This window comes from Herpailurus yagouaroundi, unplaced genomic scaffold (genome assembly GCF_014898765.1).
Source record: "Herpailurus yagouaroundi ecotype Mexico unplaced genomic scaffold, PumYag 209, whole genome shotgun sequence".
Classification (NCBI taxonomy): Eukaryota; Metazoa; Chordata; class Mammalia; order Carnivora; family Felidae; genus Herpailurus; species Herpailurus yagouaroundi.
The window spans coordinates 4,328,096-4,400,184 of record NW_024412440.1 but is presented as its reverse complement, the minus strand read 5'-3'; the positions used below and the strand labels follow the sequence as shown (position 1 = coordinate 4,400,184).

The following is a 72,089-nucleotide window of genomic DNA, read 5'->3' as shown; positions in this document are numbered from 1 at the left end:
AACCAAAGATGTTTAAGACTTCTAAACTAGTAACCATAATAGTTTGCTGAGAAAAACAAAAACAAAAACAAAATAAGACAAATAAGTAAAGAGATATTTTTAGCTCATGGACAAGATGACTCATTTTTTTTTGAAATGTACTTATTTTGAGAGAGACTGAGAGAGAATGACCACAGGAGGGGCAGAAACAGGAAGACAGAGAATCCCAAGCAGGCTCTGTAGCTGTTAGCACAGAGCCAAACACAGGGCTTGAACTCACTGACCGAACTGTGAGATCATGACCTGAGCTGAAGCCAAGAGTCGGGAGGGACTCAGCCACCCAGGTGCCTCAACTCAATATTGTTAAGATGTAAATTCTCCCAAAGACTGATGTATATATTTTAATTCCTTTTATTTTTTTTATTTTTTTTAAATTTTTTTCAACGTTTTTTATTTATTTTTGGGACAGAGAGAGACAGAGCATGAACGGGGGAGGGGCAGAGAGAGAGGGAGACACAGAATTGGAAACAGGCTCCAGCTCCGAGCCATCAGCCCAGAGCCTGACGCGGGGCTCGAACTAACGGACCTCTAGATGGTGACCCGGCTGAAGTCGGACGCTTAACCGACTGCACCACCCAGGCGCCCCTAATTCCTTTTAAAAATGCCAGAAGTTTTTAGTTGATCAGCTGATTCTGAAACTTACATTTTAAGGACAAAGAATAGCCAAACAATCTTTAAAAAGAACAAATTTGGAGACTTTACTCATCTTGATTTTAAAACTTACTCTCAAGCTGCAGTAGTGATGAGAGTGGATCTGAAGAAAAAATGTCAAGTCTATAAAAGAGATTATACACTGCAAAACAGTGCGTTTTTGACAAAGGCACCAAGACTATTTATTGGTACATATAACATTTTTTTTTTGCTTTTCAGTAAATGGTAGTAATTAACCAGGAAAAATACAAGGGAAAAAAATCCTTGGCCTCATACTATACACAATTATTAATTTATGATAAAATCATGGGCCTCTGTAGAAAAACACAAAATGTGTAAAGATTATATTTTTTGTTTTGGAGAACACAAAATTTTAAGATAGAAAAATAATCATCAGTGGAAAAATCAGATGGTTTTCAATGTACCAAAATTAAACACTTCTGCTTATCTAAACACCATAAGGAAAATGAAAAAAAAATCAAGACTTAGAAAAAATATTATTTCTACATATTGATGTAACATCTCTATCATATATCCTATCTATAGTCTGATAATGGCTTATATATGGAACACATAAAATCCTACATATCAGTAACAATCTAATAAATTGGATGACAAATTTAAAATGTTCTTAACATCAACAACAAGGTATATAAATTGCTAAGAAGTTCATGAAAGGTGCTGTCATTGATAATTGGGGAAATGAGAATCAAAATCAAAGCTGGGTAGCATTTCACATTGCTATCAAAGATAAAATGACTGTCAACAAAAAAAATCATACAATTACTTTAGCAGTTTCTTATATAGGAAATATGTAACATCCTATGACCTACCAATTCCACATCTAGGTATTTATTCAATAAAAATGTAACATTTATTGATAAAAGTAATTATACAGTAATATTTATAACAACATAAATCCTAATAGGCCAAAACTAGAAAAAACTCAAATACCTATAAAAGGAGAACTCATATACAAATTGTGGTTTATCCATGTGGAATACAACTCAGTAAAAATAAAAAAGAACTATGGCATATGCCACAATTATGAATGAACCTCAAAAATAATAAGTGAAAGAAGCCAGATATAAAAAGTATATATTATACAATTCCATGAATTCAACAATAGGATAAACTAATCTATGGTTATGGAAATCAGAAAGGTGATTTAGAACACTATTTGAAGAGAAAATTCTGTATCTTGATCCAGGTAATTATTACACTGACGTATGCATTTGCCAATACTTACTGAATTGTACCTTGATATCAGAATATTTTACTCAATGAAATTTTATCTCAATTTAAAATATTTTATCAAGGTATTTGATTCGGCAATATTACCTATTGGTAAATTTGATTAAAAATGTATTTCCCACACCCGTGATGACATAATTTGCCAGCATTAATTTTATGATACTACTCTAGTTATTTTACAACCTTTGAGGAGATATAAAAGGCACCTTCCCTGAAAAAAAAATGCATTGATTCTACAAAATATTACTCAGAAATAGGCAGGGTTTGGTAGCATATCCTTTCATTGTCACACTGAGTCATTGTTCAGTGAGTTCACACAAGAGTTAACTTTAGTAGAAGATAACTATGTTTGTGCTATTCACTCTTAAGAGTATGGAATCTGTTTTAGAAGGTAATTGAGAGGATGAGAACTGCTATTTGACCCTCAAGCTGGACCTAGGCAGTCAGAGGCTCCTCACTCCTTGTCCTGTCCTTGAAAGGTACATCCCACCCACTCTTTCCAGTGGGAGCTGTTTTCAAAAATGCATCCTTGGTAGGGGGTGCCTGGCTGGCTCAGTGGATGGAACATGTGACACTTGATCTCAGGGTCATGAGTTCTAGCTTCACGTTGGCTTACTTAAAAAAAAAAAAAAAAGAATGCAGACTTAAGAGTTAAGATGTTGCTGAGACCATCTGGGCTGTAGAGGTGACTAAACTCCATGAAGGCCTCTATGTAAGCTTTTAGGATTCTGGTAGGCAGGTGTGTCAGTGTAGTCAACTTGTAGCTGCCCATGACAAACCTCTTATCTAAGTCCCCCTATTAAACTTGCTACCAATCCCGTCTGGAGTGATAGAGATCTTTCTTTAGTCTCCCCCTACTCTGTGCAAATGGGAGCCAGCTTTGTATTTCACCTAGGAGCTCCTAACGTTGCAAGCCAACAGAATGTATAAAGTTACATCTTAACATGTAGATTTCTCTACTGTTACAATTATAAGGTCCTTTAGAATACTAATCCACTTTTATCTCTAATTCAACAAACATTTTAAAATTTATTTCCTGGTGAACTATACATATCCTGTTACACAAAAATATCTTGAAATAAGCTTTATCAATTAGGCTTTGAATGAACTTTACCCTAATGACTAAATTCTTTCAATTTTGCTAATTCTATATAAACATGAAAGTCATGTTTTTAGCTTTTTGAAAATTATGTTTCAATAATGCTCATATGGAAATAGTTTTAATGTATTACTTTATTCTAAATTTGAGGAATTTATTCTACTAAATTTTCTGTAAAATGTACACACCAAGATGTACTTTCCATTTAAGGAGTAAAATAATCTCCATGATTTTTTTTTAAATTTTTCAATGTGATGCTCTTTTACTCCCTGAACTTTGCTTATGAAGTCTTTTTTCAGTGCCCTCAAAAACAAATTAAAATAGGACTTCTTTAGATGGCAACATAGCAAACCAAGAATATTTTAGTTAAAGTATCAAAATAAATTTATGAATGAGTATAACCTAGAACGCAGGTGGGCAAACGTGGGAAGAGAGGATACAGAGCCTAGAAATAACAGGTGAGAGTTTTACCTTGAAGTATGGTTTCTTCTCATGATGTTAAAACCTCAGGAAGGTTAAACCCACTAAATACTTAAAATCATTGGAATTATGAAGAAACTAGTAAAAGGGCTGTATATCAAGATGAAATTCATGTAGACAAATGTAACTGCCACTCGTAGTCAAGAACGTGGGTTCAGAGAAACAGAAGGTAGCATGCACAAATTCACTGAAAAGATTTTTGTTCCTTTTCCTGGAAATACTTATAAAATTTTGGGTCCAGATGTTGTTTAGATTAAGAAAGTCAATTTGTGTGTTGGGGAAAATAAGACTGTGTACATATCAGTAACAAACTATTTGAAAATTCAATATTAGACTTACCAATTGCTACAGAATCTTAGGCCATTTCTACAACTTGGAAGTCAGCCAGCTGCTGTGTTGTTTTTCTCAGATCCATCTCTCTTATCTTTCCTTCTCCATTTCTCCTTATCTTACTGTCTTCTCCATTTTAGTGACAAGTGCCAGCACACACACCCACTCCCCCTTTTCCTCCCTACTCTCTTCCTCTGAATGCCTCTCAGCCTCTTAGACTATAAGATAGTACACTCTGGGAAAAATAAAATGCGCCTTGTGTTGTAGTCTTTGAAAGGATTAACTTGCATTCGTAGAGAGAAACTGGTTCTGAATTTCCAGTTATATTCATCTATGAGCTGGTCTCTGCCCTCCTAACCAACACCCTCCCTTCAATTTCTGTTCTAATTATAAGTGCCTTGAAGGCAACAACAATGTTTTCTTCACCTCAACAAAGACATGATGAGCTAGTTCACTTAATGGCTTGCCACCAGTCATCATTTTTCAGATGAACATACGGGGACTTAGAGGGATGAGTTTTCTTAATATTAGCTTCTACACATATTGTTGAGCTTGTATTTGAACTAGGGCAATGTGACTCCAGAATTGTTGTGTTCTCTATACATTTTGCCTCTGACAACTATTGAATGAAAAACACTTTTCCATTCCAATACATGTATTTTCCCTTTTCGCTCAACCCATCTGAATCTTATGTCTGGAAGTCTTCTTTCTTGATTATATTCCTCTAACTCATTATGATTTCCTCTTTCTGATTATCCACACTGCTTTTACACACACTTGTGATATTTTATTGCCATCTGTATTATATTTTATCTCTACTGATTAATACAATGCTAAAACTTATGTTTATATAGTACTTAGCAAATTTTCTAACATCCATATACATTACTATATTGATATTCCAACTAAATTATAGTACTGAAAATATATATATTGTTATGTTATATCCTGTAGCATGAAGCAGGTTTAAGATACACAGTAATTACTAAGTATTTTTATAGCAAAACCATCAAAATTACTTCAAATAATGATTTATTTGAATTATGTATGATATTAAATATGTAAATCTTTTATTTCCAACTTTGCATAAACAACCAATATTTAATTGGGCATTCTGCCAACACTTACTACTTTAGAATTTATGATAGTAATAAATCTAAGAGCAAAGTATTTTTTGGTTACAAGAGTGAACAGATCAACTCATGCTATTTTTCTTCATTCCATCTATGTGCTTTGCTGTATAAGCAAAAAACATCCTATTTGGATGTCAGAGAGAGAACATGAATAAAAAGCCATTAGCTATAGCTGTTCCAAATGTATAATAGGCTGGGATTATGAAACCAACAAAACATCTGTTTTTCCTGTGAGGTTCTGACAACTTAAACTCTAGTTGTGGTGGACTGCTATTAGATACCATTAAAGCCTGTACTGAATGCACATGCCATCTGTCATTATGAAGCTGCATTAACTCATCATTTAATTGTGTGCCCTTTTCAAATTATGTCCTTTAATGTTAACTTCACAAAATTGTACTAACAGCTTTTTTAAAAAACTATATATCCTCTATGTAACAATGAGAAGTATTCACTGAGGCAAAAAGTCTTTTCTGTATGTGGAATAAACGTAGCTTCGTCTCCAGTGACTCATTATTTCCCTTTGTTTTTTCCCTACCCTCACTGAAAGAGATAAATATTTATCTGCTCTAGGAATCTAATCACAATTATTCACATGCTCATCCCTAGAGAATTCCTAGAGAAGCAGTGTGTTTGCCTCACAATCTACCCATTTTCTCTTTGATCATATCATCCGTACAGTAACTTTTTCCTTTCTTCTTACACTACTTAACTTAGCATTACACATCCCATTTACTTATGATAGTTACAAAACCATTCCTTTTAGAGTTTATGAACTTCATGTTTTGTCTCTATATGAAAACTTATGCCACTTGAAGTCAGTTGCAATCTTTCCAAGAATCATAGTATCGTGTTCTAAGTATGTAGTGAATAATGGAGAGTGATTTATAGGTGAAATCCAGTTAATCCTAGGTAACTATAATAAATTATATAAAATAAGTTATTTGACTAGATGTAAGCATCTTGAAATAAATAAATGAACATAAAGACTAAGAGTATAGCAATTTACAAGAACACAGGTGTTCTCAATATAATTTCACAGAATGCACCTTCTGAATTATTTTTGTAAATAAACTCTGTTCTGCCTAACAATACTGTCAGATTCCAGATTTATTATGATGATGCCTGAAAGTGCTCTAGAAAAGGAAAAAATGGCAATAAAAGACAAAATGGGTATCTACTGATTTTTGCATCTTAAATTTATTGAAAGCGTCACTGTTTTCAGGATGTATAGAATTAATATCCATATTTAAGTCACTGTTTCTTGCTATGCTATGTACTAAATATAGTGGGAGGTAAATTTATGTTGTTTTCATAGCATGCCAGATACAAATGTTTATAGCATTTTATTCATAAAATTATGTACCTGTCATATAAATTTAACAGAGAAAATGTTGAAACATTTGACCAACCTGATACCTAGTGATTTTCCATGACTTAACTTATGTCACCTTCTGAGCTAAATAATGGTATTGTAGCTCCTCCTCATTGTACTACGTCATTTTAAGTGGATAGTTAATATAAATATATCATGTTCTCTGTTATTTTTGAAGCTATTAAACTAATATTTAAAATTGTACATTTTAACTATTTTCTATTAAAACAGTTTTCTGCTTTCTAATATTTCTATTAGTGACAACTGTTTTAACTGATTAATCAAATCAATGTATTAAACATCAATCAGTAACTAGAAGGTCAAAATAATGTGTTGTCGGAATATGTAAAAATAGAGCCTATTAAAATGAGCATGTGTCTTCTCTTCCTAATCCTCTGCTATTAAAATTGTTATATTATTAACTTGTTTGAAAACATCTGTATCAAGAGTTATAATGACATTCAACTTGTTATCACAAGTAGTGAACCTTAAACCAAGGCGTTTATTTGATCATTACTGAATACTTTAAAAATTAATGGCATATACTTAATATCAACTGTTCCTGAATTTTTTCATGCTTTACAGATTTTAACATTAATAAATACAGTGTTCAATTTATTTAGTTCTAAGACCCCGGGAAGTCTCTCTTGTTTCCAAAATTAAAACCTCATTAATATGATAAAAAAGAACATAATGCAGTGCTATGGATAGTATCTCTAATTTATACTAATAACTCCTTACAAAAATTAGTTTTGAAAACTTGGAATTAGATATGATTTCATATTTTACTGATTTCTTTACAACTCCTTTCTTGTATATAAGCTTGATTTACTCCTTATCCATTTCATCTTTATTAGTTAAAATTGAATATTTATTATTTTCAGACTAACATATTTCCATTCTCTTTCACCTGTGGTTTTGAGTAAAAACAAGGCAAACCCCCTTCCTCAAGCACACACACTAAGCCAAAGCCCAACACCATGTATGTACCAAACAGAAGATAACATTCTATTACAACTTAAAGAATATATTATACTGCTATTTCCAACATGAAACAAATTCAGAAAGATGTTCTTTGAAAACATTGCACTTTTATAAAAAAAATTACTCTCATGATAAAATTACTTATCACCTTATCATTACTTAACACCTTTCATCACCATATAATTTAGCTATGCTGTATTACTTAACATATGAAAAAAGTTAAAGACTATTTAGTGAGTTGAAAAATCACCATCTATTAAAACAGATGTGTTTTCTTACCTTGTTATGCATATCACTAAGTTTAAGAACAATTTCTACAAACTCATTTATTAAAACTTTATTTTTGTTTCAAGGATTCACATGTTTTTCATTTTGAGACTATATTTTTGTGTGTGTATACTTTTTTTTTATTAACATTTTCCCTTGTATTACAAATAAATAATTTGGGCTTTAAAAGCCCTTATATAATAAAAGAAATATTTATTCAAAGTGTAAATTTTTTTAAGTTTATTGAAAACTATAATTTCATGTAATCTGTTAACATTTGGGAACTTTGAGTTTATAGCTAATATGTAATTATAATAATGTAATGTGGGAAGAGTTTACAAAAGCCTTATAAATAGAAGAATCAAATACATCAGACAGGAAATTTGGAAACAACTGGATACACTCTTATGCCCATTCAGTTAGCTAAAAAGGAAAATATAGGAAATTATTTGTTACATGCCATTCAAAATGGTCTCAATATGTTATACCTAATCCTAATAAAAATATTTATCCTTACAGAATCCTAAAATATGATTTTCATCTTTTTTATAGAAAAATTACATTTTAATTCATTATTCTTTGTTCCTTAGTTGCCATAACTATTGATCATTTAAAAAAAATTTTTTGTTTAATGTTTATTTATTTCTGAGACAGAGCATGAGTGGGGGCGGGGCAGAGAGAGAGGGAGACACAGAATCTGAAGCAGGCTCCAGGCTCTGAGCTGTCAGCACAGAGCCCGATGCGGGGCTTGAACTCACCAACCGTGAGATCATGACCTGAGCTGAAGTCGGTTGTTCAACTGACTGAGCCACCCAGGTGCCCCAAAATATATTTTGTAAATATTTAATAATAGTAACCAGAGATAAGACTGGAGTCAGAAATTTTATTTATTCCTTCCTATAATGCAAGTTTAGATTAAATCTACTTTTTCAATTCAAATATAGAAACATCACTAGTGAAAAATTAATTCATATATTTACAAATGAAGGGGAAAATTTTACAATCAGATTCATTTATTTGAAACTGAATTACAATTTAGATAAACTTCAGCTCAACACCTAAACTTAAAAGGAAAAATGGGTTTAAATCTGATCTTACACAGGAAAATTTATTTGTGAAACATCAATGTCATACCTAAGATATTTCTATTGTCTGATATTCATTAAAAATTCATACCAAAAAATTCATTTCTCTGTAATTATTTTTATCCTAGCAACTGAAGGATAATACCATTAGTAGAATTTACCCTATGGGTATTTGGGAGAATGTCAAGTGACTATGCTGAAGTGTTGCCTACTTGTTCACTAAATTTGATGAAGAACAAGCTCAGAATATAGATTTTATTTTTATTTCCCAATAATCATCTTCATCAGCATGTTAAGAGTAAAATATTTACTTTTGTGTGGTTCACCAGATAAATAAATTAGGCCCTTTGCCACCTCTATACAGATTTGCGAACTTTCTGAAATATGACAATTTAAAAGATCCAAAATTAAAAGAAAAGTTTATGGTAGCTTCAGGCAAAATAAAAATTGGCATCTTTTAAAATATTCTAACAAGTAATAATTTTAGAAATATGTGTATCTTAAATTTGGTTGTCAGATTTCAGTGTGAGCTCTCTACGGTTTTCTTTGCCATTGTTTTTATACCAGATCATATAGAGAGTATGCAGAATATAGGTAATTTTCAAAATCAAGCCTATAGTGCTGTTTAGTTTTCATTAGCCACATGGTGTTCTTAGATGAGACCCATCTGGGGGACATGTGCTATTTACTCTTAAGGCACACATATTAATACAGACTTTAATAAGAGCTAAAGTGAAAAGTTTGCTAACATTTATCTAGCATCTATCAATTGACATATAATGTACAATATACCCTACTTCATGTATTCTACACAGTAAATAATGAAGAATATATACTGTTATTGGGGATACAGTTTTAACCATAAAACAATAGAATTAGATAGTAGCCAAACTAGAATTCACACTCAGAAAGTATCAGCTTACTAGTGATGTGTAATAGTATTTCTACAATCTTAGCATCTTAGTGCAACACATTTATTATGTCCTAGTTGTTCCAAGTCAGGAATCAGCACAGTTTAGCTGTGATCTCTTTCTTGGTACTGATAGCTCTGAGTCTCTGAATCAAAGTCAAAATTAACAACAGGGCCCAATTTCCCCTAGACTCAAGTAGATAAAGGACATGCTAAGAAAGGAGATCAGTTCCACTCTTGGTTAGAAACTAGGGAGCTTTAATGGAAAGAATGATGTGAAAGAGTATCTCTAAAATCTTAAAACTCATAAACATGAATTCCCAAAGGTTAAAAGGAAGTCTCTGATACTGCTTTAAATGTTTGTATTGACAAAATTTGGCAAATATTTACTCAGTAGTAACAGAGCTTTTGTGATGCAAAAGTGTTGATTCTAGGAAAATGGACCCTAGATCTCTCAAAGGATCTGAAATTAAACTATACAAAAAGATCCCCTCTAATAGGAACATACAATATAAACATACTACATTAATACATGCTTCAAAATCACTTGAATGTATAAGGCTTTTAGGATTTAATGTAAGTTTTAAGTTGTTACTATATCAGAATCAACGTATATGCCAATAAGTGGATTCCAGTTTAAGGACATACCCTTTGACAGTTGTTACTTTATTACTAAAAACAACATCATAATATCCAAAAGTTCCCCCATCCAAGAAGCAAACTTAACATGGAAATAAAATTCAAAGCACTACTAATTATACTTTAGTAAGGAATATATTTAATACAGTAGGATATTCTCTGAACATTTATGCATCTAACATGTAATTTAACAAGTAGAACATTCATAACATTTATATCTGCCAATGTGCTATCTATGTACTTCTTTGCTACCCGATTCCTTCCTCTGAGGTTGCCACCTTCCTGACTTTCGTGTTTATCATTCTCTCACCTTTGGGAAGTAGTTTTATTATTTGTACCCACTGTTTAAAACTGTATACTATTGGGGCCCCTGGGTGGCTCAGTCAGTTAAGTGTCTGACTTCAGCTCAGGTAATGATCTCACGGTTCATGAGTTCAAGCCCTGCGTCAGGTTCTGTGCTGACAGCTCACAGCCTGGAGCCTGCTTTAGATTCTGTGTCTCCCTCTCTCTCTGTCCCTCCCTTGCTCATGCTGTCTCTCTGTCTCCCTCTCCCTCTCTTTATCTCTCTCTCAAAAGTAAATGAAAAACCAAAAAAAATTAAACTGTATATTATTAAAATAGTATTATAATGTATGTAATTTTAAGGAACTTGTATTTTACATTTAATATTCTGCTTGAGATTCATTCATACAACATATAATGGATAATTCATTTTTGCTGCTATAAGATATTCCTTTCTGTGACTATACCAAAATAGTCTCCTGTTGACAGGTATCTGTTTCCAGTCTATTTACTGTAACAAAAATGTTGGAAATATTTTTACGACATTTACAATCAAAGCTTTGCCTACTGTAATGTGATTATATTGCTTGGTATTAGGATATACACACAGTTCTATAGATAGTCCAAAATTTTCAAAATTATGTAAAATACACTCCAACAAAGTATAAGAGTTTCCTTTGATCCATATTCTTGCCAACAATTGGTAATGTAAAAATTATGTTTGTGAAATTGTGGTTACACAGTTATTTTGATGTGTCTTATGGAGGTCTAATTTTTCATATATCTTTTATGTGATACATTTATGACCATGAGGAATTTTGTCACCTCTCTCATTCGATATTTCTCATTTTTGATGTGTATTTTTTGGTATAGTTTCATTCACCAGCTCTATAAACAACAAAAGTATTCTTTACAATTTTGGTTTCTATTTTCTTTTTATTTTGGTGTCTTGATAAAAAAATACTCAAAAATTTAATATTTGAGGGGCGCCTGGGTGGCGCAGTCAGTTAAGCGTCCGACTTCAGCCAGGTCACGATCTCGCACTCCGTGAGTTCGAGCCCCGCGTCGGGCTCTGGGCTGATGGCTCAGAGCCTGGAGCCAGTTTCAGATTCTGTGTCTCCCTCTCTCTCTGCCCCTCCCCCGTTCATGCTCTGTCTCTCTCTGTCCCAAAAATAAATAAACGTTGAAAAAAAAATTAAAAAAAAAAATTTAATATTTGAATCTAATTTTCTTTTTGTGTATTATTGGTATTTTTTTCTGCTTTATTTAATAGAGTCAACTCTAATTCATTTAGATATTCTCCTTTATCATCTAATAATTTTAAAGAATTGTATTTTCCATTTAAACATTTAATTAGTAGAGAAGTTTTGCATACAGAATGAGAATGTTTTTATTGTATTTTTATATGTATAAGCATGCCGTTTTTGAATATCTATTTCAAAACATTTCAGAGTAGTCATTTTGTTCCCTAACAATGCCACAATTGTCATATAGGGTCTATGGAGATGTAGATTTATAGAATTTCTAATTTATTCCATATATCAATATACTCATGTACTAATATCACCAATTTCTATAATTTTATAATAAGAATATCTGGTTATATAATTGTTCCGTCTCTTATTTTCTGATAAGTGACTCTGGTCTTCTTGTTCCTTGCTTTTCCATGTTAAAATCAGATAAATTCATTGAAAAGGACTTTAAGGACAGCTAGACAATATTGCATTGAAAAGATGTGTCCTTAGATTTTGATTACAATAGTAAAAGCATAATTTAGGTAGAACTAATAACTTCATGACACTGACTCTCTTATATGGTATACTGCCATATAATGAAGCCTCAAATGTTTTAAGTTTCATAAATATCTCTACAAATATCTCAAATACGTTAAAATAGGTCTATTTTAAAGCATTTTATGACTATTTCTTATGAGAAAACAATTAAATATGGAAAGAATAGTCTTTTCAATAAACTGGACTGGGAAGATTGGTTATCTATATGCAAAAGAATGAACTGAACTCTATTTCACATCATATAAAAAAATTAACTCAAAAATCACTAATCTAAATTTAAGTGCTAAAAGTACAAAACTCTAAAAAAACTAAGTATAGATCATTATTTTCTTGGATTAGGCAACAGTCCCTTAGACATTATACAAAAAATCACAAGCAACAAAAATAAAATATTAAAATTAAAATTTGTGCATTAAAAGAAACCATGAAGATAGTGAAAAGATAATTCATACAATGGGAGAAAACTTTTACAAATCATTTATCTAATAAATGATGTATATAGAATATAAAAATAACTATTTACTAGAAAGCTACATTCAAAAGAATGAAACTGGACCATTTTCTTGAATCACATACAAAAATAAACTCAAAATAGAGTAAAGGCTTAAATGTAAGACCATAGGTCTTAGAACTCCTAGAAGACAACATAGGCTATAATCTTGGTGATATCAGTCTTAGCAATATTTATTGGATCTGTTTCTCAAGCAAGGATAACAAAAGCAAAAATGGAATTACATCAAATTAAAGTCTTTTGTACTGCAAAGGAACCCAATAAAATAAAAAAAGCAATCTACTGAATGGAAGAAAATATTTTAAATGATGTATCTAGTAAGGAGTTTACATACAAAATATATAAAGACTCTTACAACTCTACATCAACTTCCCCCACAAAAAAAAATCCCTTTAAAAAATGGACAGAGGATGGGCACCTGGGTGGCTCTGTCATAATCTCACAGTTCAGTTCATGGGTTGGAGCCCTGCATCGGGCTCTGTGCTGACAGCTCAGAGCCTGGAGCCTGCTTCTATTCTGTGTCTCCCTCTCTCTCTGCCTCTCCCCTGCTCATGCTTTGTCTTCGTCTGTCTCTCAAAAATAAATAAATGTTAAAAAAAATTTTTTAATTAAAAAAAAGGACAGAGGACCTGAATAGACATTCTCCAAAGATGACATACAAATGACCAGTGAGTACATGAAAAAATGCTCATCAATAACCATCACAGAAATACAGATCAAAACCACAATGAGATATGACCTCACACCTCTACAATGGCTGTTATCAAAAAGACAAGAAACAGCAGAAAAGTGTTGCTGAGGATACGGAGAAAGGGGAATCCTGGTGCACTGTTGGTAGCAATGTAAATTGGTGAAGCCACTATGGAAAACAGTATGAAGTTTCCTTTAAACATTAAAAATAAAACTACCATTTGATCAAGCAATTTTGGTAGCAGGTATTTACTGAAGAAAATGAAAACACTAATTTCAAAAGACATATACACCATTATGTTTATCATAGCACTATTTACAATAGCCAAGATATGGAAGTAACCTAAATGTCCACCAATAGGTGAGTGTAGATAGAAAACTCAGCTATGAAAAAAATCCAATATTTTCATTGGGACAACATGGTTAGACCTAGAGGATATTATCCTTAGTGAAGTAAATTAGACAAAGACACTTATGATTTCACTTATATGTGGAATCTTTTTTTTTTAAGTTTATTTATTTTTGAAAGAGAAAGAGAGAGAGAGAGAGAGAGAGAGAGAGAGAGAGAGAGAGAGGTAATGTGAGCTAGGGAGGGGCAGAGAGAGAAGGAAACACAGAATCCAAAGCAGGTTACAGGCTCCAAGCTGTTAGCACAGAGCCCAACGTGGGGCTTGAACTCATGAACCACAAGATCATGACCTGAGCTGAAGTCAGACACTCAACCAACTGAGCCACTCAGGAGCCCCTATATGTGGAATCTTAAAAGCAAAATAAGTGAACAGAAATAGACTCAGATTCATAGAACAAACTGATTATGTCAACTACTGATGGGATGAACAAAATAGGAAAGGGGATGAAGAGGTACAATTTTCTAGTTATAAAATAAATAAAACATGGGGATGCAACACATAGGGAATACAGACAATAACATTACAAAATTTCTGTAAGGTGACAGATGGTAACTAGACTTATTGCAATTATTTTGTGATATATATAAATATTGAATCACCATGTTGTACACCTAAAACTAATTAATACTGTATGTCAATTATACTTCAAGAGAAAAGAACTATTACAACTTAAAAAATTAAAATGGTCAAAGGATCTGAGTAGGCATTTATACAAAGAAGATATACAAACAATAATATGCACATGAGGAGTTCAGTAAGTTTGATGGAGTTTGTGAGTTTCTCAAATAATTGAACATAGAGTCAACCAAATGACACAGCAATTCCACTCGTAGGTATAAACCCAAGAGATATGAGAACATCCACACAAAAATTTGTACCCAAAATTTTTTGAGAAGAGAGAGAGGGAGAGAGAAAGAGAGGCATGAGTGTGATCGGGGCAAAGGGGCAGTGGGGAGGAGAGAGAAGGAGAGAGGCACAGAGAAAGAGAGAGAGAGAGAGAGAGAGAGAGAGAGAGAGAGAGAGAGAGAAAGAGAATATTAAAAGCAAGCTCCATGCTCAACACAGAGCAATCCCACAACCCTGGGATCATGACTTGAGCTGAAATCAAGAGTCGGACACTCAACTGATAGAGCCACCCAGGTGCCCTGTACACAAATTTTTATAGCAACATTATTCATAATAACCAAACTGAAGAAACAAACCAAATGTCTGTCAACTTATGCATGGGTAAATATGTGGCTTAACTATATAATAAATTATCATGCAACAATAAAAAAAGAAAAATGAATGAAGTACTGATACATGTTATAATATGAATAAACCTTGAAATCATTATGCTAACTGAAAGAAGCCATTTAAATTGTGCCCTTTAACTAGTATCCAAAGTCTATAAAGAGCTCACCAAACTCCACACCAAAAAAACAAATAACCCAGTGAAGAAATGGGCAGAAAACATGAATAGACACTTCTCTAAAGAAGACATCCAGATGGCCAACAGGCACATGAAATGATGCTCAACGTCACTCCTCATCAGGGAAATACAAATCAAAACCACACTCAGATATCACCTCACGCCAGTCAGAGTGGCCAAAATGAACAAATCAGGAGACTATAGATGCTGGAGAGGATGTGGAGAAACGGGAACCCTCTTGCACTGTTGGTGGGAATGCAAACTGGTGCAGCCTCTCTGGAAAACAGTGTGGAGGTTCCTCAAAAAATTAAAAATAGACCTACCCTATGACCCAGCAGTAGCACTGCTAGGAATTTACCCAAGGGATACAGGAATGCTGATGCATAGGGGCACTTGTACCCCAATGTTTATAGCAGCACTCTAAACAATAGCCAAATTGTGGAAAAAGCCTAAATGTCCATCAACTGATGAATGGATAAAGAAATTGTGGTGTATGTACACAATGGAGTACTACGTGGCCATGAGAAAGAATGAAATATGGCCCTTTGTAGCAACGTGGATGGAACTGGAGAGTGTGATGCTAAGTGAAATAAGCCATACAGAGAAAGACAGATACCATATGTTTTCACTCTTACGTGGATCCTGAGAAACTTAACAGAAACCCATGGGGGAGGGGAAGGAAAAAAAAAAAAAAGAGGTTAGAGTGGGAGAGAGCCAAAGCATAAGAGACTCTTAAAAACTGCAAACAAACTGAGGGTTGATGGGGGGTGGGAGAGAGGGGAGGGTAGGTGATGGGCATTGAATGGGCATCTTTTGGAATGAGCACTGGGTGTTGTATGGAAACCAATTTGACAATAAATTTCATATATTAAAAAAAATATTAAAAAAATAAAAAATAAAAAATAAAAAATTGTGCCCTTTAAGGGGGTGATTTATATGATCTTTCAATTATATTTCAATTTAAAAATATATACATTCATAAATTATTTGTATTATTTTAAATGCTTTGTTTTGAATTATGAATGTACTTCTGCTTGTTTATAAAATACATGCATAGTTTGTATATTTATTATATCCAGATTGCACCATGATTTGAATTTACATTGCAAGGATATACTTTGTACTTTACATTTAGATGAAGGGATATTTTTTCTATTGTAAAACCTATTTCTTCATTTATATCCTGTCTGTAGCACAATTTTGATCCATCTGAGAAAAAATTTAAGTTCAAAATACTCAGAGCAAAATTTCCACTTCTATATAGACCATGATGAGGAAGAAGCCCGTGAGAACCCCAGTTCTAATAACCCTGTTCTAATAATATTACCCTGCCATTATATGCCTCAAGATCCGCAAAACAAATCTCATGGTTGTCCATAACCCTGTTAATGGTGATCACTCCAAAAGTCTGCTAACCCTGTGACCATCCTTTATCTCCAGCAGTCCATTCCAATGGAATCTCACATTCCTAATTATATCTTTTTTCCATTAGCTTCCAAGTCCTGAAATTTACTCATGATTATCTATCAGCAAAATGTTATAATCTCTGTTCTGAACCTTCCCTTTATGTTTTTGGTCTAACTCCAATAAAGTTCTCCCTTGAATCTTTACTGTTTTCTTCTACATTTCTCATAGTAGTATATGTAGAGATGGGTAGTGTCCCTCTATAGTACTTACAGTCACTTATAGATCCACACATCACCTCTTTCAAGTAGCTTGGAAATTTTATCTCCAGGGTCACTGCCATTGATTGTCATTAATATGACTCATACCTTGGTTTTTGGTCACTGAAATATTCTGTACTTGATCCTTCCAATACTCTGGCCTCTCAAACTTTTGAAATCTATTCTGCCAATAAATTTGTCATTCTCTCTGCCTCTCTTCACACTTCTGGCATTCAATAGGTCTTAATACAAATACAAACCTTCACTTAACCCAGCTACACGTATTTCATACTAAACAACATCTCCCATCCTTCATGCTCTAATACTCCATCAACCCTTCTCCCTTGACATAACCTCCAATCAATTTAACCTTTCTCCTTCACCATTCTCTTTTTATTTCTCTGTGGTCAATTGTCCTTTTGTCCATATCCTAACTCTTTGACCCTCTTTCTTCATTTACTTCCTTTAACTTAAATACATTTAACACTTTAATTTTTTTAAGCCTATCTAAGATGTCCAGGTATCAAATAATTCCAGAGCAGCTTTAGAAATTTATTTAATGTCTCCCCCATCTGACTATAACATTCTCAAAGATAAGGGGATATTGTAAGTCACTTCCTTACCCAGAACTTGACTTTTATTAAACAGCTTAGGTTTGGGTCTACTGAATTTCAGGTAAGTCTTGTACTGTCTAGATTTCCATTCATTATGTATTGATAACCTTTCATTGAACAAGGCCCTCTCAAGGCACTGGGAATACAACAAACAAAAACATTAAGTTTAAATGTCTTTTGAAGTTTAAACCCTGCCACAAAAATAAAAAAATAGTATGGTAATTTAAAATGGTAATAAATACCACAAAGAAAAAAATCAAGGTGATGTGAATATGAAGTGGTTGGGAACTGTAGCAGACTGAGTCATGGAAAACTTCTCTGAACAGACTAGATTTTCAGTGATACCAAAAGATATGAAGATGCTAGACATATAGGTTTTGTCAGCAATGCTCATGGGTAAGAGAGCAACCATAGTTGAAGTACTGACATCGGAGAATAATCTACATACTTATGTATCAGAAAGAAGACCAGCCTGAAATAAGATAAAACCAGGAAAGAATGACAATGGTCATGAGCCTGTGTTGTTATTGTTAGTATATGACAAAGTCAGAGGAGAAAATATTTCTCAAGATATACAGATGTGATTTTCTTTCCATTCAAATGAGACTGGTCTTTCTATTCAAGCCTGTCCTAAAATTGTTTCCATTGAAAAAACTAATAGAGTATCTGGTTCCTTTCACTGTAAGCAATTTACCAAGCTCTTTGCCTGTTTTTCAAGTTCCTATATGAACTTTTATTATTCTCCTGAGCTCATATATGGAACCTCCCAGATATTGACAACATTCATTCAACATTTTCTTTCGATTAAAATTTATCTTAACACTTCTAATTGAGTTCTAACACTTCAAATATTGAATCTTGCTAACAAGCTTTATCTTTTATTACTTTTTATTACTTTTTCCTAGGAAATGCCATATCACTCACATTATTTCATGGCACTTTATTTTAAAGTACTGGCTGAAATATGATAAAACTATCATATCTCTCTTGTAAATCCAGGTATTTTGAGTATTTTTTTCTCATTGAAAGTGATCTTTGTCTTTGATTATACAGGTAAGCTATCATAATATAAAAATAAATTTCAGCAATATAGAGAAATATGAGAAAATAAACATCATCACAAATCACATTACAGTGTAGTAACATGATTCTCAGTGCTATGTGCTATGTGTATTTATAAAATGAGAAAATCCTTTGTATGACGTTCTTATATTCAATGTATATAACAGGCATCTTTAAAATCATTAAATATAGAGTACCATAATAATTTTAACAGCTCTATAATAGTTCCTTAAATTTATGATTGACTTAAGCAGCTCTCTATGTGTATTTAGATTCCCAAATTATCTATAATACAAATAAATTCTAATTGTAATGATCAAACTCCATGTGTATAATATTGCACATATCATTATGGTAGGTTCCCAGATGTTGTTTGGGTTAGTCAAAAGTAACTACTCATATTTAGGGTACACATTTACTTACAATGACCACTAGGATACTTGGATTAATTCTCACACCCAGCAATAACTAGAACATATTTGCACTCTTTTTAAAGGTTAGCTTATTTAACCTCTTAAGTACTTGTATTATTGGTCAATTTAAAACAAATTATGTATTAATTTTGTCAAGCATGCTTTTGATTGCCAGTAAAATTGAAAAGTTTTCCATGTATTTATTTTTTTTCATATAAATGCTTAAAAATCTTTAACTTTTTCAGTGTTAGTATTTTTATACATTGTTTTAGGTTGGCATGATGCTCTTTGTCATATGTAATTCAAATATTTTGTTAGTATTTAGTGTGTCTAAATTTTCACAATTTCATAATCTGTTATACAATCTATTTGTGTTAATCAAAATTTTTATCACATAGAACTTTGAAATTTAAATGTAATAAAAGTGATTTGTCTAATAAATTTTTATGTTTTGCGTTACATGTTAAAATGGACTGACTTCTTTGGATCAAAAAAGATACATGTATAACTAGGAGTTAGGGGACTATGGATAATGTTCAGAAAATATGAGCCTTTATTTTCATTAAATGAAGTTGTGTTCTTTGTTTCAAGTTGTCTTAGTTTATTTTGGTTGTGAGGAAGACCGGAGGATGCTTGTAAATATACTTTTACAAAATCATCATCTTAATAGTAATTATGTGTAGGATGATATTCACAATATTTAATAAGCACTAACCAGTTGAAATGATACTGGGTGGCCTAGGAGAATCCTGGAAGACCACTGGTGGGAAAGGTCTCAATTTTTAAATTTTTAATGATTTTTTATGGAGATATAATTGACATATAGCATTGTATCAGGGAAGGTTTTTGTTTGATGGTAAAGAGGTCCTGAGGGGCTCATAGGAGAAACTACATGACTAGGATGGTCTGAGGTGAGGACAGGGAAGCTCTAGGGGACCAGGATGAAAGGGATTCAGGGAAAGTATTTCAATGTTTACCAAGCATGTAAATATCAAACATACTGAAACAGGTAAACTGTTAACATGTTTGTTCCTTCTCAATTTCAGAGTTTCATGGGGATATAAAGCAAAAATACTGAATTTATTTCAACTCAGATATTCAATCAAATATCTATTTCATTCAAGTATTCTTGTTTCCTTATAAGGAATGACCACCTGATTTGTCTAACTTATTTTAATGTTTATTTACTTTTGAGAGAGAGACAGAGACAGAGACAGAGCATGAGTGGGGGAGGGTAAGAGAGAGAGGGAGACACAGAATCAGAAGCAGGCTCCAGGCTGTCAGCCCACAACCCGACCCGGGGCTCAAACTCACGAACCGTGAGATCATGAACTGAGCCAAAGTCAGACACTTAACTGACTGAGCCACTCAATCATCCCTTGTCTAGTTTATTTTTATGGATACTAATTAGTTAAAAGTGTGAACTTACCATTTATAATAGTGAAGAAAGTTAACAAACTTTTGTTGTTCTTGTGTGTAAATATGAGTAACTTTTTATTAAAACAAAACAAAACAAAACAAAACAAAACACTATTATCCCTAGTAAGTAAACCACTGAATTTGGGAAGAGAACAAGTGATTTTTTTTAAGTTCACAGCAACAAAAGATTGAGACACATAAGCCACAGTAGCCTATTTTATTATGTGAATCAACCAATAATAAATTAACAACTCTATTTTATGTGCTTATGTGCTTAATAAATTAATTATCACTAATGGCATCTAACAGGTATCTATTTTATGACCAGGTGCATATTATCTTTGCCTCAACAATAAACCCAAATATAGATAACTGTTCTCTTCCAAACAGATTATTTCTAATTGGGGAGAAAACAAAGTTCACATTCTCAAAGTAGAAATTTTGTCTAAATTACTTAGAGAAAAAAAATGTTATAACATCTAAAAGAACTAAAAAAAGCAATAAATTCTCTTTTAAAAAATTACAGTTTTTTCCCTTTTAATAAAAATTTGATCTTCAAAATAACCCTGAGGTAAGTAGAACAGTTTTATATCATGTTTTTTTGTTTTTTTTAAGGTTTGCTTACTTTTGAGAATCCGAGTGCAAGTGGGAGAGGGGCAGAGAGAGAGGAGGACACAGAATACAACAGGCTCCAGGCTCTGAGCCATCAGTACAGAGCCCAACCCGGGGCTTGAACTCATGAACCATGAGATCATGACCTGAGCCCAAGTTGGACACTTAACCGACTGAACCACCTAGGCTCTCCAGTATCATCTGTTTTTAAGTCAAAGCATCTCCTATGGTCAGTCCTGGCAAATGGTAGACAAAGAGCTGAAACAATGTAATCTAACTTCTTTCCCTGTTTTGTGTTAAATTATTTTTATTTGAAGATATGCCTTATCTATAGTAAAAATGAAAATCAGCTAAATTTTTAATGAAATTTCTTAATATATAATTCTGACATTTTCTTTGGTGTTTCACATCATGTGGAATTGAATCCAAATCAGCAACATGAAGACTATGGGTTCAAGTAAAGCCAAATAATTTTTGTAAATATCACTTTACAAATTTATAAAACAGGGATTATTACCTCACAATGTCACTAAATGGTTATTAAATTGTACAGGTTATTAAATGTGTCTGTACTAACACCTAGTGAAAATGAATGTAACTACAAAAAAATGGTTCTAAGTAAGAATAACTTTCAAAACTATTATGTAACTCCAGGGATCTGTTGATCACAGGGTTAAAATATTCTTTCATCTGGCATGTACTTGTAACATTTGTCAGATATAACACCTGTTCGAATTGCTATTACACAGATACCACTTGAGATTCAGGATTTGAAATTGCCAGGTCAGTTTTTCAACCTCTAAATCCTAAACTTTGATGGCCACTTTTCTTCAGGAAAAAATTACATAGGTTTATTGAATGAGAGGCAGCCTGTAAATGAGCCAGGCATATTTCATGCAACTTCCTTTGATTTGATTTTACTTGTCAACTTTTCCATTCTTATCCTTCTTGCATCCCTATTAATAGTACAGGCCAGTGAGTTCTACTTTTTTAAAATCGTTGAGATCAACTTTTTAAATAGCAAAAAGAATTTTCATTAAGAAAATAAATGAATATACTTAAAGCCTCCAAAAAATATCACTAATCACTACTTTTTAAAAAACAAAGCATTTCATTGGTCTTAAAATTTATGTCCTGATGTCCTACCTATGATTAAAATGATAATTACCTATACTGTTTATGTATTTGTCTTTAGCACAATATTAACTAAAATAAACTTTGCCTGCATTCATGTGCTATTTCTATGAATGATCTCATTCAGCTGGCAATCAACCAACATGGAATTAGGTGGAGTTTGATGTCTATGACCTCTATTGCCTGTAAGCCTGTCTAACCCAGTCTGCATGTGAGATGAGATGTACTCGATAGACAGTCTAACTACTAGAAACTGGAGAAAGGCATCTCCTCCAAAAAAAAAAAAGGAAAATTTTAAACAGAAAACAGCTAGAGTGACAGCACAATAAAACAAAGTGTCATTTGGCTGCCATCCACTAAACACTAAGCAAAATCCATTAAGGGAGTGAGTAAATGGATCATTCCTCATTCAGCTGGCTCAGACTGGTAACAACTCTAGCTATTTGCCCATGTTTTCTAAGGATTCATTTCCGCTCCTCTGTGATCTGTTTTGTTTTAGAGTGGCCGGTATCCCAAAACTACATTTCCAAAGCTATCTTGCCAGCTGCCTTCTGGTTGTTTGTGAATGGGATGCCTGGTGGAAAAGAGGGCAGAAAGAGGTAGGTAGCTCTTTTTCTGCTCCTGTTGGCTGCTCATCTAGTTGAACACAGGCTTTTAGAATGATGGGAGTTTCTGTGTCCCCTCTCCTCCACCACCCCCCCCCCATTTTACTCATTAAACCTCTTTCCTGGTCTTTTGGCCTCCATTTCTGCTGAGAAGCCATCCTTTGTGCTTATCACTGTCCCGCGTGTAATGTGCCTATTTCTCTAGCAACTTTTAATATTTTCTTGTTCTCACCAGTTTAGACATGCCGTGTTTAGGTGTAGTTTTCTTTGAATTTACCCTGCTTTAGGTTCACAGATTTTCTTGGATAAGCGAGTTGAGATTTTCATACATTGTCCAAAATTCTCAGCTGTGTAGCACTTCTGATATTTTTCTCTGCCCTACTCACGGTCTCCTCTCCTGGGACTCCAGTTACATGCTTATTAGACTAACTGGCATTGTCCTACAGGTGTCAGATGCTCTTTTTTTTTTTTTTTTTTTTTTTTTTTTTTTTTTTTTCCTATTTGTGATTTAGTTTGGATCATATCTATTGACCTGTTGTCAATTCTATTCAGCCTTTTGTGTAGCTCGGGAAGTCTTCATTTCTGATATTGTGTCTTTCACTTTTAGCATTCCTTTTTTATGATTTCAATCTCACTCTGATAAAATTTCCTACATGCTAATCGCTGTCCACCTTTTCAACTAGGATCAGAATTTCAGATTTCTGTCTTGAAACAGCATCTTAACCTTTTGTACCTTTTATTGGTCCCTCGATAAACTTATTGTTTCTTATCTTTCCAAAGAGTCACATTTTCTTGATTCTCCATATATCCTCTATTTAAAATTTTGTACCAGACATAATAAACAGTCTGACCAATGTTTGGAAAACTTGCCATATGGTCTTTATCACTACTACTCAATAGTTATTTTACCACAAAAGCAGCCAGACAGTATGCAAATAAGAGTGGCTAAACTATAATACATATTTATAGACACTGAAGTGAGAGCTTTACCATAATTTGTCTCGCAAAATTTTTAAGTATGTAATTATGTAAAAACAATTCTTACCCAATAGGTAATATTAAAATTTTGCCCCTAGGCCACGGTTTGTTGATCTCTGATATAGATTAATAGAAATATTTTTCCTGTTCAAAAAGGCATGCTCTTTCTTTCCTCAGATCAAATATACATTGGATTGATTCAGCTTGTGTGGGAGCTTAATCAATCCAATGTATATTTGAACTGGATCTTGGCTTTCTTGCAACTTTTGTAAATTTACAAGTGAACTAAAGGTTTCAAATATTTTGAAGGTGGAGTCAGGATTGATCCTTAAGAAATATAGAATTTTAATATCTATAAGACTTCAGAAATTCCATAGGGTTTTCAGACTACCTGTAACTTTCCAACCTAGGAGATATTCTCTCTTCCTTATAGTTTGCCTGCAGGGTTTTTGCAGGCAAGTTCTCCTTGCGCTTTATTTTCCTATAACACAATCTTACTCCCAGATGATGGGGGTGGGGGTCATTGAAGTGCACCTGCTGTAGGCCCAGAGTACTCTGAAGGAAGTCATCTCTTCTGAACAAACCAGCTTCTAGATTACTATACTACCCACTCAGTGAAGGTCTCCAGCATATATATTTTTTTTTTCGTTGATCCAGCATTTCTTATATAGAGTGGGAACAATGACATTTTGCAACTTAACATCTTAATAAGAAATCCATATTTAATGGTTTTCATCCATGGAGTATAAGAATCAGACCTTTATTTTTAGTTAGTACAAGTGTAAGGAAAGAAGCAGGCACTGTATTTAACAGAGGACATTAAGATATGGTCCAAGGTTGTGGCAAGAGGATTGAAGTATATAGATCAAAGATATATTTATGATTCCTTTATTCCTATTACCTAATACATCATGTTCTTTCAACAAAATTTATAAAGCATGTTAGAAACAAACAAACAAAAAAAACAAAACACCACAATCTTATGAGACAAAGCATCAAAACCAGGTTCACCTTTGACAGACATGTTTTGACATTATCTGATAGGGAATTTTACACAATTGTGGTTAAAATGGTAAAGGCTAGTCTAATGGGAAAAAAATTAGATTTCATGCAAGAATAAATGTAAGCAAAAAGATGAAAAAAAAATCAGAAGTATCAAATATCAAAACACTAACATAAATGAAAAATGCCTTTGGTTGGGCCTATTAGTGTACACATGGCCAAGCTTACAGACATGCCAATAGAAATTTCCAAGACTGAAATGCAAAGGGAAAAAATAAAACAGAATATCAAGAACTATGAGACAAAAGGTATAACATATCCATAATGTAAATATCAGATAAAGAAAAATATTTGATGTAACTATGGCCAAGAATAATAATGAAAACCAACCACAGACCTAGAAGTCTCAGGACACAAGTAGATAAATGCCAAGCAAGCAAACAAACAAACAAACAAACAAACAAAAACCAGGCACATACATTTAAACTGCAGAAAAATAACGTGAAAGAAAATCTTGAATGAAGCCAGGGGGATGAGAAACATTATTTTTAGAGAAATAAAGATACGAATTACATCACACTTCTCATCAGAGACCATGCAAGCAGCAAGAGTAGACTAAAATACTTAACATGTTGAATGAAAAAAATCTCATCAACCTAGAATTCTGTATCAAGCAAAATTAATCTTCAAAAACAAAGGAAAAATACAGAATTTCTCAAACAAAAAATCTGAAAATTTATTGCCAGTAGCTCTGCCTTGCAAGAAATGTTAAAACAATTTCTGCAGAGAGAAGGAAGTTCTTTTATATGAAACTCTGGAAAAGGCAAAATTTTAGGGATAAAGAACCAATCAGTGGTTGTCCAGTAGCCAAGGAGGTAAGGAGGGGACTGAGTACAAAGGGGCCATAGGAAACTTTTGGGAGAGATGGAAATACTCTGTGAGCAGACTGTTGTGGTAGTTACAGAACTATATGCGTTTATCAAAATGTGTGTGATGTATACATGAAAAGGTTGAATGCATCACATCTCTAAATATTATCTCAGACTTCGTTTTAACATGGTTAAGTCTGATATTAGGCTTGAGTTTTCTAGTACCTTGAGATAACTAATTATCTAAATATTAGGTAATAGAAAAAGAAACTCCAAAATAAAAATAAGAAAGTCTAAACTGGTATCCCAATGTATACATATTTATGGTTAATTCTTGTTCATGGATAACTCTTGTCTATCCAAGAATTAAATATAGTTAAAATTTTTCAGAAACTTAGATGTTTTAACATTTAAGGATCAGATTATACACATGTTAAAACTTATTTGTAAAATTGATTTTTATACCCGTTTTAAGCTTTTTTGAACATATTTATAATCAAATAGTGTATCATACCACAATTTTTCCCCTTAAAGTCAGTAAGTTATATACGCTTTAACACATCGCAAGTATTTTTTTTTTTTTCTGATTCTCTAGGCTTAGGTTGAATCAGGCCTTAAAAGACCAGTATTCTTGGTCTTTTAAGTATTTTAAGCATACTGATTAAACTGAAATGGTTATTGCAATGGGACTATGGAGAATTTATTGTTTACTTCAAAATATTAAATATATGGTCTAACATCTTAAGCCATTGATTCCAAATAGCTCAATAAGTGGATGACATTATAATAAACACTAAAAGGAATACAGTATCAGTTATGTTTTTCTCCTGAATATCAAGTGTTTATGCTATGGATTATTGAAGGTTTAATTTTGCTTCTAAACACCTTATACTTGATCACCAACATTACAATTTAAAATTGTTTCATAAGGTTTGTTAGTAGTTATTCAGAAAAACCCCAAGGCAAGTCAAACTTACTATTCCATTTTATGGATTAGGAAATTTACCAAAAGCAGGAAAGTGGCTTGCCTTAAGCTGAATATTGATTCAATGGTAGAATAAACCACTAAACTCAAGCCCTCAGGCATTGCTTATTTCATTATGCAACAAAATCTCTTTGCTTATATTTTGCATGGAATAAATTTAAGTAATGTGTACTGCTAGGTATGAATTAGTTTAAGGAAATATTCATTGTCAGAATGAACACTAATCTGTTTTTTTAAAAATGAGTAAATCTCCATATTAAAACAGTTTATCAAGAAATAGGTTCTTACAGAGTTTGATAAATTTGAGTTTCTCCCTTATTTTGTAAGAAAAAGAGAAGTGTGCTACTCCCAAAGACCAAAAGCACTAGTGAAAAAGCACTACCCAGACTGCAATCCCAAGAGAATCTTGTTACAAAGTTAACCTAAGAATTACTAATTGGATTTTGTGGTAGATAAAAGTAATATTTAGAATTCTAGGGAGAGATATAATTAAAACACCTGTAAGTGTCATAAACATTGTGAAAAAATTTTTAAATCCATTTTTAAGCAAATATTTAAGTGAATGGAAAATCAGTAAAATTACATAAAAGAAAATCAGATGCCACTACATAAAGCTTACTTTTGTCCATGTACTGTTAAATGTCTATAAAGTTAAAGACTGACACATAATTATGTGCTCTGTGGCCCAAACCAAGCCTCAATCTGTAACTTTTGCAGGCCCTCAAAATTCTTTAGCAATCTGGGTTCTTGTCTTTAGTATCTTCCTTGTTGATTCTCCATATAATCTCTTTAAAACTTTCAATCATTTCTTAAGCCACACTCCCTCTTTCACATCACACTAGAAAAAAAGAATATCCACTGGGATCTTAGTTCTCCAACCCAGAAAACCTAAGTGTTATCCATCACAGTGTATAGTTGTCTTTTGTTCTCCTGTTTTAATGTCAGTGCTACAAATGTTTATCCACCTAAGGCTTAATTCTTCCAGTGCTTTCCATAGACTCTGTTACATCGCCATTAAGAGTAAAATTCTTCAGTATTACATGTTCTATGTAAACACAATTTCCTTTCCTAGTTAGAAACAAAAACAAAATATTCTACCACTCTGAATATTCAGTATATCATCATTATCCCTCTTTCCTTTCCATAATTTCTGGTAAGAATAGGCTGTTGAAATTGAGAGTTTTGGACTGCAAGCAACAGAGATAAATTTCTACTATTTTATGCAAAACTGAGAACTCCTTGAAAGAAATAGGGGGCTTTCAGAATTGAGAAAAGAGAAGGCCCTGTAAAATAAGCAGCACCCAGACCCAACATTAGAGTTGATTCTTTACAACTTGGCTTATATTTCCTGTGTGGCTTGAATTTTCCTCCTTTGAGATAAGCACTTGATGGCTTTTGTTTTCCAAAAACAGATCACTTTTATCAAAATTGAAAATTCAATCTAAGATGCACACATTTATATAATGTGTGTATTATAACATAAATAAAATAAACATAATTTATATTTTAATACAGAAGAAAACAGTGTTATAGCTTCTTTATCTGGACTCTAAATCAACTATGCAAGCCACTATTTGCATTAAGGTAAAGAACTCCCTGTGTATTTTAAGTTGCTTTCTTCAGGGTTCCTCTTCAACTGTGAAAAAGCTTGCCTTTGGTTACTTCAAAACAATATGTTGTACATGGGGGAACATGTATGGGTAAGACTTTGCAAAATATTGACATCATCCAACTGTATCCAACCAATGACACATGATCTAAAAACCTTAAAGGAACACATTTCTTTAGAACAGCCTATGTTGTCTTATCTCTCCCATTTGTTTGTAATCCTCACACAAGCAAAAAATGAGTCTCTTACTTTCTAGTATTTATTAAGCTTACACAGTGCCTGTACCACGGAGATATTGAATTTAATACTATATGAATCAAGTGAATAAATAAACTTACTTCTGTTTCAAGTAATGATTTTCCTCTTTCTAGTTGTACTTTGCACAAATGAATGTCCCCATAATTTTTAGCCCAACTTTGTCAGTAATCCCTTAGATTCCAGTCTAGTTCTTTTAGAACGATATTCTCTTTAGCTGTCATCATTCTTTTAAAACTGCAAATCAGACAGTTAAATTTGTTTAAAACTTCTTAGAGGCTCCCTGTTTACCTGCTGGGTGAAAAAGAGGTTTTCTTACAACAAGGATGCCCATCTTCTGCATAGTATTTATTTCATGAAACTCAATCACATGCCACTGTTTTACAGTGAACCCTCTACTAAAAGTACACTGAGATTAGATTTGCATAAACACCCTGCCATCCTTCTCTTATTTCCTAGACTCCATCCCTACTTAGCCTTCTAAGGTCTTGAAGAAGCCTTCCTTGACCATGCCTGTCCCAATTGTCCCTCAATTGCCTCAGAATTTCTGTGCATATACCCATTCACATGATTCATATTTTGTTTTATAGATAGCATTTACCTATTTGGGAGTCTGCCATCAGGCTGCAGAATGAGTCCTATTTTGTGCTTTCATATGCAAATCAACGACACTCACAGAGACAGTGAACTGTATTTCCCATTTTACACGAATTCAGAATATACTTTATTTAGGGGGTCCTGATGTTAAATCTATAAGTTGTTCTTCTTCCAAATTCTAAGTTCATATTTTCAATTGTCTTAAAGGAATGTTTATCAGTAATTCTCACCATCAGTGTACCAAAAGGATCTTAAACACATGCAGGTCCAGAATTTAACTCATCTACATTTACTCTTCACTGTCAAATGAACCCCTCCTCCTGCCATCCCTCTTTCTCAATGGCAACATTATTCTCTAAGGCATCCAGATGGAAACCTTGGAGAATACTTGTGTTAGTTGTTTCTGATTAGGCCACATCCTAACTAGAATTACTTGATGGTGAAATATACATTAAACAACTCTAGTCAAGAGGAAAACAAAGTATAGATAAATATTTGATATTGCATACTGGGCAAGAAAGCATCCCTGCAGTTAAAAATCCTTATAGAAAATGAGATGCAGTGTGGCATACAAAAGGAAATGTAAGATGAGCATCTTGAATTTTACTTAAGTTTGTGTCCATTTTCCCAAGGATGGCCATCAGAGGGGAAACCAAGAGAATGGCCAGTTTATCTTTTCTGTCAGCTGCAGACCAAATGGAGAGCACGCCATGAATGGGCATTATCTCTCAATGAAGCAATGTCACCCTCTAGTGATATGCAGCTAAAAGATGTTCTTCAAGATCCTTTTACGATATAGGTCAATATAAAGTGTCAGGAGAGAAAGTGCCTATCCCCACACAAATACAATATTTCTAAGATTTTAATTTCCTTTTAATCTACTGATCTGAACAGACAAACTTACGGTCAACTTGTACACAGATTCTCTTAAAGAGGCTATTAGGTCATTCGAGTAGTCATGATCCACCCAAGACAAAAGATTAACTTCATAACAACTACCAGTGTTTATTTTTATTTCTGGAAGCAGGGAAAATGGCTATTCTGCTTTAATTTTCATAAGTCACTAAAATAGAAAAGGATATTAATGAACCTTACAGACATACTGCAACTTAGACCAAAAAAGAAAATATCTTCAATTCTCTGCCAGATTATCTAACAACATTCAATGAAATGTATATAATGAATTCTAACTAAAAAGGATGACCTAGATTTAAACACAAACTCTTTCCCATTATATCTGCCAATGTTTTTTTTTGTTCTTTTGTTTTTTAGTTTAATGTTTGTTTATTTTTGAGAGAGAGACAGAGCATGAGCGAGGGAGGGGCAGAGAGAGAGGGAGACACAGAATCTGAAGCAGGTTCCAGGCTCTGAGTTGTCAGCACAGCGCCTGACGCGGGGCTCAAACCCATGAACTGCAAAGTCATGACGTGAGCTGAAGTCAGACACTTAACCTACTGGGCCACCCAGGGACTCCTGCCAATGGTTTTAATATTAAAAATAATAATAATAATAATTGCTCCTTTACATTCTGATTCAATTCATGCATAGTTAAATGGTTTCCAATTAGATGCCAGACAAGAGTGGAAATTAACTTCAGCAGATGTAAATATATAAAAATGGAATAGAACAGTGTCTGGCACATGATACTACATCATTACTAGATTGGATTGTCTATAGGTACCACCTATTAAGTACCATATTAGTAGAGATTTTGCTTTTTCAAAGTTCTAAAGGTCTGTAAGGAATATACAGTAAAACCTTAATTTGGGAGTATAATTCGTTCCGGAAACATGTTTGTAATCCAAAGCACTTGTATATTAAAGTGAATTTCAAGAACCAATGGCTCAATTGTGATCATGTGACATCCAGCGTCATGTACAACTTGTATTGAAAGACATCATTTGTTTGTCAAGTTAAAATTTATTAGAAATGTTTGGCCATCTTGCAGAACACTTGAAGAACAAGTTACTCACAATCCAAGGTTTTACTATGCTACAATGGTTTTATCAGTCAGAATGGACTAGGTTAAACTGTAATGATAAATAACTCTGGGCTTACACGCACAAAGCATTACATTATATTATTACATGTCCAACCCATGGAACTCTGCTCTATGTTGTTTTCAAATCCTGTGCCCAGGAGTGAATAATTGTAAATACAATCTCTAATAGTTCTAATCATGAAAATTTAAAAATTCAAAAATTCACATATTTATTAAAATAAGACAAAAATGGGGGAAAGGGACATATATGGTTATGGATCAGCCTCAATACTAGGTACTTGAAATTTAGACCTCACACTGGAGTAGCTAATATTTATCTCTATTTTATAGATGAGGAAATCAAAGTCAAATATTATAAACAGTGTTTATAACCTTAAATAGTATAAGATATTTAAATTTATTTAAACATAAGTGGCAAAATGACACCAACTACAGATTGGTGGCTTTTTAAATCTGCTTTTAAAAATTATAAATATACACAGATTTGTATTTATATACACTGGTATCCTAAGGTTCAATAAACATGGTACTTATGGATTTCAATGAGATATTTTACATTTTAAAAAAATCTAGTTAGATACTACTCTTTCTCTCCTGTCCCACTGCCTACTCCTTTTTTCCCTCCTCATAACCATGTCTGTTGAACTGAATCAAAAGATTAGCAAAAACAAAGAATCTCAGGCTATAAGCTAACATGCAGCAGAGAAGACAGCTTGAGAAACCATTAAACACAACAATAGTTTAGAGTTTCAGGGCACAGAGCTACTCTAAAAAGAGGGAGCAAAGACTCCAGGAATGGAATGCACAAAATTTCAACTATACTGGCATGCAGATTTTAGCAATGCGGAATACTCAGCATCAGCCACACAACAATCCCTTAGGAAAAGATTTGAATAGTTATTTCTCTGCAAATTAACTTTACATTTGGGGTTAGGTAAAATTTTCCAGCAAAGGTAAATGGGATCTGCAAAAACATAAAAACAAGATGATTCTGCCCTGAATTCTCACACCTTCTGGTCTTCAAACATTGTCTTTAGTTGTTTTTTCCCCCCACAATTCTAAATGTGTATTTCAAACAAAATTAATTTGTCTTGTTAGATTTTTATACATTCTATGTAGATTACCAAAGACAATGCAATTTGTGTAAATAAGGAAACTATCATTCATAGTAACAATGCTAGAAAAATCAAGATCAATGTTGAGAACTTAAGTTTATCTGATGCCCACAGTTCACTTTTCCATTATATCCAGTGAATCTTTTGTTGGTTTAAAAAAATCAAAGCTTAAACAGCTGATCATTCTCTAAAGTTAGATATTTGCTTAGGTTTTACTAAACTTCAAAGATGAATACCAATGACAAAATACATGACTGTAATTACTCTTCTAATCAATGTCAATTTCAAAGCTACACATTTGGTATGACATTTCTGAAAATACTCATGAAGTTTTATTGTATAATTCTTGATATTGTATATTATATATTGCTCTCTACCATGTAAGTATATGCGGTATACAGAATCATGATTTTGATATAATTTCAACACCAAGGAATCAAAATTTATCTATTGATTGCTTGGTTTTACACAAGTGCTGTTTTGGTTTTTTTTCTTCCATATTCCATTAAAGTTTTATTTCCTTAAAAGAGTAACTTGTATGCATTTGTTTGTTCTCGTTCTTTTTGTTGTTACTTCTATACCAGGGTTTCTCTTCATAAAATGAAAGTGATTCTTCTATAGAACTTAGTAAAGAATTTTATTCTATAAACATAGGGGGATATTTTTGTTGTCAATTCCATGGACTTTGAGTAGTACATATGCTTTCATGCCATAAATCCTAAGACTAAATTGCAGTTTCCTCCTGAGTGAGATGAAATGGATTTGAATTGGACACCGGAAAAGTCAACTACTGTGCTATTTGTTACAGTTGGCCAACTTTGTTCAATTGAAGCACAGGAATGTCTTGAAAACCAGGCTGTTTCCATAAGGTCATTATAAAGCTTACTCTTGGAAATGCCAGTGGAAAATTTCAAAGAATCTCCTATGATGCATGGATGTTTCATTCCAACTATGGTAGCAATCTTCTATATATCCACAGCTAAGCACAGCAACTTTTGATATCTGAGGAATTTTCAAGACTTAGACATAAGGTACACTGGCTATAAATTTTGGACTTTCTTTTCATTCTATTGATTATTGTCAAATATAGAGAGAACTTTATTTTTAAAAACATTATAAAGCAGGAGATTTGCCCTCAAATAAGTTTGTGTTTAAAAATTCCTGGTAAGTTTTCATTGTGGCACCAGAAAAACAAACATTTTCTCCATACTCTGATGTGTATTCTGTCTCAAAGACTAAAGTGATTAAAATGTAGGTTCACAATATAAACAGAGTTTAGAAACTTACAGTAAAATTTGTAGGCCACAAATTTGGGCATATCACCTTGTATCCATCATTTCTCTATAGAGACTTGAAAGTCTCTAACATTCACTTAAATGCTGTTTTATGGTTTTAATTATATTCCCAGATAGACAACATGAAGACCTAATGCATGAACCAATAATCATATTTTTGAGAAACTCAACAGGTGAATATCTAAAAAAATCAATGGCTATAACTGAGTACTCTTTTACAAAGCTCTAACTTCAAAATTATAGGCAAAGTTGTTTAGATGTTGCATCTATTTTATTGCTTTTTTTGTAAATCCCTCCCAGCATATCTCTGTTTCCCTTTCCATTGCCTTTTAGGTCACTGTTTATATAGTAACTGAGCAAGTAGAAAAAAATGGCAACTAGAACAGTGAGCAGATGGCTAACACAGTCCCCTCCATGCGACTCCTGCTAACATAGAAGTCTGCTCAAGACTACGTGGTAAATAGTGTTTATCATAGGTGGGATCATTAGCCCTTTAGCCCCTTCATTAGCTCTTTGACCCCTACAGTTCAGCATTAATGAAACCATAACTTCCCATTCCTGAGGCCTCTGTACTATTCCTATAGTTCCATAGTAATGGTATGTGTTGTTTACTGCAGCTATATTACAGAGCTCTGTACTGCATGCCCCTAGCATCAGCCACACACAGTTGTGGGTCTTTGACACACACTGGTAAAGTTCTGCAATGAACTGTGTTTATTAGAGCCCACCAGGAAGGCAAGCTTCTTAGTATAATTAGCTCCCCTGAGAACAATGGCTGTCTTCACAGCTGGAAAGCTAGAAGAAATTTATTCTCAAGTATGGGAAGAACTGAAAAGGTACCTGTAATTAAATTTCTTTCTCTTTTCCTCTTTCCTATTCGTAGTTTGGGTTTTGGTTTTTCACTTTTCATCTCCAACTTGATAAGCAAAATATAACAACCTAACCCGGTAATTACAAATACTATCTACTGAAGGTCATTTCTTTAAGTGCTATAAGACTAAACTTGCTTTTATCTTTTGATGCAATTTCAGTAATATTATGCATAGATATATACACACAAGGCATGAAAAAAGCATTGCTGTTTGGAATCTTCACTATGTAGACAAAATACTTAAATAGATTAATTTTTATATAGGACATGTTTCTGGATTTTCCACTGAAGCATGGTCTTGATTTTGGTCTGAGGCCTTTCTCCTATTACTTCTCATTTCCCTTTGATATTTTCCTTTTCTTTCTCTGTCTATGGTTTTTCACTCTATCATTTCACTACAGCTTTCCTGTTGATAGCTGACAGTCTGTTGACTTTTGTTATGAATACACTAATTTTCATCTTAATGGTTCCCAACTTCTCTCAAGTGGTACTAAACTGTGTAAGAAATGCATAGCAGGTGCTGGCAACAGCATATTATCACAAATGTGAGTAAGTACAACTCCGTTGACTTGATGGCCTCAGATTACATTTCACATTCATACAGGAGTATGAGATAGGGTCTTATACTACATCCATTGTAATGTGCAAATATTTATCCAGTAAATGGCCATCTCTTGAGGCAGAACACTGGTTTATATATGGAACTGGGATTGTAATGAAGATCTAAGCAGTCTTTAGTTCATTTGTCTAGACTTGAGAAAAGCATGTTTTGAAGGTAACAGGGGAACAGAAATGCTAATAACTATGGTAATTAAAATTATCTTGCAGTTGGAGTTCTTTCATAAACATCTTACTGAGTCAACTATGAAAACAATAGAAAGCAGTCTGTTCAAATAGCTGACACTATAGCCTCAGAATCTCTGAATCTGGGATTTAAAAAAAAAATCTACAATAAAGTCAAGATTTTTTTTCTCCCTAATTTTCCTGCTCTGAGGCTATATTTGCACAACACAATCAACCCTGCTGTTTCAATCAAGTCAGTGAGGGGAAAAAAAAAGTCAAGAGAACCAGATGTTTGGCATTTTGTATATGAAACAGCTGGTTGATTGTCTGAACTTTTCATTTTTGAACTAATCTTGCTGTCATAATATAGAAACATCCTGAAAACGAATTTCTTTGCTTGTGAAATGTAAATAGCTCCCTTTAGAGGCCTGGTATGGGGTTAGGTACCTTAGAATTAATAGGAAATGGTTTAGATTGGGTAAAATTCCACTTACAGATAGCAAGGAAGAAAACACAAATGACATTCAAGGAAAATTAAGTTTCAATAGTCCTGCTATAAATTTTATCTTAAATTCTCTTCAGCTGCACAATGTCTTACCGCAAAAAAGAATTAACTACTTTTTTTTTTATTTTTAAAAGATTATGAAAGATCTTTCCAGTTATGGAATTATTTGAATCTTTGTCATATTAACATTTGGGTCTAATTGTAAAATACTTATCCCTTTTACTATTACAATTTTGTATTTAAGTAGGATTTTATAATATCTCAAGTAAAATGATTTTTTAAAAGCATTGTTCATTTAGCCCCTTAAATAAAGCAATTTCAACATCACAGAAGTTTTATGTTAGCAAATTACAATACTATAAACAAGTATGTGCATGGCAAAGACACAATCAAGTTAAACAAATGTTATCACTAGTTTTTCTAACAGACTTTTTTGGTCTATAAACACAATGCATTCTAATTTAAGAGTCTTTGCTCTAATTTTAAGTCTTATATTTACCTATCCAGTATGTACCTGTACCAAATGAACTAGTGAAATAGTCATCTTGACATTTCTAACTTTTTTTTCTGGCTACGGATTTATTCAACACAAAACAATCTCCAACTTTACTGAGGTGGCTGACCACACACACGACCAAATCTTCCTCTAAACTCGAATTCAGTTGCTGACCCAGCCAAGGCCGCAGCTTTCTTGTAGGCACCAGGGGGCACAGCACTTCCTCTGTAGGTGTCTCTGTCAGCTTCCCCTCATGTGAGTCTTACAGGTAGCTCTCCCTCCAGACCTTTGAGCCATGGCTTGCCAGTCTCAGGACAGCTATGGCATAGAGTGGCAGGCTCAATCTCAGGGGACAGGTGGAGGTAATCATGGCGACACTGGATACTCTCACTGGGAAGCTATCAGTAGTAATGTCTCCAGGCAAACTGTTCCTTTACATAGCCTCGTTATTTGAGACACTGAAAAGCCTTCATAATGTAAAGATTTGGCACATTCTGGTCTCCCAGCTCAAGGTATTTAGGCATGTGAGCATCCTTGCTGGCCACCATCACTCTCTCCTTGAAAAGGAGTTCATAAATGGCAATTCAGTTCTTCCTGGGCATCCACATCTCAGCAGCTGCTATGTCTAGAACCGGGGCCAAAAAGCTTATCTGGATATTTCAATGCAATATTTTGCCTCCACTGTTTAATGATACATCAGTAAAATATTGAAAAATGGTTATACAAAAGGTATTGGGCCAGGCACTTTTAGAATAAAAAAGTGTGTGCATAACACCTGTTTAAGTAATAACAGTATAAGACATTAAATAAATATAATTTGCTATGCAAATAACAAATGCCTATAAATTTTAGGAGTTAATTATTTCATGCTAGAGGCTACTAAGAAAGTGCATACTGAATATACTAGTTATTAACAGTAAGTATAATTTGGAAAAGTGGCAATGATATGACATGCCAGGTAGATAGAACATAGGCACACTGGAGAGAGACAGCATGATCACAAGTGACCACTAGATCTGTTTGTAGCACCCACAGCACCAGTAAAAAAGAGCAAAGGCTACTGATAAGTTTTGTAGCATAGAATGTAGTCAGTAAGCAGATGGAATTCAGTGCAATATGTACTTTGTATAATAGAGAATATGTTACAAGTCTTAATGTAAAACTCAGTCTTCCCTTGCTGGCTATTTGTTATAGCTTGAATTATGCACAATCCCCCCGCCAAAAAAAACAAACAAAAGTTATGTTGAAGTCCTAACCCTGAACAGCAGAGACCATAACCTTATTTGAAAATAGGGTCACTGTAGATGTAATCAATTAAATTAGAATGAGATCATTCTAGAGTAGGGTTGGCCCTAATCCAATATGACTAGTGTTCTTATAAGAAGATGGTCATGTGAAAAAAGACACCTAGGAAGAATGTCATGTAGAAATAAAAACAGATTGGAATTATACAGCTGAAAGCAAAGGATTTCTGGCAACCATTAAAAGCTAGGAAGAGGCAATGAAGAGTTGTCCTGCTGGTTTCATGGGAGGTTAGATCTGCCAACACCTGATCTCAGGCTTCTGCACCCCAGAAGATAATGAATTGTTGTTGTGTGAAGCCTCTTGGTTTGCAATTTGTTATGGCAGGCCTGGCAAACTAATACAATGACTATACAATACCATCCGATGGGCCAAAGTTTGGCAATGCATATCCTTTGCATATGGCTGCAGGAGCTATAAGAAATTACAATTGTTTTTTCTTTAAAGAAAATCAAAACAAAAAAACCATTGGGGCACCTGCCTGGCTCAGTCAGGAGAGCATGTGACTTGATCTTGGGGTCATGAGCTTAGGCCCCACATTGGGTGTGGAGCCTACTTTAAAAGAATCAAAACAAGTAATTTTTCTTGTTGGTTTCACTTAGTGCTCAATTCTACTTTGGGAAGTCAATAGATGTAACTTGAGAAATTATCAAAATGTTACATCATCATTCAAAAGATACTGGTCAACTATAAACAAATAACACGTATGCATTATACTATCTAAAGTACCAATATCTAGGGGTGCCTAGGTGGCTCAGTTGGTTAAGCGTCCAACTTCAGCTCAGGTCGTGATCTCCTAGTTCATGAGTTCAGGCCCTGCATTGGGTTCTGTGCTGACAGCTCGGGGCCTGAAGCCTGCTTCAGATACTGTGTCTCCCCTTCTCTCTGCCCCTTCCCTGCACATACTGTCTCTATCTCAAAAATAAATAAACATTAAAAATTAAAAAGATAAAAATAAAGTACCAATATCTAAATATAAATGTATGTTTAGAAAACATGGATAAAGATAAATTGATATCTGAATTTAGGCTTTTTATGACACTGTGACAGAACAACCAAGAAAATACTGAAGTTGATTTATGGAGGCTGATTTTAACATTTTTATTAATAGGCAAAGATATATCTGTCCAGATATAAATACTTAGTTTAATTGTCACCCCCACAAAAAATATAGTGGGACCATGAAACACACATTAAAAAAAAGTCTGTAACAGTGGGTTAGAAAAGAAGTCTTGGGACAAACAGTATACAGACTTGTAAAATTAAGCACTACTTTTTTTAAATTACTCATCTTAAATAGAGAAAGAATTGGGTAAAAAGAAAATATTGGTATTGGTGATACATGTTTATGACAAATCAAAGCTGCACATTATCTCCAAAATTCTGTGTTAGTAAATATAAATTTAAAGTGATTTTTATGTAACATAAACATTCATTTCTATAAAGTGTATAAATGACATGGAATAATAAAAACATTAACAAAATCTTAATTATAATAAAATTAAAAGTTTTGAAAACAATTTCAGAATGAAAGTAATAAGTTATGGTATATACAACATATTTTTTAATACAGCAGAATATTACTCAGCCTTATGGAAGAACAAAATCTTGCCATTGCCATTTTTGACAACATGGATGGACCTCAAGGACATTATGCTAAGTGAAATAATTCAAAGAAATGTTGTATGATCCCTCTTATGTGTGTAGTCTAAAACAAAACAAAAAATGAGTAATCTAACTTTATCCCTAAAGAAACTAGAAAAAGAACAAATGAAGTCCAAAGTTAGTAGAACAAAGGAAATTAAGATTTCAGAATAGAATGACAGATTTCAGAATAGAAATGGACACTAAAAAAGAAACAAAACAGATCAATGAAACAAAGTGCTGATTCTTAGAAAAGATAAAATTAATAAACCCTTAGTCATATTGATTAAGAAAAAAGGGGACTAAAAATCAGAAATGAAAGAATTAACAACTGATGCCAAAGAAATATGAATTATGAGACTATGAAAAATTATATGCCAGTATTAGACAACCTAGAATAAATGGATAAATTCCTAAAAACATAATCTTCCAAGACTGAAAAAGAAATTTAAAAATGTGATCAGACTAATTACTAGTAAGAAAGTTGAATCAATAATCAAAATTCCCAACAAAACTCCAAGACCAGATGGTTTCACAAGTGAATTCTACTAAAAAATTAAAGAGTTAATATCTATCCTTTTCAAACTATACCAAAAATACAAGGGGAAAGAAAATGTCCAGAGTCAGCTAGAAGGTCAGCATGACCCTGGTATCAAAACCAGACACAGACACTACAGAAAAAGAGACCTACAGGCCAATATCCTTGATAAACATAGATGCAAAAATCCTCAACAAAATATTAGCACACCACACTCAATGATACATTAAAAAAAATCATATACCACGTTCAAGTGGGATTTGATCCTGGGATACAAAGATGGTTTAATATCTACAAAATCAATGTTAAACACTATATTAACAAAATGAATTATAAAAACCATATGATAATCTCATCAGATGCACAAAAGCATTTGATAAAATTCAACATCCTTTCATGATAAAAACTCCTGAGAAACTGGGGTTAGAGGGAATGCAGCTCAACATAATAAAAGCCATATATGACAACCAAAAGCTAATATTATACTCAGTGGTGAAAAACAGATCTTTTCTTCTAAGATCTGAACCAACAGAAGGATGTCCACTCTCATCATTTTTATTCATTATAGTCCTGAAGTCCTAGCTGCAGCAATCAGACAAGAAATAAAAACCATCCAAATTGGTGTGGAAGAAGTAAAACTGTCACTATTCATAGATGACATGATACTATAGAAAATCCTTGAGACTCTAAAAAAATCCATTAGAATAAATGAATTCAGTAAAGTTTCAGAATACAAGACTAATACACAGAAATTTATTGCATTTCAATAAATGAATAATGAAGTAGCAAAAAACTCTAAGAAAACAATCCCTTTTATAATAGCATATAAATAATACCTACGAATAAATTTAACCAAGGAGGTGAAAGGCCTGTACTTTTAAAACTGTAAAACATTGATGAAAAGAATTGATGATGACCCAAATGGAAAGATATACCATGATCATAAATTGATCATAAACCATACATACCATAGTATGGTTAAAATTTCCATACTACCCAAAGTAATCTACAGAGTCAATGTAATCCCTACCCAAATATCAACAGCATTTTTCACAGAACTACAAAAAAAAATAAACCAAAAATGTATTGAGCCACATAAGACCCCTAATAGTCAAAACGATCTTAAGAAAAACAAAGCTGGAGGTATTACAATCTCAGATTTCAAGCTATACTACAAAGATGCAGTAATCAAAACAGTATAGCACTGCCACAAAAATAGATACATTGATCAATGGAACAGAACAGAGCCCAGAAATGAGCCCACATTTACATGGTCAGTTAATCTACAATAAAGGAGAAGAGAATATACAAGGGAGGGAAAGCTGGTCTCTTCAATAAACGGTTTAAGAAAACTGAACAGCTATCTGCAAAATAATTAAATAGGAAAGAATCTAGATTATTTTCTTGGTGGATTCAAAATGGATTAAAGGCCTAAATGTAACCTGAAACCATAAAAATCATAGGCAGCAATCTTTTGGACACTGCATCAATCTTAGCAACATTTTTCTAGATATATCTCCTCAGCCAAGGACAAAAACAAAAATAAACTATTGGGACGACATCAAAATAAAAAGCTTGTATACAGCAAAGCAAACCATCAATAAAATGAAAAAAACAACCTACTGAGAGAGGACATTTGCAAATGATATATCTATTAAAGGGTTAATACCCAAAGTATATAACTCAACACAAAAAAAATCTGATTAATAAATGGACAGAAGACATTTTTGCTTTGCAAAAAAGACATAGATGGCCAATACATGAAAAGATGCTTAACACCACTAATCATCAGGGAAATGGAAATCAAAATCACAATGAGATATGATGCAATGGCTAGTATCAAAAAGACAAGAAATAATAAATGTTGGCAAGGATATGGAGAAAAGAGAACCCTTGTGCACGGTTGGTGGGAATGTTAATCATGCACCACTATGAAAAACAGTGTTAAGTTTCCTCAAAAATTAATAATAGAAATATCTTCAAATCCAGTAATTCTACTGCTTCTTATTTACCCAAAGAAAATGCAATCGCTAATTTATAGAAATAGGCACCCCTGTATTTATTTCAACATTATTTATAACAGTCAAGGTATGGTAGTAACCTAAGTGTTCATTGGTGGATGAAAATGTGGTACACAAACACAATGGAATATTACTCAGCCATTAAGAATTAGATCTGGCCAAACCATAAGAGACTCTTAAATACAGAGAACAAACTGAGGGTTGATGGCAGGGGCGGGGGGGGGGGGGACATACAGGGGAGAGGGGAAAATGGGTGATGGGCATTGGACGGCACTTGTTGGGATGAGCATTGGGTGTTGTATGTAAGCAATGAATTATGGAAATCTACCCCTAAATCCAAGAGTGCAGTGTATACACTGTACGTTAGCTAATTTGACAATATATTTTAAGAAAAGAATTAGAACTTGCCATTTGTGACAACATATATGGACCTAGAGGGTATAATGCTAAGTGAAATAAGTCAGACAAATTCCACGTGATTTCACTTATATGCGGAATCTAAAAACAAACACTCATAGATACAGGGAAAACTGGTGGTTGCCAGAGGAGAGGAGATGGCAGGGAGTGGGCAAAATAGGTGAAGGACAGTAAGAGGTATTAAATCTATAATATAAATAAGCCACAGGGATGAAAAGTACAGTATGAAGGATCTAGCCAACAATATTGCAATAACTTTGGTGACAGATGGTAATCACTCTTATTATGATGAGCACTGCATAATGTATAGAATTTTTGAATCACTATGTTGTACATGTTAAAGTAATATAAAGTGTATGTCAACTATGCTCCAGTAAACAAAAATAAAAGGATAGGCATCAGAAAAAACAAAACAAAAATAACAAGTTCATAGATACAGAGAATAGATTGGTGGTTAACAGAGGTAGAGAGGTGGAGGGTGGGAAAAGTGAGGGAAGAAGGTCAAAAGGTTTTAAGAGAAATCAGTTCATTTAAGTAATTAAAAATGAGCAAAGCTACAAAGGGAAAAATGAAAATATGTCCATTTTCTATTTTGTTTGCTTTTCTGTACTGGATAGGTTCTGGCATTATCTTCCATTATTCCACCAGCAGTTGGATGGCTATTTTACACATTGTTATTTTTTGAGAGTAGATACTAGAAGGGTAAAATATATTACATATAAATAACTTTATTGCACAGAAATACGGATACCATATTGGATATGGATACTAAATATGGATACCGTGGATTTTTTCTGTGAAGAAATTAAATATTATTCCTATATTACATAATAGAATATACTGTTACACAAATAAGTAAGTACTGCTTTTAATTTTAAGGAGATCAAAATCTGATGAGGGAAAACTACCTGCCTTTTCCTCTTGCTATGTCTCCCAACCTTCCCACCAGGGAATTCTGTTGCTAATCTGTGTGATTTATATGGGCATCTGTGCCCTGTATTCATGTGCATACTTTATTTCATTTGTTAACATGATACCCTTAGGGTTTCAGATATACTTTATTAGAAAGAAGTCATTATTGGCAAAGCATTATTTTAAATAAACATCAAAATAGTTGTGTGTTTATTTACAATCAACATCACTGAGCTAGAGGTATGAATTGAACTGATGTTCAGGTTGGGTATCATTTGCTTAGGTACTATACCTCCCACTTGATACAATCAAGTTTTCTAATTACATGAAATTATTTAGGGTACTGTCATTCCTAGAAGGTATGGAATGACATGATCTCTATTAATTGCTACTGATTTCCTTCTCTGGGTAACTCTAGGATGGAAGTAAAGGAAGCAGTGTCTATAATCATTTGATAAATGACTTCTGTTTTTAAGGATATCTTTGCACAACACTGAAGATCCTGTAAGAGACTGTTATGGTACATTGTTCTCTTGCTATCATTTTCAACAACCTAAAATTAGAGTATTAAGAGAGATCCTAGGATGCAAAATACATTTTTTAGCCACTGAATTATATGCCACATCACTTGTCTGCTTAATGAGAAACAGGTGGCTCATTTTCAATTGCTACCATTTATTCCTTTGACATAAACTTGTTTTCCTTACTTTCATGGTTCTTTAATTTGCTTGTTATATTATTACTCTCTGAAGGTAAAACTAGAAATTTCAAGAATGGTTGGTATGAATTGCCTTGTACATCTGTAACAAAGTGTTCTCAATGCCACAGAAAGTTTCATAAGGAAAAACAGAAATGAGTAGGAAAACTGGAAAAATGAATTTCTAAGATACTAAGGTGAAATTTAAGCAGGGGAAACTAATTTCACATACTTATTTTAATCTAAAAAGTAGAAAAATAATTCAGAACTAATTCTTGACTCAATTTATCACAAATTGATATGCTATCATGCTAAATATTTTACAAGCACATCTAGGAAATTAAAATATGCAATGCCACAAAAAAATAAACTAAAATTTTAAAATACCTACCTTAACGTTATTAATTAATCACTATCAATTTCGGGGTAGAATTTATTTTAATGTATGGATAATATGCCATAAATCAACCATGAAGTCCTTCAAAAAGAATAAGCAAAATGAAGCTATTAATTGCAGAAGTTGTTTGGGTGATAATAATGTAACATGCAAATGAAGTTAAGACCAAAAGTCACATTATAAGCAAATGAATTGCTTAACCTGAAACAAGACTGATGTTTCTTTTACTTTCATCAATAGCTTTTACCTTCTTTGAGAACAGGCTGTATCTTACATATTTCTGTATTATAAATGTCTTTCATTTATCTGGGCAAACTGTTATCGACTCCTTCCTGTTTTAGGTATACAGGAATAAAAACAAATCAGTACCCGCCAAAGGTCTCACTTATTCAACAAAAGAGATTCACATTCATTTTTTAAAATATTTATTGTTAATTATGATGACCTTCATTTCATTAAAAAGGCCTTAAAAGGTTATAGACTAAATTTTACCTACTGCAAGAAAGTTTATAGTTATTGCAAATTTTTCATAATTGCTTCACAAATAATTTTGAGCAAAGATCAACTTTTGAGCAAGTTTTACTTTGTTTTTATTTAATTCTACTTTTTCTTAATCTTTGTCATTTTAAACTAGTTATACAATTTTAGGTCTCAGTTTGTCTTCCAAAATTGAGGGTAATAACAACGATCTGAAGGGTTGTGGGATACATCTAGGTAAAATCCAGGAGAATTGCATCTTACATAGAGGTTAGGTTCTAATGTCAGTCCTTATGGAAAAAAAAAAATCTAATAAAAACTACCTTTAGGAATAAAACCCTTAAATTCCTCCTAAGAATATATACGGTGTTGGGTATATAATCCTTGTACAGGAATACAATACTCATCTGTACTCTTTTGTTTTTTAATTCTTTTAATGTTTACTTATTTTTGAGAGAGAAGGAGACAGAGCAGGAATTGTGGGAGGGGTAGAGAAGGAGGGAGATACAGAATCTGAAGCAGGCTCCAGGCTCTGAGCTGTCCGCACAGAGCCCAATGTAGGACTCAAACCTGTGAATCTTGAGATCATGAGCTGAACCGAAGTCAGATGCTTAACTGACTAAGCCACCCAGGCACCACCCCCATCTGTAGCCTTTTAGATCAAAATGTGTTTCAGAATTCAGAATAATTTGTATTTTAGAAAGCTAGTAGATGCATGTACTTTTTGAATTAATACTTTAAGTTGATCTCTCCCAGCACCTTGTGATCAGGCACAATATTTCTGCAATGTAATTGCATACTGGAGTCATGTACATATTTGTGGGAAAGCTATCAAGGTAAAGGGAAGATCCAGTGTAAAGACATGGAACAGGGGACATTTTAGTGTTCAAAGAAAAATCAGAGGCAAGGTGTGCCTGTATCCATGTGATCAAGTAGGAGAGTGAGAGGAGAGGTGGTCATGAAGCTGACAGTGTGCCTGAACTGGATGGCCATGTCAGTCATTGATCCAACTGTACCTGTGTGATACGGAATCACTGTGAGATATGAGTATGGATATGACACCTGACATATTTAACAACTTTGGCTTCTATACAGAGATCGACTAGCATATGGGGGGGGGGGCCAACAGAAAAAGCAGGGAGATCATTGAGGAAGCCTTCACAAAAATTAAGGTGAGAATTAGGATTGCTCAGATTATGTCAGTGACCATGGAGTTTTGGAGAAGAAAAAAATTTAAGGTAAAATTGATAGAATTGGCTGACATATTAGATGTGGACAATGGTAGGGGTGGGATAGAAGGGAAGAGGGGAAAGAGGGAAGAGTTTCAAAGGATTTTTACTTGAATAACTCAAAGCATAAGATTTTCATTTGTCAATATGGGAATAATATAAGAGCAGTTGATTTTTAATATATAAAAAAAGTCAAGACTGGTTTTGGCCATGTGTTAGGTAGATATATAAGGAATGATGTCAAATAGGCTGCTGAGTGTAAGGATCGAGATAGAGTCCTAGACTAGAGATACACATTTGGGAGTCTTCAGTGAGCTGAAAGAATATAAGATCACAAGATTGATGATGTTATAGAGAAAAATGATGACATAGAACATAGAAGGGGAATAGGTCTGAACACTCAATCTAGGTCTATCTTTGAGAATATCAGAAAACAACCAAGAGGACTAAGAATAAGGTAGAAAACAAGATAGAGGAATGCCCCATGACCTAGTGAAGAAAGTGTTTCAAGAAAGGGGGAGTGAAAATAATTGTATGAGAAATCAAGGAGAATGAGGACTAGGAGTGATCATTTTATAAATCAACATAGAAGTAACTAGTGGCCACCATGAAAGCTATTTCATCGTTCAGTGGTAGATGTGAAAATATGAGTTCAAGGACTATAACAATATAAGAACTGGAGAATACAAATAGACAAAACTTTAAAGATGATTGATTATATCACAATAATGGAATGGTAGTTGAAGCAAAACATAGGTTCAAGAGAGAATTGTTTTCTTCCTTTATAAAGAAGCTGAAACAGTATACCAGGAAGTATGATCATGATGGACTTGATTCAGCAGAGAAGGCAACTTATAGGACAAAGATGGGAGAATTGCTAGATCAATTTCCATGAGATAGGTTGGAGGGAATTGGATCTAGCACACAGGTAAATGAACTGACCTTGTTTAGAATATAAACATCTCATCTTATGGTAACAGAGGGGAGGCATGCAGGTTGGCAGAAGATGTTAAGATGAAAATTTATGGAATATGACTGAAACAATTTTCCCAGTGTATTAATAAAGAAGGTGGTTAACTCAAGATTGGGGAGTGGATTTTCAAGACTGGTAGAGAGAGGAGAAGGTAGGAGTAATCTGGCAGAGTGGGGAGGTGAACAGCCTAGGGATGTGTGATGAAACTGAGGCTAGACGTAATTAAAATGAGAATTGTGGGCACCCTAATGTACTTCTCCAGTAAAGTTAATGTACTTCCCCAGTAAGTTTAAGTGCCCAGGATGATACAGAGATCAGACAGAGACATGGATTTAACAAGAATTTAACTTTAACAGGAAAAAAAATGACAGAGACAAAGGGTTGAGTGTGTATAAAACAATGACAGTGTGGTGGACTTTTGAACAAACATAGATGAATATTTTAAAAGGTAAAGAAGAACCATGTAAAAGTGATATATTTGATGGATTGTACATAGCAAAGTGGAGAGAAAATTATGGAGTCATTGCACTAGCAGGAATGTCCTAAAAGACATGAAATTTTAGGAAGCAAATGCTTAGAAATTAATTTATGAACAAAAGCTATGATTGAAAATAAAAATGTCCAGGCTATGCTTTGCATAGACTGCTGGATTAAAATGTATGAAAACAGGTATTTTGAGGAGAGGAAGTAAAGCAAGTCAAGCAGTCATTCATCTAAGAATTTAACACCTAGACATAGAATTTCTAATACCCTCTTTCCATGTAACAAAATTTTTAATCATAGCCATAAAAAACATACAAATAAGGAATAGGCAAAAAAAATTAAATCACAGTCACTGAAATTTTCTTTAACTTCATTTTCATTTACCACTCCTTACTGCTTTAACACTGGTATCATGCACTACCAAGGAGAACAGAAATAATCCCAACAATTACAAACCATTGTGAACTTTCTTTTACAATGAGTACATACAGCCAAGTCTAAATGTGTGAGGGCCAACTATATAGAAATGAGAGTTCCCCTAATTAGCTCCCATATGAATTAAAGTATTTACTAAAGAAGTGAACAAAACTAATTTGAAGCTAAATATAGAGTATGTTTTGAAACTAATCATAACTATAATTGACTAGAATGTAGCCCACTGGGGTGACTGGGTGGCTCAGTTGGTTAAGTGTCCAATTCTTGATTTCAGCTCAGGTCATAATCTCACAGTTCGTGTGTTCAAGCCCCACAAAGAGCTCTGTGCTACAGTGTGGAGCCTGATTGGGATTCTCTCTCTCTCTTCCCCTCTCTCTCTCTGACGCTCTCCCACTTGTGCTCTCTCAAAATAGAAATAAACTTAAAAAAAGGATGTAGCCTATTAAAAGATTTTTTGAAAGGGTAGTATATTCTTACTGACATTGTCTAGAAATGCTGTCACATGGTAATAACATGCAGACCAAGTTTACTCAGTGTTATTTTTAAATCCTCCACTGAAAATTTGCTCCTTATTATCTGTACCTGGGGGTAGAATGCACTCATCACTCTACTCTTAATCTGACCAGGAAATTAGAAGTATCCTGAATATATTGAAATCATTCATAAAGATCATTACTATTGGAGAAAACAACAATAAACTGGGTTTAAAATGCAAGATAGAAGGGGAGTTTAAAAGGCCACAGAGATATCTGTGACAATGATAAATGTCATCTCATGAGCTTCTATGCTGTACATTTTAAGAGAGAAAGAATGGTCATATCTGGGTATGGCAATGAAAAACAAGATAGACTATTCTGTTCTAAGCCAATGGCCTGTGGACTATTGCGTGACATAGGAGATATAGCCCTCTTGAGAGGGCTACAGAGAAGGCAGTATTATCACAAGAGGGCCAGCATCTGGCCTTCCAGATGTACAAGATGGTGTTCACCTGTATTTTTTTCTCTAGGTAATATAGAAAAAGTGAAATATATCATAAAATAGGAAGGAAGTCTCTGACTTCACACTATCACCCCAACTTATCCACATGCAATTTTTAAACACCACTACCTCAAATGAGATGTGACAGTGTGCATGTGAAGGTGTGTTGGGAAGGGCAGTTGATTTCTAACATTCATATACGAGTCACAATGTACTAGTTACTTTCCATCTCCATGATGTGATACATATCTATTTCCACTTTACTCAAGAAACAATATACAACTCAAACCTTGTATTTTTCTTCCTCAAAAATCACACTGCACCAGCACCTCAGTTAGATGCAAAATGTTATATGATCCAAAGTCCAGAGAAAACATTGCTTTCTTTGCTGGCATTCTTGGTCCAGTCACTTCCTAGGACAAAGTTCTATACTTCTTTACTGTCAGATGTACCCAAAAATATCCAAGGAGAGATGACAAGACGCTCCCTTCAGAATATCAGTTAAATTTGACTGGATGATGGCTCAAAATTTTGATAGTTTACCATATTCAATGTTCTATGCTAAGTGCTTCGAATTAATGATATGTGGTCTTCCTTAGAATAATCCTTTGAGGAAGACATAAGCAGATCAATTTGCAGATAAGGAAAATAAACTCTGGAAATGTCAAGTAAACTGCCCAACTTCACAGGGCTTGATGAACTGCAGAGCAGCATTCAAACTTACATTATTTTTTATTACATGAAAAATACAACTATATACCCGCTTTCAAAATAAAATTTTTTAATGTTTATTTTTGTTTGAGAGAGAGAGAGAGAGAGAGAGACAGCGTGCACGCGCAAGAGTGGGGTAGGGACAGAGAGAGGGAGACCCTGAATCCAAAGCAGGTTCCAGTCTCTGATCACAGAGCCTGAAGGGGAACTCAAACTCACATATGGCAGGATCATGACCTGAACCGAAGTCAGATGTTCAACCACCCAGGCACCCCTACACCAGCTTTCATAACTACTAAATATGAGACACAGAGTTTCGTGGCAGCAATACTTTAGGTATCTGCAAATTGCTCCATTCTATAAAAGCAAGACTTCAGAGAAAGTGGGTGGAGAGCAGGGTCACTCCAAAACCCTACCCGAATGAACACAATAATGGAAACATCAATAAAGACATAACCAAGGTTCTTTTTTAGAGGTCATATATCAAAATATTAACAAAATTTTTTCTTAATATTCTGTAACTCCAAGGTCACTTGAAAAAAATACCATTTTCCTACTCCATATATATTTTTTAAATTTTTTTAATCTTTATTTATTTTTGAGAGAGAGAGAGAGAGAGAGAGAGAGAGAGCGCGCGAGCGCGAGCGGGGTAGGAGCAGAGAGAGAGGGAGACACAGAATCTGAAGCAGGATCCAGGCTCTGAGCTGTCAGCACAGAGCCCTATGCAGGGCTCCAACTCATGAACTGCGAGATCATGACCTGAGCTGAAGGACGTTTAATCAACTGAGCCACCCAGGTGCCCCATTTTCCCACTCCATATTTAAAACACTGTGGCACAGGGTGCCTGGGTGATTCAGGCAGTTAAGTGTCTGACTTCGGCTGGGGTCATGATCTCACAGTTTGGGATTTTGAGCCCCAAATAGGGCTCTGTACTGACAGCTCAGAGCCTGGAGCCTGCTTCGGATTCTGTGTCTCCCTCTCTGTTCCTCCCCTGCTCCCACTCCGTCTCTCTCTCTCTGTCTCTCTAACTCTCAAAAATAAAGACAAAAACAATTATAAATAAATAAATAAACAAACAAACACTGTGCCTGTCATATCATTCTTCCTGAAGACGTAGGTTTTAGGAAGTACTGGCCTGAACAAAACTGTCCCTCCTCCTTACTCTTCAACTAGGAATGGCCAATGAGTCACATTTAGATAAAATGTAACATTACCAAGAAAAATAAAGTCTGTGCTGAATAAAAACTATTCCAAATCACATCAGTGCAACAAAGTCATTCAAGAGGCTAAAACTCAGTTCTTTTCCCTGGAGGTATTAAGAGAATTTATTTTTACCGTACTTCTCTTTATTAATTTTACTGCAATACAGTTGATAAATTTCTGTGTTTTAGATGTATGTCTTTGTATGCCTATGTCTTCCATAACATACTACAATGTATAGGGTATAGACCTTTTAAAATTCTACATTTATTCATTTAAGTAAAGACCTAATAATAGTTGTTTAATACACAGTTGCTTAATGATATTCTAAAACTTTTGCCCATTGTTGTATGTTATAATTCTATCGTGAACCCTATTTACATGTGACGACACACATATGCATATAGAATGTACGTTAAAGGGTGTAATATATAATCTCCTTGTTCCAGATTCACTTTTTCTAATAACCCATAAGCTAGGCACTTTTCTGGGATCAAGAGTTACAGCAGTGATTAAAACAGATAATGGACCTCCCTCATTGATTGTCCAGACAGTGTCGGGACAACACAAATAGAAAGGAAAGAGGGTGACTGGCAGGGTTGAGGAGATCTCTTCCATTTTAACTTGGTTACCATGGAAGTCTTATGAGTGAGGGTAGAGACCTCCAAGCTGAGAGAATTGCAAGGACAGTTTACGTGCAGCAAAGCAGAGCCACTGGAGATAATGAATCAGGGTTGAGTAGGAACTGAAAACTTGACCCCCTTTTTTTTCCCCAAAAAAGTGAAGAATGTCAAAATAGAATTAGCTACAAAAAAAATGAGTTTTTGAAAAATCAATTACAAATTTTACATTAACTGAAACAATAGCACAACAATTACAAATCTAAGAAAATTCTAATATCTTTTATTAATCAACTGATACCCCTTTTCATTATTTTTTTCTATATTTTTCAGTTATATACTCTTAAATAGGTCCTATATGGCAATGATTATCTAAGAGTGGAAGATAATTTTTTCTAGTATATTTGATCAATTTTTTTCCTGAGGGATTAGAAAACCATCTTTTACTTTTAAAATGGGTATTCAAAACATCATCCAATTTTTTTAGTATTACTGTCAAACTTTTGAGAACTTCTATAAATCTTTTTATGTGTAAGTTATAAAATCTCAGGGCATTTTAATTTTTCTTGTAAAGTAATTGTAAAAATTATTTGAACGGACAACAATCCATGTCATTGATGTGGATTCACTATAGTGCTGCATTAACAGTCATGTTATCTTTGTTAATATCAGTATTTTGTGTTAAACCAGCATGAAATTAAATTTTTCCACCTTCTATTCAAACTATTATCTCCTCTTCATTAAGTGGATTATCAAACAACTTAAGATTCTATTCATCACTTCAAAATGTATTTTTCAATGAATTACTGCTTTGATGGGATGTGATTTTTATTTCATTTTGCTTCTTGATATCAAAATAATTTCAATTTATTTCCTTACTCATTCTTTTCACTTCCCTTTAGTGACTGTAAATCTTTATCTCTTCTCTGAGTTCCTCCATAATAATTTTTAATATGAGAGTACTGCACATATATGTTAAATCAAGAGTCAAATTTCTTATTTGTTTCAGTGAAATGTTTCAAAACCTCATTCAATTGCATTTAAAGCATTATCAACTTTAATGTTTTTTTTCAATTTGTGTTTGAATTTATAAAATATCACTGCCTTAATCTTGTAAGGCTTGGATGGCATGATAATCAAATCTGTGGAATGTGGCTATAGGGAAACTGAGTAGGTGTTTAGAGGTACATATATTTTTCATAGTCACTTCAATGTGTGTTTGTGTATATACGAACTGTATATACTGTGTATATATATATATATATATATATACACAGTATATATACAAACTGTATATAAAAATTTTTAAATTTTTTCCTAATGTTTATTTTTGAGAAGGAGAGAGAGACAGAGAGAGAAAGCGTGTGAGTGGAAGAGGGGCAAATAGAGAGGGAGACACAAAAGCTGAAGCAGGTTCCAGGCTCCAGGCTATTAGCACTGAGCCTGACGCAAGGCTTGAACTCACAAACTGTGAGATCATAACCTGAGCCAAATTCAGATGCTTAACCAACTGAGCCACTCAGGCACCCAACACACAATGTATAGTCAACTTACTGTTAGCTGTTTGGTGCAGGAATACATTTCCAAGAATTTTCTTATTAGAGACTGCATTGACATAGCTGGCACTTCTTAACAAATGTTTACTGGGGCGCCTGGGTGGCGCAGTCGGTTAAGCGTCCGACTTCAGCCAGGTCTCGATCTCACGGTCTGTATGTTCGAGCCCCGCGTCGGGCTCTGGGCTGATGGCTCAGAGCCTGGAGCCTGTTTCTGATTCTGTGTCTCCCTCTCTCTCTGCCCCTCCCCCGTTCATGCTCTGTCTCTCTCTGTCCCAAAAATAAATAAACGTTGAAAAAAAAAATTAAAAAAAAATGTTTACTTATTTTGAGAAGGGGGGGTGGGGAGAGGGAGAATGGGGCAAAGAGAGAGAGAGGGAGACTCCCATGCAGGCTCCGCTCTGTCAGCATGAAGCCTGACACAGGGCTCAATCTCATGAACCGTGAGCTCATGACCTGAGCTGAAATCAAGAGTCAGATGCTTGACCAACTGAACCACTCAAGCATCCCCATGGCTGGTAATTTTAATGACTGTAAAGAAAAAGGTTTCATATGAATATGTTCTGATACCTCACCACTGTCACTTGGCAGGAGCAGATATGTAAAAAGGTAAGCTGGCATGGAAAAAAGGCAATGACTTGTGGTTGAATTATCTTCTTTTTAATCAGATGGGCATACTGTCAGGGCCCTACCCAGGGCCTTAAAACGTGGCTGTACAAGTGAGGAGCAAGTGAAGAACTCTGAAGCTTCAGTTTTATTGGCTGTGCAGGAAATCCAACACCTGAGGCCACTGAAACTAGAGCAGAGAGAAAATGTGGAGATGGATTTGGAGGGACAGCCAGAGGAGAAGGATCTTGCGCAAGCTGAGGATTTGGAGATTGATGCTAAGGCAGCTACTAGGGGACTCATAAGGGATGTAATATTATTCATTAACAGAATTGCTTTGGCTGCTGACTTTGGGGGGAAGGGAGGACTCTTGAAGCCCAGTTAGAAAGATATTTTAGTAATTCAGGTGTAAGATGATGGTGACTAAAGTATTACTAGTCATAGAGAGGTAAAAAAGAAAAAAAAAGGGAAAAAATGCTTACGTTGGAGCAATATTTTGAAGGTAGAGTTGAAAGGGCTTGATGGATTTGATGAATGGTGTCAAGGAAAGAAACTAGAATGATACTAACATCTTTGATCTTAGAGAATAGATGTGCTATTTCCCAGACTGCTGAGAAGGAAAAAAAGGTTTTGGCCAAGCACGTTTTGGGATGCCTATTGGACATATAAGTGTAAGGGGGTTTGAGTAGATAAGTTACCTGAGTCTGGAATTTGGTGTAGAATTAGGATTAGATAAATAGGTTTAGATGGCATCAGCTTTGGGACTTGATGATGTCCCTAAAGAATGAGTATGGACAGAGAAAAATCTGAGAATTGATCCTACGCACATCATTAAGCAGAAATCAGGAAATGGGAGAAATAAAAGGCAGGCAGGGGATCCAGAAGCCAAGAGAAGAAAAGGTTTCCAGAGTGTATTTAACAATACATGTCTGACTTCACTGGCTTGGCACTTGTGCTGTCACACAGGGCCCTTTGCTTTTATTACTTCCCTGCATTAGTCAAGTACTAATGCTGAAAATGACAGATGTTGGTCACAGGGTGTAATTCTTCAGTTACCAGATGAACAAGTTTTGGGGACCCAATATACAGCATGGTGACTACATTAATAAAACTATATATTTATATATTTGAAATCTGTCAAGAGTAGATCTTAGGTGTTCTCATCACACATGCAAAAAAATGTAACTATGTCAGGTAATATAGTAATGATTGTAGTAATCATTTCACAATCTATATGCAGACTGTCTCTGAGGATGAGTACTTGAGTAAAAGTCATGTACAATGAGAGGAGACCAATACAAGGAAACAAGAGGAATTAGAAGTTTCTAACATCTACAGCTATTGCAAATATTCGACACAGACCAATTTCTAATCAAATTAACATAAAGTCTCACACTAAAGGTATATACCTCAGCCTCCACTACACAATACAACATTCTTGGTTTTCACCAAAAAATTACAATAAAAAACACACTCTAAGTAGACAAAGTAAGTATCTGAACGAGATTCACACATGACATGATTTTGGTATTATCAGATACAAAATTTTAAATAACTACCATTAATATTTTAAGGTGCTAAATAGAAAAAGACTATATACAGGACAGAAGGTTAATATAAGTAGAGATGGAAATTCTAAGAATAGGAAATGCTGGCAATAAACAGTCAGAAATGCATGCCTTTGATACTAATTCAGACTGGAAACAGGTGAGGAAAGATCACTGCTTTTGAAGATAGGTTTATTGAAACTTCCTAACATGAAGTGTAAAGAGAAAAAAAAAAGAGAACATCTAAGAACTATGTGACAATCTATAAAGATAAGTGTAATTGGAACACCAGGAGAATAAAGAAAATGAAACAGAAGTATTTGAAACACAAGGGCTGAGCCCTTTTCACATTAGTGACAGACAAAAGGTCACAGATCCTGAGGATCCCACCTTAGAAAAAAATGATAGCAAGAAAAAAAGAACTACACTCAGGCATATTATATTTAAGCTACAGGAAGCAAAAGGCAAAAGCAAGAGAAAATCTTGCAAAAGGCCAGGAGTGATGAGAAACAACTTACCTGTAAAGGAACAAGATTAAGAATGACACTACTTGGGGACGCCTGGGTGGCGCAGTTGGTTAAGCGTCCGACTTCAGCTCAGGTCACGATCTCACGGTCCGTAAGTTCTAGCCCCGCGTCAGGCTCTGGGCTGATGGCTCAGAGCCGGGAGCCTGTTTCCGATTCTCTGTCTCCCTCTCTCTCTGACCCTCCCCTGTTCATGCTCTGTCTCTCTCTGTCCCAAAAATAAATAAACGTTAAAAAAAAATTAAAAAAAAAAAAAAAAGAATGACACTACACTTTTTGTCAGAAGCCAGAAAAGTAAAAAGTACAGCAAAATATTTAGAGTGTTGGGGAAAAAAAAAAATCAACCTAGAATTTTATAGCCAGTGAAATTATCAAGGAAAATGAAAGAGACTTTCATCTTCAGCAGACCTATACCCTCCAAAATAGGTCAAAAAAAGTTCTTCAGAGAGAAGGACCTTTTATAAGTCAAAAATTGCTCTACGTGGGGCGCCTGGGTGGCGCAGTCGGTTAAGCGTCTGACTTCAGCCAGGTCACGATCTCGCAGTCCGGGAGTTCGAGCCCCGCGTCAGGCTCTGGGCTGATGGCTCAGAGCCTGGAGCCTGTTTCTGATTCTGTGTCTCCCTCTCTCTCTGCCCCTCCCCCGTTCATGCTCTGTCTCTTTCTGTCCCAAAAATAAATAAACGTTGAAAAAAAAAATTAAAAAAAAAATTGCTCTACGTAAAGAAGAACACTGAAGTAATAAATGAAGGTAAAATGAACTATTTTCTTTCTTGATTTAGAATAGTTTAAAGTATTAGTAGCAATGTATTGGATTATAGAATTTGGATAGGAAAAATTAATGGCATCATTTTCATAAAGAATGGTAGGGATGAACTAAGATCACTCTAACTACCTGCATTACACATGAAGCCACATAGTGTTAAGTTGGACTTAGTTAAAAAACTGGAAACTCTAGGGCAACTACTACAAGACATTTTAAAAAGAGGATTAGAGGACATAAAATGGAATTAAAAAAAAATTTATGTTTATTCATTTTTGAAAGAGAGAAACAGAGAACAAGCAGGAGTGGGGTGGAGAGAGAGGGGGACACAGAATCTGACTCAGGCTCCAGTCTCTGAGCTGTCAGCACAGAGCCCGACATGGGGCTCGAACTCACAGACTGTGAGATCATGACCTAAGCCGAAGTCAGATGCTCAAACGACTGAACTACCCAGGTACCCCTGGAATTTTTTATAATTTTCAATTATAGAACAGAATGCAGAGAAAAGAGGAATAAATACAAATGAAACTAAAAATAGTTACAAATATGGTAGATACCAATCCAATTATATCAATAATATTGATATTGATCTATTATATCAATTATATCAATTATATCAATGTAAATTAGTTAAATCACCAATGAAAGACAGATGGTCAGAGTGAAGTAAAAATAGGACCCAACTATGTACTGTCAAGAAGAAAAATATATTTTAAATATAAAGACTCTGATATAATAAAACCAAAGTACATGCCATCCTAACACATACACACACGCATACACACACAAAGAGCTGGAATAACTAATTTCATACAAAACACTTCAGAACAAGAAAAATTATTAGGAACAAAGAGGAACACTACATGATAGTGAAGTAAATTCTCCAAACCAGAACATTAGAAATATCTTAAGTTAAAAATACAACATATAATATTTTCAGGAAACAGTGAAAATAGTACTTAAAGGGAAACTTATAGTATTAAATTCGTGTTAGAACAAAAGAAAAATCAGTCATCTAAGCCTGAAATTTAAGCAAGTAGAGAAGGACAGTTTAAAACTAAAGCAAGTAGGAGAAAATAAAGTCAAAATGAAAATGGAATAATGGCATCAAAATACGGTTCTCTGAAAAGATCAGTTATAAACCTCTATCAGATATAGGAAAAAGTGACGACCCATATTACCAGCATTTGAAATGAAAGAAGCATCACAACTAATCCTTTGTTTATTAAAAGGATAAAGGAATACTGTAAAAACTATGCTCACTAATTTGTAATTTAGACGAAATAAAAATTCCTTAAAAGATACAATGCACCGAATTATATACAAAAAGATACAGATAATCTATAATGCCCCATAATTAAAGAAATCAAATAATTAATAATGTACCAAAAAAGATAGCACCAGGACCAAATATATTCACTGATGAATTCTAGCAAACATTTCAACAGTAAAAATAACAAATTCTCCACAATCTTTTCCAGAAATTGAAGCAGAGGGAAAACCTGGATGCCAGCAATACCCTAAATACGATAAATACATTAGAAACACGACTACAGACCAATATTTCTCATGAACTTATGCAAGATTCCTTAACAGAACATTAGCAAATCAAATGCAGTGGTGTTTAAATTATATTTATTCCATGTACACAAGGCTGTGTTCAACATTTTTAGATTATTGATGGAATCTACTACATCAATAAAGATGTTAAGTTATATAATTAAGCAAGTAGAGCAGAACAGCTTAAGACTAAAGTAAGTAGAAGAAAATAAATTAACAGAAAGCCAAAATGATAATAGAATAATAGCATCAAAATATAGTTTGACAAAATTCACAAATTCATTATAAAAACTGAGCAAACTACAAGTGTATAGGAACAACCATGATATGATAAGGAAGAAACCTACAGCTACCAACAGACTTAATAAGAGATGTAATGTTTTTAAATGTAATGTGAGAACATTCATGAGATCTTGTAACAGAAAAGAGAATATTACATAAAAGTTAAAGAGGTCTAAGCATAACTTAATAACATAGAAATTTTAATTATTAATTTTAATTTTGACAAATGCATCATAATACTGTAAGATATTAAAAAGCAAAACTACGCTATGGGACATACAAAATTCTGTACTATCTGCACTTTTTCTGTATATCTAAAACTGTTCTAAAATTAAAAGCTTATTTTAAAAATACATTATGTTCTTATTCAATTTACTGTTTAAGAAAAAATTTTTTCAAATAAAAAGTATTTTCTAAACTTCATACTATTTTAAACACAAAAATCTATCTGGTCAGTGTATGTGTTTTGTATTTATTAAGCTACACATTGAAAGAGATTCGTGTATTTAAGAACTATAGATTTATTTAATAAGCAAACTAGGTTAGATAGCAACTGAAAAATGAGATGTTTACAGTCTGTTATACAATTCATTTGTGAGTTTGTTGAGATGAACATTTTCTCACATAAACATTGTTAGTGTTCATACTAAAACTGAATTGATAAAAATGATTAAATCTATAATATGGTTGAAATACATATGGGTAACAAATTTTTAACAATGCTGTTCAATATTTACTCCATGATTGTTGGCTTTAAAGATTATTTTGAATGTAGCTACTCTAGAATTTCAAAAAAGGTTTAAGAGAAGAAAACAGATAAAAGTCCTTGCAGAAATTCTGAAGGAGTGTCTTGTGAAACTAAGGGTTCTGCAACTGAAATCCTTACTGAACGGTCACTTTGTCATATCTAAATGGAATTTCAACACAGGACTTTGGAAAACATATTTGTGAGACTAGAAATAACTTTACACAACAGGAGCCATATTTATTTCATAGGAAATAAAGAGGCAAAAAATTGTTTAAAATGTGTATTTACCATACATATTTAAACATTGCAAGCACTATAAGGTTGCATATGGAAGATTAACCTGAGAGCAATAAAAAGTTTGTGAAGAAAAGTCATTGGATCTAATAAGCTGTACTAAATACCACATAAAATTTCCCGGTATATCTTAGTAATTTCCCAAATCAGCCTTATTAAGCATATCAAATTTTTGAAGACACTGGAAAACTGAATTATTTCTATAAGCAGATTAAGGCAATAGACACACACACATACACACACACTGATTTTACAGTCTGACAAACTTAGGTTGCCATCTTAAGGAAAAAATAAATCATAGCTGTAAAATCTGTGCAACAAATATGTCAGTCAGGGGCACCTAGGTGTCTCAGTCAGTTGAGTGTCTGACTTCAGCTCAGGTCACAATCTCACGGTTTGTTAGTTTGAGCCCCCCATTGGGCTTGCTGCTATCAGCGTAGAGCCTATTTCGGATCCTGTCTCCCTCTTTCTCTGTCCCACCCCTGCTCACCCTCTCTCTCAAAAATGAATAAACATTTATAAATTATATATATATATATAATTAAAATAAACATATATAAAAATATATTTATATATAAGTAAAACATATATATAAATACATATATTATAAACATAATATTTATAAAATATCTAATATATATACACATGATATAAATATTTATAAACATTAATATATAAAAATAAAATATAAACATACATATATACATATATGTATATATACATATATAAATATATAAATATAAATACATACACAAATATACATATATAAATGTATAAATATACATATATAAATATATACATAAATACATATATACATATACATATATATTTATATATATATAAAAACAGATTCCACCCTGGACAATAAGCAGATTATTAAAGATTAGGCAGCTCACAAAATCTTCAGGGAAATTAGAAAAACTGGCTAGAAGCCATGTACCTAAAAACAATTTGCAACCACACTCAGATCTGTATCATTAAGAGAAATCATCATGGGCACTAGTGAACATAGGATTTGACTCCAATGACTCCATGCCTTCGACTCTTTAAGAGATTCCCACATCCATGCTCCCAAGATTTCATGCTCTTCATCTTCTTCAAATGCCCCTCTAAATGAAGTTTCACATGGTGTATCTGCTTAGAGAAGCATAGAATGCTGGTTGTATCTTGTGGCAAGAGAGGCTCAACTAATGAATTCTGGCTTCTATGTTTGGAGGCAAACCTCAAAGTAAGGATTTACTAAAAACTTAGAATCATACTGTTCAAGAGATTTTAGGCAACCATCAATATGGCCAATGTCTATTATACGTTTTAGATAGCTTATTTCATGTACATTGACTTCATTCGGTAATGCTGTTTTACATAAAAGTAGCTTCTGTAAACTTCTTAACACCATGACTACAGTATATTAAATACTCAAAACATGGATATTATTATTGGTTTGTAAAAACTTTTTTTTTTATATATGAAATTTATTGTCAAATTGGTTTCCATACAACACCCAGTGCTCATCCCAAAAGGTGCCCTCCTCAATACCCATCACCCACCCTCTCCTCCCTCCCACCACCCATCAACCCTCAGTTTGCTCTCAGTTCTCAACAGTCTCTTATGCTTTGGCTCTCTCCCACTCTAACCTCTTTTTTTTTTTTTTCCTTCCCCTCCCCCATGGGTTCCTGTTAAGTTTCTCAGGATCCACATAAGAGTGAAACCATATGGTATCTGTCTTTCTCTGTATGGCTTATTTCACTTAGCATCACACTCTCCAGTTCCATCCACGTTGCTACAAAAGGCCATATTTCATTTTTTCTCATTGCCACGTAGTATTCCATAGTGTATATAAACCACAATTTCTTTATCCATTCATCAGTTGATGGACATTTAGGCTCTTTCCATAATTTGGCTATTGTTGAGAGTGCTGCTATGAACATTGGGGTACAAGTGCCCCTATGCATCAGTACTCCTGTGTCCCTTGGATAAATTCCTAGCAGTGCTATTGCTGGGTCATAGGGTAGGTCTATTTTTAATTTTCTGAGGAACCTCCACACTGCTTTCCAGAGCGGCTGCACCAATTTGCATTCCCACCAACAGTGCAAGAGGGTTCCCGTTTCTCCACATCCTCTCCAGCATCTAGAGTCTCCTGATTTGTTCATTTTGGCCACTCTGACTGGCGTGAGGTGATACCTGAGTGTGGTTTTGATTTGTATTTCCCTGATAAGGAGCGACGCTGAACATCTTTTCATGTGCCTGTTGGCCATCCGGATGTCTTCTTTAGAGAAGTGTCTATTCATGTTTTCTGCCCATTTCTTCACTGGGTTATTTGCTTTTCGGGTGTGGAGTTTGGTGAGCTCTTTATAGATTTTGGATACTAGCCCTTTGTCCGATATGTCATTTGCAAATATCTTTTCCCATTCCGTTGGTTGCCTTTTAGTTTTGTTGGTTGTTTCCTTTGCTGTGCAGAAGCTTTTTATCTTCATAAGGTCCCAGTAATTCACTTTTGCTTTTAATTCCCTTGCCTTTGGGGATGTGTCGAGTAAGAGATTGCTACGGCTGAGGTCAGAGAGGTCTTTTCCTGCTTTCTCCTCTAAGGTTTTGATGGTTTCCTGTCTCACATTCAGGTCCTTTATCCATTTTGAGTTTATTTTTGTGAATGGTGTGAGAAAGTGGTCTAGTTTCAATCTTCTGCATGTTGCTGTCCAGTTCTCCCAGCACCATTTGTTAAAGAGACTGTCTTTTTTCCATTGGATGTTCTTTCCTGCTTTGTCAAAGATGAGTTGGCCATACGTTTGTGGGTCTAGTTCTGGGGTTTCTATTCTATTCCATTGGTCTATGTGTCTGTTTTTGTGCCAATACCATGCTGTCTTGATGATGACAGCTTTGTAGTAGAGGCTAAAGTCTGGGATTGTGATGCCTCCTGCTTTGGTCTTCTTCTTCAAAATTACTTTGGCTATTCGGGGCCTTTTGTGGTTCCATATGAATTTTAGGATTGCTTGTTCTAGTTTCGAGAAGAATGCTGGTGCAATTTTGATTGGGATTGCATTGAATGTGTAGATAGCTTTGGGTAGTATTGACATTTTGACAATATTTATTCTTCCAATCCATGAGCAGGGAATGTCTTTCCATTTCTTTAAATCTTCTTCAATTACCTTCATAAGCTTTCTATAGTTTTCAGCATACAGATCCTTTACATCTTTGGTTAGATTGATTCCTAGGTATTTTATGCTTCTTGGTGCAATTGTGAATGGGATCAGTTTCCTTATTTGTCTTTCTGTTACTTCATTGTTAGTGTATAAGAATGCAACTGATTTCTGTACATTGATTTTGTATCCTGCAACTTTGCTGAATTCATGGATCAGTTCTAGCAGACTTTTGGTGGAGTCTGTCGGATTTTCCATGTATAATATCATGTCATCTGCAAAAAGCGAAAGCTTGACTTCATCTTTGCCAATTTTGATGCCTTTGATTTCCTTTTGTTGTCTGATTGCTGATGCTAGAACTTCCAGCACTATGTTAAACAACAGCGGTGAGAGTGGGCATCCCTGTCGTGTTCCTGATCTCAGGGAAAAGCTCTTAGTTTTTCCCCGTTGAGGATGATGTTAGCTGTGGGCTTTTCATAAATGGCTTTTATGATCTTAAGTATGTTCCTTCTATCCCGTGTAAAAACTTTTATAGAAGTTTTAAACATTTATTATAGTCAAGCTAGTCCTGCTACCTCTATCAACAAAATTATTATAGCCACTTAGCCTAATAGTAATAAAAACATAAATTATAAAACTGATTTATCATATTACAATTATAATTGTATATCTCATGAGGCTTACTAATAGGGATAAAAATTACTGGTCAAGGAGAACCTGGGTGGCTCAGTCAGTTAAGCATCCAACTTTGACTCAGGTCATGATCTCATGGTTCATGGGGTTAAGACCTGTGTTGGGCTCTGTGCTGACAATTGGAGCCTGGAGGCTGCTTCAGATTCTGCACCTCCCTCTTTCTCTGCCCCTCCCCTGTGCTTGCTCTCTCTCTCTCTCTCTCTCTCTCTCTCTCTCAAAAATAAATAAACATTAGAAAAAGAAAATTACTGGTCAAAAAAAAAAAAAAAGCACTATCACATTCAAATGACTCCTTCATAACATTAAAATCTATTAGTAGCATTCTTGGTTTTTGCAACAATTTCTCTGGGATTGGATTTTGTGAATGCTGTCATGAAAGATAGAGTACACATATCAATATATCAACAGTCCAGCTTTTGCAGAGAAGGCTAACAGGTCCCAAGTAGTGGTCACTTGCTAAAGTAATCATTTGGAGGTCTACTGGGAACTTACTTTTCCTTAAATCCTTCTGCCATAATTTATGGTATTTCCCATTAACTTATGGCTTCTCATTTCCTCAGATTTCTATAATCTAACAATCAAACTTTTAAAACTTGAAATAGAAAGTAATGGAAACCAGGTTTTTATTATTTAAATTTATTATTTGCTTTCTTATCTCTAATGTACATTTTACAGATTTAAAAGAAAATCTTCGGAACTGTCGGTGACTATTTAAAATAAGTAGCTTCCAAAATAAATGACTTGTCAGTTTGTATTAGAATTGCTTGCCTGATTAAAAAAAGGAGACCGTAATTAAGTGTTTGCCTGTTAATCTAACTGTTATTTAGAAGTCATTAATGAAAATGGTTTATGGGTTCAAGAAGTCTTCCATATTTAAATTAATTCTGTTGCTAAAAGCTAGACTAGATTTGCACAATATTCAAAACACTCTGGAAAGTAAATGAACCAACAGGCATTGAATGAAGAGCGTATCTTTCAAAGAAAAAGTTTGTATTTGCTGCTTTTTAATGCAATTCTGTCTAAACATTGGTGTTATTTTTACAATTGAAATGAGAGGTCTAAAAAAGTAAAAGAAATAAATTGAGAAAAAGTAATAAGACTCTTCCTTTTATCTTATCCCCAAGTGTGCCTTTGAATTCTCTAACTGCAATAGATCTTACTTATACTTTAGCTAGAGAGAAGAACTTAAAAATCCTGCAATTATTATTATATTTTATCTGTGAAAGACAAGATCAGTGAAGATAAATACACAAACTGTTAAATTAAGACACTTGTGGATACAAATGGTCTTAAACATGTTCATCTCAATCTTTAATAATTATGTTTTAAAAAATAAGAATACTCCAGGACATTAAAATCTAAGAGGGTATGAAATGGTGAGGATTCAAGGAAGAGTCATTACCTCAGATGCAACTTAGGATAGCTTTTTCTGACCTTAATCAGTATTCATTCCACCACCATTATGTCTAGTAAGTAGCTTCATTTTCAATGTATATTGTATGCAGTTTGTCATTGTGTTATGTTTAATAATTTACATCCTAGATGGGAAGATGAATATTACAGTACATGAGGTCCTGGAATTCACATTTTTTACCCAGCCCTAATCCTGTATTTAGTATTATATTTAGTCAATGAATTTTTTGTTGGCTGTATAGATTTGATGTTTGAATTGATGGAAAATTTTACTTAAAATTAGAAGCATAAGGTCAAGATTAATATTAAATTTATTGAAATGGAGGGCTTAATTGGTTGTCAATGACTGGTATTTTTTGAAAGAGAGAGAAGAGGCAGAAGAGAATAACCTTAAGAAAAGATTATCAATCTATTAATCTATAAAATGGATTTAATAATGTCTAGATCAATAGGATTTTATGAAGTTTAAATTCAATCATAGTAAAGTACTAGGCTCATATAGAACACAAAGATTTTTACCTTCAGGATAGTAAGATACTCATTGATCTTATAAGGAGAGGTCACTGGACTCAAACTAAGTCAACTAACATTACCTTTTTAAGCAAAAGATTGCCATTCTGGTTGATAAACCATTTCACATGCCATAGTATATTATCTTGTCAAGGTGCTCTATGATATACAATACTGATTAATTTTCTGCATCATTTCAGATACACTACAAGTTGGAAAGAGATGGCATTCTCTCTCTCTCAGAAAGCAACAGATATTACAGAGTAAGATTGTAGACATTTCTCAACTTTTAAAAAAATGAGTGGAAGTTAGTCACAGATTGCAGAAGTAGATGCATATCTCAACACAGTTGCTTTCAGTCTTACAAAGTTTCAGGAAGAACTTTGTTTACAAATAGTATTTCTACCCAAGACAATATTACAATCATTGGGACTTCCTAGTTCCTGAACCAAAATCAGTGTCAGAGTAATACATGTTCTAGGGAAAAGTCAAATAATGTATCACCAACATTGTTATCTGCCTAGAGAAAACTAGTAGGTACCATTATCACTTCGCTGGAAGTGAAGCCTAGAATAAAGTCTAGAGAATAAGGATTAACATCATCTGATGACCACTTCCACTCTTTGTAAATCTTGTAATATTCAATGAGAATGAAAGAATATCAAACACCTTGCTTCTATGTGACATTTTCTCTTTTAGCAATTGGCTTTTTATGTGAACTCTTTTGGAATGGGTTTAACAGACATTTGACTGAGTGTATTCTTTGTATAATGGATTGTGCTAGAACTATATACACTCATGGGCAATGTAGAGACTCCAAGCTTGAGAAGCTTACATTTTGGAATTCATAAAATTAAAAAACAATGGTAAATCATTGTGACGGAGTAGTTTACAGATGAATTTTAAAAGACCCCAAGGAAGAAACATCCAATCATCTGAGAGATAAGCAAAGACTCACCAGAAGTGAGATAGAAGACAAGCTGACCAAGTGGACAAAATTCTTTTGCAGACAAAATTCTAGGGTTAACATTGCAATACTACATGGATGTAAGAAAGCATGATAGTTCGTAGAAGTGAAAAAAAAGGAAAAGAAGGGGGAAAAAGTTAAAAAAAGGGGGGGGGCTCCCAAATGACATAGAAAGAGTTGCTACTTAAAAACAATTACCTTGTTTCTATGCTTCACATTATTTAATCATTTAATACATCTCCCTAATGGGTAGGTGCAATCATTATAATACCACCTTATCCCATTTTACTGTCACACATCTGAAACACATGAAGATTAAACAGTTTGTCTATATTACACAGCTAAGTAGTGAATGAGTCTTCATTTAGATCCTAGAAAATTTAAAACAAAAATCTGCTCAGTCACTACTCTATATGGCTTTTTAGTTTAAAATGGAGCATGCCAAAGATGGGAAGAGTGAATGAAGAAATACAATTTAGATACTGAAAATTTCATGACCCATGCTAAAATAATTTGGATTTAATTCCAAGAACAGTACCGACTCAAGCCATTGTAAACTCAGGAATTCAATGCTTATTGAGTTAAGCAAACACCTTTCAATTTGTAGTCTGGAGAGTAGATTGCAGGAAGGCTATACTGGAAAGCAAGGACAGAAAAAGTTGCTAATGAAATTTAGGCAAAATAGTTATAGATACTACAAAGAATAGAGAGCTGTGGAACAAGCCAGGTGATATTTAGAAGACAGAATCTATATAATTACTTTAAAGGTATATTGGAATAAAATAGGTAAAAATTATTTTTTTAATTGTTTTAATGTTTATTTTTGAGAAAGAGAGACAAGTATAAGTGGGGGATGGGCAGAGAGAGACACAGAATCTGAAGCAGTCTCCAGGCTATCAGCACAGAGCACCACACGGGGCTCAAACTCATGAACCGTGAGATCATGACCTGAGCAGAAGTTGGACACTTAACCAACTGACTGAGTGACTGAAGCAACTGACTGAGCCACCAAGGCGCTCCAAAATTACTCTTTGAAAACTTAATAAAAGGATAATAGTTTTATTTACTAGGATGATAGAAATGAGTTCACCCATTGACCTATTACACTGAAGGTGTCTGAAATTATAAAGTGTAAATACATATGTGCACCTGGTTATATGGGATATGAAGCCAATAAATGTTCTCTGGGGTGAATAGGTACCAAATGGTTCATTCATTTGTTCAAGAAATACTTCCAGAGCACTTATTCTACACCACAACTATTATCCTAGCAATGCAAGTACAGTACTGAATATGATAGAGAAGGTCTTGCCTGCCACAGAGAACTAAAGATGAATAGTAATTAAACAAGTGAGCAAGGTAATTACAGATAATGGTTAGTGCTATTGAGAATATACAAGGCTTTATTTAGAGTAACTCAGAGCAGCTCCCTTCAGATTTCATAATCATGGAAGCCACCTCTGTGAAGGAGTCTTTGGAGAAAAGATTCGCATGATTAGGAGGGATAACAGGGTAATTGAGGAGTACGGGTGTTCAATGAAGTTGGAGAACTAGATTCAGGTCTCAGCCTTGTAAAATAGTGGCTTTGTGAACTTTCCGAATTATTTAAGCCATCTTAGCCTGGGTCTCCTCAGTTTCATGTAAGTCATTTAACACAGTTTTAATAAGAAAAATATTCAAACAGTATCAGCAACAATACAACAGTAATTCTATTATTATTATTTTACCCAGCTCATCAAGGCAGGAAAACATTTGTAAGTTTTCTCAGCCACTACTTACAAGTAGGTATTTGCATGCAGTGTCCTATGTAGCTCCTTTACAAATGTGCAGTGGTATTTAAAAAAATGGCTTGGAGTATAGAATTTACAGATAGAAACTATCAGGCTCACCTTTAAAACACAGGGAGGATATAAAAGATTTGGGATTGAGAGTCCTTTTGTATATAAACTGGAATCCCTCATCATACATAAATCTACCTGTTACCGTATTTTGTTAAATAATCCTGAGTAAACATTTTAATGTGTTTTCTAATGACTTCGATGGCAATTAGATTTGTTATTCATTGTTTCTAAAGACCTTTGTGGTCCAGGAGAATATGAATTGCTTCCTTATTCAGCAGGTTGGTAATGACTTCATTTCTTTTAAAGTATTTCATTTTAAAAATTATTTACTGCTCTCTGCTTATAAACAAAAGTATAAGCTTGGCTTTTATCCAAAGGAAGGAGTACAAGGATCTTTGATTCTCAAGATATATCCATGTTTCAAATAGCAGGGGAAAAAATGGAAGATGTTTTTTTCTAAGACAAACATACTTAAGTTTAATATCTTCTACATTTGGGCATATAGGTGCATGTGAGTAGTATGTTTGTGTATAATCTCCGTTTAAAATAGGCTTTCCAGGGGCACCTGGGTGGCTCAGTCAGTTAAGCGTATGACTTTGTCTCAGGTCATGATCTCACAGTTCAGGAGTTCGAGCCCTGCATCAGGCTCTGTGCTGACAGCTCAGAGCCTAGAGCCTGCTTCAGATTCTGTGTCTCCCTCTCTCTCTCTCTCTCTCTGCCCCTGCCCTGCTCACCTTCTGTCTCTCAAAAAGTAAATAAACATTAAAATATTTAAAAAAATAAGTTTTCCATTTCTGACAGGTGAACTATACAAAGCCAAAAGGTGAAGTCATTTGAATGGCTTCCTCAAAAATAAAATCTCAATTCACTGAAGTTGCAAAGTAAGGAAAACTTTTCCCTGGTTTCACTAAGGAGGCCTAATCACCCTATTTTAAGGCTCTAAGAGAAACATTTATGGCTACCATCCATCGGCTTTTCTATTTTTTGATTCAAACTTTCAGTGATAGGACTTATAACTTCACCATTACACTATATTTACTATGAGTGCCATGAAGTCAGAAGACCTGGCAAGTAGGGGTCCTTTCAGTAAACATCTAGTGAATGAATTCCTATCACAGTACCTACTAGTTTCTTTCTCTCTCCAGCCCCAACTTCCATTTCTATTCACTGTTGTACTCTTCATCAATAAAGATGGTTCTCCTATTTATTGTTCAGCAGAAGATCCACAATCATAGTCAAATTTTAACCTCAAAGATATTAACAGTGTCTTCAAAAATCATTTTGGCATATAGTATGCATTTAAAATGGCATTTTTCTTCTCTTCCTCCCACAGCTTCTGCTTGACTTGTCTAAAGCAGACTGATTCAAAATTATAATTAAAAATAAGTTATGCAACACCCACAGATGCAACTTTCTTAAACTAGAAACTCATTTGACCTAGTTCAAGAGCAACAGTGGGCAGTATCCTGAAACTGAGTCTATGAACTACTTGCCACATAGAACTAGACTAATGTACCTTAGTTTACTTACCCTCCAGTCACAATTTTAAATGTTGCTACTACTGATAACATTGTTCAGTTTCTTTCTGGTCATTAGATGCGGCATATAATAGTCAAAGCATGTACTCTGGGGCCAGAGTCCTGGGTTTATGTAATGGCTCCGCCACTTAGCAGTTGTGAGACCTGGGGCAAAAAATCTTGTGTATGTGCCTTCATTGCATTATCTATATAATGGGAATGGCAATAAATATGGCTTCCTCTATTTTAGTTTTAACTTTTAAATCTAATACTTAGAAGAGTGACTAGCACAAAGTACCTTATAAGTGTGAGTTATGATCCATCTCCAACTGGCTGTTTTCTTATTTAGCAGAAATTTATAGATCCCCCTACAAAGCAGTTTTATCACAATGTTTTCAGTTTCTTAAATATATTTATAAGTCAACTTATCTTGAAAATACAGTTCATTTCAGAGCCACTTGTTTTTATTTGCTCAAAATGTTGTCTACTTTCTACATACATTATTAAATAAATTTGAAATTAAATAATTTTTAGATACATTATTCATTTTGGTATTTCCTTTCATGTTGAAAACTTTAACCTCAAGGAAAAAAAAATTTAATTCATCTCTGACTTCAATGTGAATTTGGGCCAGGAGATAATTAAGTTAGGAGCATGGTCCAGGATGACTATTTGAACTTTCATTTTTTAATTACTTCTCAAATTAAAATCTAAGGTACCTAAAAGAAAACTATCATAAACACAGCCCTCTGATAAGATGTTTAATCATGAGTTATTAAATAGTTATGGTTCTAACATCTTATTTTTCCACATCCTAGCCTGTCTCTAATAAAATCAGTTATTTTGTTGATATCTTGTAAGATTGAATTTCTACCCAGAATGCAGGAATATCTATATTTCATGAATAATTTGACAAGAAACTTTACATAATATTGTAGGTCAACCTGGCAGGATAAATATGTATAGAGAAGACTTACTTGGGTGTGTTTTTAGCATTTCTATAAGGACTTCCAATCTCCCTCCAGGGCAGACATTGCATCTGCTATGTGCATAAGGCTATTTTATCCAGTCCCTGGATTTACTATGTAGTGTCACTTATAAATAGCATTGGAAGTTTTATTTTATATTCTCTTTCATCTGTGTGAAAGTTTATTTCAGGAAACATCAAATGCAAACATTTGTCTTCGGTGAATTCTATATTACATTTCAAAAGTCCATATTACCCTCAAATTTTGAGAATTAAAGTCAGTATTTTCATACTTAATAGTAACTATTTAAGTCCTATATACTTTACCAAAAACTGTCCTATTCTGTCTGTAAAATCTGCTCTTTGTACTCAAGGCTTTGGAGAAGGGAATGTAAAATGGTGATGAAGCAGACGCCTGACAGGGAGTTCAACTAAATTTTAAGCATCCCAGACACTTTCCACTAACATTCAATCTATTTTACTTTAAATATAAAATACGAATACTAAAATGATCTATTTCTTTTTTGTTTAATGTTTGTTTATCTTTGAGAGAGAAAGAGAGAGAAAGAGAGAGAGAGAGAGAGAGAGAGAGAGGTGTAGTTAGAGGGAGAGAGAGAATCCCAAGCAGGCTCTGTGCTGCCAATATGGAGCTGTACACAGAGCTCTATCTCATGAACCTGAGATCATAACCTGAGCTGAAATCAAGAGTCAGATGCTTAACCAAGTAAGCCACGCAGGTGCCCCACTATTTCTTAAATGTTAAAATACAAATATAATTTAAAATTGGTGAGCATTAAAAACTAGTTTTTGTTAGTCCAAACTAAACTTGTAATCTAATTTAAAATACTGGTAGATTCCACTTAAATTATGTTTCAGAGGTATGAATATTGGATTTTAAAGTAGAGTTTCATGTAAAACACAAATATGACCTCATAAGCTGTTAAAAATTCTTCAATTTCCCCTTTTGCAAAACCTACTATACTAATAACCTGTGTAAGTTAAAAAGTAGTCTAATTTATATTATTTTTTCAAAATATGGTACAATATCAAAACTTAGTGATAAACAAGTAGCAGAGTTTTCCTGTGAAAAGCCCTGATTAACTTTGTGAGAGATTTAATAAATTTATTTCATAAGTTCAACTCATTTTAACTTTCTTAAAAAAACATTTAACTTAAGCTGTGTGATAGTTTCTAGAGAGAAGGAGTCTTTGCCCTGAGATAGAGCATTCAAAGGATGTCACTTTTAGGGAAACTGCAATTGTTCCAATTATATAACAGACTAACTATGTAAAAGTTACTTTTGGAATACACAAAGTATCATCTCACATGCATTTAAAAATAATCAAATTATCCAATCACGCAGAGCCATAGCTTCTCTTCCATAATATTTATTCAAGAGAACCAAATCCTCAAACAGGAATTAGATGGGTGATAAAACTAGCCTAATCTATATTCTGTAGAGTACTTTTTAAATTCATTTCATATTATATACAATTTATGTCTATTTTTCTATTAATATTATGCATAATGTGTCAAAGATTTATGTAATATGTGGTAACATATTTTTAACAATATAAACAAAATCTTTTTTAAAGTAAAATATGAGACATTAAGTTTTCACAGTATGTCAGAGATAGTGTTCCACTTGAAATGTAGAGCAGATGAAGTCTTATTTTTCACTCACCTCCAAGCAAAGCTCTCAACTTTGCATTTTCATTTATGTGCAAAGTAGAGGCATTCAAAATTCACCTTAAAGTGGTACAACAACATGAAGACTGGGAGACTGCAAAGGTCAATGCTCCCATTAAGGCAACACCTTGAGAAGTGCACCTCAACTTGTGTAGAGAAACTGTCATTTGAGAAAATGAACTAACGTGGACTAAGTATTTTAAAATCTACCTGTATTTCATA

General features: G+C 34.0%; 1 pseudogene; it reads right to left on the bottom strand.

The window, feature by feature from the left end:
• Nucleotides 1-36,287: 36,287 nt before the first annotated feature.
• LOC121016144 (40S ribosomal protein S10-like) lies at nt 36,288-36,836 on the bottom strand (annotated as a pseudogene).
• Between the last annotated feature and the right edge of the window lie 35,253 nt (nt 36,837-72,089).